Source organism: Amblyomma maculatum, chromosome 1 (genome assembly GCF_055883805.1).
Source record: "Amblyomma maculatum isolate TAMU_Amacu chromosome 1, ASM5588380v1, whole genome shotgun sequence".
Lineage (NCBI taxonomy): Eukaryota > Metazoa > Arthropoda > Arachnida > Ixodida > Ixodidae > Amblyomma > Amblyomma maculatum.
This window is the reverse complement of record NC_139344.1, coordinates 225,160,140-225,232,228: the sequence shown is the minus strand read 5'-3', so window position 1 is coordinate 225,232,228 and position 72,089 is coordinate 225,160,140. Positions and strand designations below refer to the sequence as shown.

General features: G+C 44.9%; 1 protein-coding gene and 1 long non-coding RNA gene across 3 annotated transcripts; both read left to right on the top strand.

The window, feature by feature from the left end:
• The first annotated feature begins 5,009 nt into the window (after positions 1–5,009).
• LOC146205755 (uncharacterized) lies at positions 5,010–6,026 on the top strand. The gene is made up of 3 exons (XR_014703223.1): positions 5,010–5,120; positions 5,611–5,837; positions 5,942–6,026. It is a non-coding gene; the product is annotated as an uncharacterized LOC146205755 (long non-coding RNA).
• Positions 6,027–32,001: 25,975 nt separating this feature from the next.
• On the top strand, positions 32,002–53,127 carry Adck5 (aarF domain containing kinase 5). Of its 2 annotated transcripts, none has more exons than XM_084590422.1 (13): positions 32,002–32,118; positions 32,621–32,847; positions 32,952–33,015; positions 33,488–33,688; positions 37,031–37,171; positions 37,526–37,639; positions 39,411–39,542; positions 40,225–40,308; positions 47,583–47,664; positions 47,761–47,931; positions 48,792–48,969; positions 51,379–51,549; positions 52,885–53,127. In XM_084590422.1, the coding sequence occupies exons 1-13, from the start codon at positions 32,098–32,100 to the stop codon at positions 53,006–53,008; spliced, it is 1,710 nt and encodes a 569-aa protein (XP_084446548.1). In that variant the 5' UTR covers positions 32,002–32,097; the 3' UTR covers positions 53,009–53,127. The 2 variants fall into 2 exon arrangements, with proteins under 2 accessions (XP_084446548.1, XP_084446547.1); XM_084590421.1 differs by having other exon boundaries at positions 39,411–39,546; positions 40,202–40,308.
• Positions 53,128–72,089: the final 18,962 nt, after the last annotated feature.

The following is a 72,089-nucleotide window of genomic DNA, read 5'->3' as shown; positions in this document are numbered from 1 at the left end:
GATTTGCGCGCAAGTTGCGTCGAATCCAGGAGAAGCATTACTGGCCGCGACTGCCTGCCGAAGTTGCCCACTACGTGAAGACGTGTCGTGAGTGCCAACGACGCGAGACGCCGCCGATCGGACCAGCAGGACTACTAAACCCGATTCCGCCCCCAATCCTGCCCTTTCAACAAATTGGGATGGATCTCCTCGGCCCCTTTCCATCTTCGTCTATAGGTAACAAGTGGATCATCGCGGCCACTGGCTACCTTACCCGTTACGCCGAAGCAAGAGCACTACCAAATGGTACCGCGGCAGCAGTCGCCAAATTTTTTGTCGAACAAATTCTCTTGCGACACGGCACCCCAGAAGTGCTCATCACGGACAGGGGAACGGCGTTTACGTCAGAGTCGATGCAAGCCATCCTGGAATACAGTCACACAAGCCATCGACGAACAACTGCGTACCATCCCCAGACCAATGGCCTTACGGAGCGCCTGAACAAAACGATCACGGACATGATCGCTATGTACGTCGACGCTGAACACAAGACCTGGGACGCCATCTTGCCGTACGTGATCTTCGCGTATAACACGGCAGTCCAGGAGACGACCAGAGCGACCCCGTTTAAGCTTGTGTACGGCAAGGAGCCCACGACGACGCTCGACGCAATGCTGCCGCACGTAAACAGCGAAGACAACCTTGACGTCGCCGCCTACCTGCAGCGTGCAGAGGAAGCCCGACGACTCGCACGGCTGCGTATTAAAGACCAACAGCGTACCGACAGCCGACGATACAATTTACGACGACGCCACGCAGAATACAATCCAGGAGACCAAGTGTGGGTTTGGACACCAATTCGCCGTCGCGGATTAAGTGAAAAGTTGTTGCGTCGATACTTTGGGCCATACAAAATCCTTCGCCGCGTCGGACATGGACTATGAAGTCATTCCCGACGGAACGTCAGCACCACAACGGCGACGCGCACGCCCAGAAATTGTACATGTTGTACGACTGAAGCCATATTACGCGCGTTAAAGAATCTGTGGTGTTTAAACTTTGCAGTGTTTAAGTTTCTTTGCTTTGGAACATCGAGGCGATGTTTTTTATTAAGGGGGGAGTAATGCCGCGAAACCTTCAAAACAGTATTTGTTGTTTTTTAACAGCCGCCGGCATACAGGCTTATCACTCTGATTCTGGACCGCGTATCAGTTCCGTAATCTTTGTTTGTTAATGCTCGATGTCGCGATCATCACACCTTTATCAGTTTTGTTGTAGCGCAAGACGCACCGAGATCTGTCTCGAAGGTTCCGGCCACTCGGGTGTCTTTCCACAATGTTCCAGCCCGTGCTAGTAGCTGTTTGTGACGTTATCTAGATTGTTCTGTGCAGCCTTTAAATTGAGCGTTGACGAGAGTGACGAGCATTCCGTGTCCGACGACCGACGAGCACGTTTGTTGCTATCGCCGCCGCCGAGTTGCTTAGTTCTTTTGCGGGCGCAAGTCGTCAGCCCAATAAAGAGTTTCTTCAGTGCAATCATCGACCCTTCATTTTTGTCGTCGACCTTGTCACCCCTACATGACAATATTGAAGAATGTAAATCAAAAATAACAAACTAGAAAGAAATGCTAACACTCAGCATGTGAAACCCGTGTATATATATATATATATATATATATATACTTATGTATATATATCCTTGTAAACCTATGAACTCTTTGCAAAATTCTGGAATTCAGCTTCTCTGCTCAGCAAAAACCCCTTTACCATTGCAGCCAAACCTGTTTTGGCGGCAGAAATTGGGCACAGTACAGGAGACGTCTACAGTGACAAAACGGTTACGCCCATTTCTTGCACCCCTCTGCCTTGTGTTGCATCCGCAATTAAGGGATTAGGAGCCCCTCCGCGAAGCCAGTGCCTCGCAAGTGACATTCATATCGCCTTCCCCGCCTCTACCTCCTTTTGGTTTTCAACAGCGAAGGAATTCTCTTCGGCAGGTTTTTGCATGACAGTCACGTAGGCAACCAAGCGGCCCGTGAGCACTGTCAAGGTCAAGGTCACATGAGGTGATGAAAGTGTGACTTGGAAGTAGAGGGCATCCGAGGGGCGTTATGTGTATAAATAGGAGCCCCGGGCTCTTGCCTAGGTTACAACACTGTGGGAGATGGAGCAGGATGAACACCTTGCTACAGTAGCGCGTCGGAACGCGAAGAAGGCAAGTCGGAATAAGGCCCTGAAAAGGCGGCGTGCCGAAGAGACCGATGAAGAATGGGCTTTACGTTTGAAGAATCGCACAATGTGTTTAATCCAAGCTTGGCAATGGGAATAGCCATGTACATGAAGCTTACGCATCCCTCCAGGGTTAACCAAAGTTAAACCACCAGCTATTACAAGAGAGAAAGAGAGAGAGATTTGGGGAGGGTGGTGTTGAGGGCTGAGCTGGCTTCTGGTTCTTCTGCTATCGTTACTACTACGGGATCTTAACACCCGTGGTAGTAACGATGGTAAATACAGCGGAGAAAGGAGAGGAGTAGAGACGCCAAATGTTTGATGCGCGTTTTTTTCTTTGGAACAGTGCGCAAGATAGCAATGCCCATCACTCACGACGCGGACTTTTCCAGCAGCTAAAAAATTTATAGTTAATTTTTCTCATGCTGTTTCGGTCTCGGTTCCAGCCGCCGAATGAAAGCTGTGATGTCATATATTGACCCGCTGAACTTACGTGAGACATGCAAGAACTGCGATATAATCGCTGCTTATTGATTTCTTTGTTATTCTAACTTTTGGGCAGGCTTATGTAAGAACTGGTGCGAATTCAAAGGAACAAAGCACCACACTGTAGCTTTTGTGCGCTTGTATCTCCACGCACGTAAAGACCCTCTCGCGCGCGGTAGCGCTGACCGCGACCAGCTTTCAACGGCTGCCGCGCTCTCCCTCTGTCTTATAGTCCATCCACAGCGCCGCTTCCCAAGGGATGGGGAGTAGACCAAAACGCAACTGCGATAGCAGGCTGATGCCGTCGTTGCAAATATTTGTAGAGGCCCGCCCGCTGTGCCGAGTGCTTCAGTGGACTAAGATAATTTGCGGGCGGGCCTCAAGCATCGTACCATTCCCCTGTAACATACTGTACATACCTTTTTACTTTTAACCAAACCTGTCCATTATTCCTGTCGCTTACCTCTTTCATTTCTTTTCCCTCTCTCTTAATACCCCTTTACATACACCGCACCAGTTCAAGGGCTTCTGATGCTTAGTTAGCAGATACCGGGGCTGGCAAACATCTAGTTGTTTTACTGCCGCTTTTGTTTTATTTGAATAAAACCCTTACTGTTTACTACTATTACCTCAGTGCGTCAGTGACGCAGTCGTCGCTCAGCAGTTGAAACCAAAAACATTACATGAGGGAGAAATTCGATTACATATAATTTCTCGCTTTTTCGCGCAATACATGTGGCTAATCATGCTTGGCGATGCGCTGCGCATCATTCCACAGCTGAGAGCTTGAAGTAACGGAATAGGTACGGGAAGACGGTTCGGGAAGGGTTTGGATGACCTGTTGAAGGTACGGGGATAGTAGGGTGCGAAATTGGAGGCGTCTGATGACTTAAATCCCGCCTTTCGTGGCTTCTCTAAATGGGGGAGGGATAAGTAGAAACGAGGATGGAGCGTTGCGCGCTGGCAGATTGTTTGCTTTATTCCACTTTTATGGAGAAAGCCTTTTTCTTGACTCATGGTCAAAATTTTATGGTATCGCAGCGCTTTCAGACAAGGACGAAGGACTACGGACACACACAACTGCGCTGATGTGTGTGTCCCTAGTCCTTTGTCCTTGTCTGAAAGCGCTGCGATACCATAAAGTTTGATAACCACCACCAACTAGCCCAGCAGTATAGCCTACATGGTCAAAACCTCGCGTGCGCGAGATTCCGCGAGATGTGTTCGCCTTGTTTAGCGTTTTCTGCCTTCTACATGGCAACGTAGGGGGGGGGGGGGGGGGCGACAACGAGCTGCGCTGCGTTATACCGCAAATTCCACACTTGGAACGGACGCGCGCCAAGGAACGCCACGTAACATGCATGACGGTGTACCGTCCAATCTCACATTTGCAGGAGCAATGCAGCGAACGCATGGCAAAGAAAAAAAAATGTCCTCTGTGCGGTACCAGTCCCGGTCTTGCTAGCAAAATCTATACGAGGGGTGCGCGATGTACCTTGTGCAGCAGCACCGCTCAGGCTTTGACATTTCTCCCCTCTCCCGTGCAGATTCTGCAGTGCTCCCGCAATTTTATTTGTTTGTGTTTGCGAATGAAGTCAGGAGAGAGCGTGTACGAGGGTTGAAGGTCTTTTTCCTGCGCCTGCCTTGGGCTTTGGTACAGGGCGGCAAGGTGAGCGTCGTAGTGGGCCGGGATAAAGAGGCCTCCGGGGATCCAGTGCGCCTTCACAAGTGCGCCTCGTTCAGCTAGCTCGACTCCGTCATGGAGTTAGTCGTTAATTGATCGAGGCGTTTGTTTAATACACAGTATACCTTGCGCACTCTGTCTCAGGGAAGTTATAGAAAGCTGGGAAATGGCGTTTAGCGTTGCCAGTTGGCATACGCATGTTTGTTGCGTTGACATTCGTGTTCAAGCGGGCTGATGAGCCGAATACATGAGGGTGGCAGAGATCGGGACTTTGGGATGTTCACAGACTCCGATGCTTTTCACTAGGAATTGTATAGGATCCGACGCCCGCTAAAAACTACACTTCCACTCGAATTTACCGCCCTTTTTGAGTTCTCTATAGAGAAGTCAAAGCTAGACAGTTTTTCGGTCTAGTTTCGGTATCACACTGCAGCTAAAATGTGTTGACGCGGTAATGTGATAAATAATTACGCCCTTTTTGTTAAAATTTTTGTTTTAATTTTATGCTGTAATCTGAATAATTGTGCATAAAATGAGCAATTCTATTTTTGGCAATCAGCCCAATGTACGTAAAACAAATCCTACTGGAGTCAAACAAAAGCTGCAAAAGCGTAGCTAATCCAGTTATCTCGGTCTTTTCGTTTTTACTTTGTGCTAGGGGGAAGTAATGCGATGCTGAAGTATTTTTGCCACTTCTAAACTCTGCACATTTTTTTGCAGAAATGGTTTATTTTGTTCTAAAAGTGAGCATTGTGCTTAAATATTAGGCAGCTCAACTGCACAAGATGTTTTGAGCTTGTGAACTGTTCGTGTGTTAACATTCTTCAATGCACTTCACTGCTGTTACAGTTCATAACAGATTTTTCTATGCGTTCAGCCTAGGGTCTTGTGATCTCGTCATTGGCGCAGTTATATAAATAAATTAGAACGTTGTCTGCATATGACTGTCTTTTATATGACCTACGAAGAAAAAAAAAAAGAAAAAAAGCTTGTAGGTTCTTGAATGCGGTTATTTTACTGCAGATCTGTGGTATTAGTATTTTGTGACAAGTCTCGGTGACCTCCGAACATCATTTGCGTGCATTTCTGTAATTGTCAAGCTCATGTGGTGATGTATGTATGTACCTAATTGCTGTGAACGTCTGCGGCGGGCAAGTTTTTCTTGGCGGCTTCATGTCTGCCTTGCTTTTTTTTGGAGAGAACATACAGGGCTACAATCGTTTACCTTTGCAGATGGCACGACAGTGTATTCATTTCCGGGCATTGAGGCTCTACTCAAACGCTCCTGCGGGGCCATCGAAAGTAACGACAGTTCCAAGTACCAGAAACCGATGGAATCGCTACGTTTATGCACTTGTTGGAGTCTCTGTATCAGCACCCTTTATTTGGTATCAAACGCTGAGCCCACCTGACAAGCGCTTTGTTCGCACTTCACTTGGAGGTCTACTTAGGTTCGCAAAGTAAGCTTCGTCGCACTGTTACCAATGTGCATCTTAACGAATTTGTCAACTTGATAGTAAGCTCTGGATACTGATATTGGCTTGGTGTTATTGCCTCATCTTAGGACATTAAGAATTGGCCTTACAATCTCGTGTGACTACTCGTACAGTACATGGGGATCTACTGAGGCAAGTGGTGCACATTCTACCGTAGGCTCTGGGTGCTTTCTGCAAGTGTTACAGCTTTCTTTACTTCTGCAGCTGTGCAATGCAAAGTGTTTAATGCATTTGGTCAGTTTCTTTTGTTAATATAATTTTTTTTAGAGGTGCAAACTATTAAAACACTTACGTCAAAATGAACTCATCTCATACAAGACGACGCCACTGGGCACCGTGTGCCGCCATATTTTGGACGCTGGGACGCTGGGGCTTCGCTACAAATTTACATACACTCTGGCACTATAACAACCTCCTTTCTGAGGGTCGTTCCTTTTGTTTGCAAAATAGAAGTCGATGTTGCTCCGGAATAACTCTTTGAAACGCTGTGTACGCAGTTGTGAACAAAGCGTACTGCCGCTCTTTCTGGCAGTGCACTGCAGCGTTTATTTTTTTTTTAATGAATTGCTCATCCTTCACGTCAGAAATAAGCTTGTATTTAATGTTATGATCCCGCAGTAGGTACGATTTTGCGAGACAGTGAACGGGGTAGTACGCTGTCCGCTACTTTTGGGCATATTTCGACGCCAGTAATATCATCCATTTCTATTTTTCCATTTCACGCGCTATGTGCACCTTCGGGGTATAAATTACCCCCAAAATCCTTCGTCTGTTTATCTGAGAGGCCGCGGCATTTCGACTATTTTCATCACTTATGACGGTTTGTACGAAACTGTATGCACCTCGCAATAAATTTACAGCTTGTATTTTGCGCTGGAAAATAAATTGTAAAGCACTCAGTATAACATTTAGATAAACAGAAAAAGAATATGCCGTTTAGGTGGAGCAAACTGTTGTGTGCGAAAGAGTTTTAAAAAAGTGGAAGCTGTTAAATGGAACTATGAAGATGTGGCTGTGGAGATCGAAGAATTACTGCCTCCACTGAACCGGCATCACAAAATGGTAATTGGCCTTGCACTAACAATCTCGAGCATGTACCGCCCTCAAAAAATATTGTCGCTTTTCTCTTCGATTCGTCCAGACCGCGCAGACACAGATAAACTTCGTGCCCCATTCCAGACTGTGTTCTCCGCGCCTATATTGCTTCAGTGATGAGAAAACAACGCTAAATCAACGGATATGAAAAGAAAACGCAGGCGCCTATGTTGTCTTTTCACTTTCGTGAATTTAGAACTCTTTCCGATCAGTGAATCAACTAGCCCGCCATCATTTCCTCTTGGAATGTATCCCTTCAAATGAGTCCTACGTGGCTGCCGTTCTCTACGGTTACCCCGTGAAGCAAGCATGGCCCGTCGATTGCTTAATTCGCTCCAGAGGCTGACGTCTCACGCTGGAAAGGCCTCCTTTAATGAAAAGAGCCACGTCCATTGTGAGACGACTAAAACTCAGGTTGAGCCCCCCTCTGAACATCTTTGTGTGGAATCCGCAGACGAGAACAGCGCATTCCGCTGTGAGGCGCGCTCGTAGTCGCACCTCTTCTGGTGTCTGTGCACTGTTACGACCAAGCATCCGCATTTGCGCGCTCTATTGTTCGCCTGTGGGCATGAATAAGTGCTGTGGAAATGTGGTGATGGTCCAATGGCTCTAAGTGAGCCTGTTTCCAGGAATCCTGTTTTGTAAGCCTGTTTTGCTTTGTGGACAACCTGCAAATGCCAAATTGACCCTGTCAAGAGAACGTCTGGAAAAACACAAAGAAACGTCCCCCTGCGGGAAATAGCAGGAAGTGCTTTCTTTCTTTTGTTCACCCTTCCAGTCGAGAAGTGCTATCCTCCAGTGATGAATGCCTCCTATCCAAAGGAGACGACAGAGTGACATGTCCGCTGACGTGCAGGACAAGAAAGGAGCATGACTCATACGGCCATTAAGTGATTTCCCGGGAATGCAGGAAAGATTTGCAATTGTCGAAAAGGGACAATGTTGGGAGCCCTATGCGGCGCCACGTGCACTCGGGTTTCTGAGAAGTAAAACCCCTTGTCAGAACCAGCCTGTGGTTTCTTTGCTGAAGAATAGAAATGTACCTCCTCTCCTCGCCGTTCCCAAGCTTTTCCCGCCAACAAGTGATCACGCCCAACGAATGAATGCCGGACCAGTCAGTGCTTCAGACCATCAGTGCAGTGATGTGTTCGATTGGATGCCGATACCTGAGGGGCGTGCCCTGGATTTGGTTGGTCAGCATCTTCAGAGAGGGGCTGGACATAGGGGGTTTTAAGGACGCTGCAGAGCACGAAATGTCGCTCTGGGCCCTGGGTAAACGGCTCATCCAGTCGCTTCTCGCTATGAACTCTTAACGCTTGCCATTTTGCTGATGTACCCTTCTTTTTCATGTAAATAATCTTGTAAATAAGTTTCTCAAAGTGCCATTAAACCTGCTTGTATATATTTTACCAACTTCGAAGATTCAATCCTTCTTCAACCCCGAGTCTCTGCACGCTACCAAGTGAAGGCCGGGTCGACGTAGCCCCAGCGTCACGACAACTGGTGCCCAGCGTTGGGATCTGAATCTACAAGCCACAACATCTGGTGATTGGAGGTGGATCTGAAGCTACAAGCCACAACACCTTGTGATAGGAGGTGGCATCTCAAGCAACAAGCAGGAGCAACAATCGGCCAACAAGAAAGCAGCTCGGAACATCGATCGCATGTGTGGGTGAGTGCTTGGCTTTTCTTCTGATGTGGACCAGGTTCTAGAACAGGGTTAGATTTTAGAACTGGTAAAGAGAGTGTGGAAACGCCTTTAGGTTGGTAGTTTGCACAGTTGTTTTGGAAGTAGCCGACACTCGGAGCGATCATGGACCTACAAAAGCTGCAGAAACCGGAACTGTTGCAATTGTGTGTGGAATTGGGAATTAATACAAGTGGTTTGGCACGAAAACCCTTGATTATAAAGGCAATCACTGATTTGGGAACAGATGATGAGGAGCTCAGTGAAGCATGGAACCTCATCGGTCAAAAAAAGGAACAGCTCAGACAGCAGAAAGAGCGTGAAATTGAAAGAGAAGAAAAAAAGCTGGAGCTAGAAATTGAGCTCCGGAAATTAGAACTAGAGTTGAGCAAGAGGTCGGGCGATTGTCCCCAGCTAGCGGTACCTCGTCTCAACAAGGAGGCAGATTTCAAGATGTCAAAGTACATGCAGCCATATGTGATATCAGGGGATATCGGTCTGTATCTGGCTAACTTTGAGCGAACTTGCGAAAAACTGTCCTTCCAGCGAGACACGTGGTCTCAGAGATTATTGACGGTTCTGCCCTGCGAGGCAGCGGAGGTTGTCGCGCGGCTAAGCAAGGAGGACGCGGACAACTACGAGAAGGTCAAAGCTTGCCTTCTGAGAAAGTATAGGCTTAGCGCCGAGGCGTTCAGACAACGTTTTCGGAACGCTACTAAGTCCAGGGACGAGAGTTACCCTGAATTCCTGTACAATTTAAGAGTCAATTTGGGCGAGTGGCTAAAGAGCACAGATTCCTACAGTGATAGGGACGCTGTAGTCGAGCGAATTCTTTTGGAACAGTTTTATAACTGCCTCCCAGAAAAAGAAAGAAATTGGTTACAGGACCGAGGCGAAATTAAGTCGGCAACTGAAGCTGCCGAACTTATTGAGGAGTATGCTTCGCGCCGACAATTCAGCAACCCAGCAGTGGATAGGCCCCGCAATCCCAAGTTCAGTGTGAAAAACCGTCAGGAAAGGCACTTTGCTAGAGTTGGAAACGAAGAAATGAAGGTTTCTTCAGGCAAATTCCCTAGAAAGGACGGCAGTGAGAAAAGTGGGGAAGTGACCAACGTGCAGAACACAAAGAATAAGCTTGAGGCTAGGAAGCCGCTCACATGCTTTAGGTGTAATGAGCAGGGTCACATTGCCGTCAACTGCCGGAAAGAAAAGATTGCTTTCTCGTATGTCAGGGACTGCGATGAAAATATGCAGCTTTTAGAACCCTACCTGCATGACCTAGTAGTCAACGGGAAGCCTTGCAAGGTACTGCGCGATTCGGCCGCAACGATGGATGTTGTCCATCCGGCGTATGTATCGCCTTCCGACTATACAGGACAGTGTGCATGGATCCGACAGGTAGTTGAGGAACAGAGTGTGTGCTTGCCGATCGCGAACGTGGTCATCGAGGGCCCTTTCGGCGAATTAACAACCGAGGCTGCCGTTTCAGGAAAGCTTCCTAAGTGCTATCCGTATTTGTTCTCCAACAAATCGGACATGCTGCTGCGAAAGAGGGGCATCCTTTTCGGAGACAGAGTTGTGCAAGCCTTAACACGTTCAAAGGCGCGAGAACTAGCTACACTGCTAATTCCAGAAAAATCCACCGCGGAGGAAACGACAGCTAAAACAGTGGTCGATGCGGAAGACAGTGGGTCAGAAAACTTTGAGAGTAAGGCATCTCAAATAAGTCAACTTGAAAGTGAGCTTGATGAGACGCGGAATGAGGACGTCCTTGGGAGTAACCTCTTGCCGCCAGCGTCTAGTAATCTAACGAGACTTTTAAGTGAAAACCGAGAGGACTTAGCTATGGAGCAAACCGTGGTAAATCTAACGTTAAACCTTCCCGAGGAGATGGGGGATAACTTGATTTGCCTCAGCGGAAAAGGAAGCAACGCTCAGGAGCTTCTCAGAAAGACAGAGCAGAGAGGAGAACTAAAGAAATCCCAGCTGTCCGATCTGGGCGAAATAATAACAGAGTTTGAGGCCTGCTTCGTGGACAGGCCAGGCAGGACTGATTTGACTGAGCACGATATTGAGCTGACTTCAGACGTGCCAGTGCGATCAAGGTGCTACCGATTTTCTCCAAGGCAAAGAGAAATTCTGGATAGGGAAGTAACTCGCATGCTGGAATTGGGAGTAATAAAACCCTCGGAAAGCGATTATGCTTCGCCTATGATCTTAGTAGAAGCTCCAGGTAAAGACCCTAGGCCTGTGGTAGACTACCGAAAGCTAAATTCTCTCACCAGGGATCAAGTGTATCCTATTCCGAATATTGAGGAGAGAGTAGAACAGGTCAGTAGAGCGGCATATGTGACTACGCTGGACCTTACTCGAGGATACTGGCAAGTACCGCTCACTGAACGCGCCAGCAGATACGCGGCTTTCGTCACTCCGACGGGCAGCTACCAGCCAACAATGATGAGTTTCGGGCTCAAAAATGCTCCATTTTGTTTTTCCCGACTCATGGATAGGGTTTTAAAGGGGTGTGAAACATTCGCGGTGCCTTATTTAGACGACATTGCGGTTTTTTCCGACTCATGGGCGGACCATATGGTACATCTAAGAGCTGTACTGAGCCTTTTGCGTCAAGCTGGACTAACCGTAAAGGCCGAGAAATGTTGCCTGGCAAGGGCGACCGTGGACTACTTGGGTCACAATGTAGGTCAAGGTTTCAGGAAACCCAGCGAGATTAAGATTTCTGCGGTAGCAGACTACCCGCGGCCGAGCACGAAGACGGAAATTCGAGCATTCCTGGGTCTGACTGGGTACTACAATCACTACATCCCTAACTATTCAGCTTTGGCTAGCCCTCTGACCGACGCTCTCCGCAAGACAGAACCGACAAATGTAGTCTGGGACGAACAAAAGGAAGCCTCCTTCGTAAACCTGAAGGCTGTGCTGATTAGCCGTCCGGTATTGCGAGCTCCAGACTATGACCGAGAATTCACGGTCCAGTGTGATGCCAGTGATCGAGGGTTAGGTGCTGTTCTCTGCCAGAGAGATGACGACGGTAATGAGCACCCCGTGCTCTACTTGAGCAGAAAACTGAGTTCTAGAGAGAGGGCTTATTGCGCGTCAGCGAAAGAGTGCGCTTGCATTGTATGGGCCATTCAAAAATTGCAGTGCTATCTTGGAGGGGCCAAATTCACCGTAGAGACGGACCATTGTCCCCTGGCTTGGCTGCAAACTGCGACATCGAAGAACAGTCGCCTTCTTAGGTGGAGCTTGATTTTACAGCAGTACAATTTTGAAATAAGATACAAAAAGGGGAAGTTAAATGGGAATGCGGACGCGCTTAGCCGCTCTTTCTAAGCGGTCCGAGATGTTCCTCACCATGTATCCAAATTGATAATCAGGTTTTTTTTTTTTTTCGTGCGCTTGTATATGTGTGACTATGTAAAGCAGCACGTTTGGTTTTCTAGGAATACGTGGGTCCTGAACGTCTTGAGAGTGGGCTTTTCTCGAACAACAATGGCAGTTTTCTTTTGACCTGGTCTCTTCAGACGGGAGCCGAGTGCTTGCTTCGACATGTGGTTGAGTTTCAGACAGCTCGAGCAATTTGGCCTACAACAATCAAGACAACGCGACAAGCAACAGCGAGCTTCAAGCGTTCACGTGCAGACCATTAAGTCGTCTCTTCATGCAGCAGCTGGGACTGCTGCCCTCCGAGACTCTTCTGGCGGGGGAGGAGGCTGTTACGACCAAGCATCCGCATTTGCGCGCTCTATTGTTCGCCTGTGGGCATGAATAAGTGCTGTGGAAATGTGGTGATGGTCCAATGGCTCTAAGTGAGCCTGTTTCCAGGAATCCTGTTTTGTAAGCCTGTTTTGCTTTGTGGGCAACCTGCAAATGCCAAATTGACCCTGTCAAGAGAACGTCTGGAAAAACACAAAGAAACGTCCCCCTGCGGGAAATAGCAGGAAGTGCTTTCTTTCTTTTGTTCACCCTTCCAGTCGAGAAGTGCTATCCTCCAGTGATGAATGCCTCCTATCCAAAGGAGACGACAGAGTGACATGTCCGCTGACGTGCAGGACAAGAAAGGAGCATGACTCATACGGCCATTAAGTGATTTCCCGGGAATGCAGGAAAGATTTGCAATTGTCGAAAAGGGACAATGTTGGGAGCCCTATGCGGCGCCACGTGCACTCGGGTTTCTGAGAAGTAAAACCCCTTGTCAGAACCAGCCTGTGGTTTCTTTGCTGAAGAATAGAAATGTACCTCCTCTCCTCGCCGTTCCCAAGCTTTTCCCGCCAACAAGTGATCACGCCCAACGAATGAATGCCGGACCAGTCAGTGCTTCAGACCATCAGTGCAGTGATGTGTTCGATTGGATGCCGATACCTGAGGGGCGTGCCCTGGATTTGGTTGGTCAGCATCTTCAGAGAGGGGCTGGACATAGGGGGTTTTAAGGACGCTGCAGAGCACGAAATGTCGCTCTGGGCCCTGGGTAAACGGCTCATCCAGTCGCTTCTCGCTATGAACTCTTAACGCTTGCCATTTTGCTGATGTACCCTTCTTTTTCATGTAAATAATCTTGTAAATAAGTTTCTCAAAGTGCCATTAAACCTGCTTGTATATATTTTACCAACTTCGAAGATTCAATCCTTCTTCAACCCCGAGTCTCTGCACGCTACCAAGTGAAGGCCGGGTCGACGTAGCCCCAGCGTCACGACAGCACCTGCTGGCGGCTCTCGATAGCACACGATGGAGACGCCGTCACGGTAGAGGCTGTTCAGAAGCCAAGATCTCGGCCTTTGTATTTCCACATAGGCAGCCTGCCAGCTTTTTTTGGACGTCGTGGCACGCGCGGAACTCGGCCAGCACACAGTCCACAAGATCGTTCGAAGCGAGCAAGCCAGCGTGAATCAATAGGCCTGTCCTGTAGCTACTGTTGTTGGTGCTGCTTGTCTCACGAGCTGAAGTAAGGACCGCGGTCTCGCTGCGTCGGCTCTGTTCAGTGAACGTCGGTGGTTGTCGTGGCTTGAATTCGTGAAAGGAGGTTGTTCTGGTACCCGAATGGCCGAATCGAATCTCGACGGATGTGTGCGGAAAACCCCTCCGACTGCCCTGCATGATAAATGGTGCCGCAGTTATGTTTGCTCTTAACTAAAGCACTGAATAACTGGCATTCGAAACGTGCAAACCGGGATGGAAAAAAAAGTGTTTCATTCAACCGTTTGATCAAACTTGCTGCAGGAGACTTTTATCTATCTAAAAAAAAAAAAAACATCGGTAGTAAGGTACAGCGTGTTGTAATGACCACTTTATACGACAGCAATATTATGCTCAGAGACGAATTGTGTCAATGCATTAGAGGCTGAAAACTCAATGCGTCGGTTTTACTAAGCGTGCACCCTTCCCACGCGCTGACAGTTGCTCGTTTCCTGTGCAGCTGTATACATAGTAGTATAAGGGAGCTTGTGGGCACTGAAAAGTTTACAAAAGTTAAATCCCCCGATCGCCTAGATCATCTGCACTTCGTTGCACATTTCAGCGACGGATAAGAGCTCTCCTCCTCCGAACGTCTAACATGCAGCTTCTGATAATTTGGGAAAATTACGGGAATACACAATCATCAAAATGAAGTATCCCCTTGTTGACAAAATCTTTGTCAAATTTGAAGAAGACGTAATCAGGTGATTTGAAACTATATTCCGGCCATCAATGCCAACTTAATGAGCAAATTGTATCCACAATCTAAGAAAAAAAAGGACTAAAAGGGGTAGTGAGGTTAGTCCTTTTGGGGACCAACTTGTTTGCCACAACCATTAGTCCTTTTGGGTACCAACTGTATGGGGACAAACACTTAGTCTCCAAAGGATGAACTGTAGGAGCAGGAACGGCTGCTCCTTGCAGGTGCTTCCCAAGAAACTAACATCCTGAGACGCGGTATACTGGCACGCTCCGTACTGGTGGCACTGGTCGCCCGGAGAAAAAAAGAAAGTTCTCAGATAAAAAGTGAAAGCTAAAAAGTAACGAAGCACCTCAAGTACATTAAAATAAGCTAAAAAAGTGAAAAAAGAAAACAAATCCAGAAGAAAAAAGAATACGTCTGCAATAGCGCGCTTCAAAATCGGTAATTAACACTCAAGTAGCGTGCTTTCTTAGAAATATTTTCGCATTTTGTGTCATGATCGCGTTTATAAGGTTGGGACTTGATGTTTCGAAGTGCTGCCGCTCTAACAATTACACCTTCTTGACCATTGGCGCTTGCTTCCTGCCCTCACGACTTGCAACTAATGTTCTAAATGCCTATGCGCACTATTTTGTGCACTGGAATCATTTTAACATGTGCAGTTTGACATCGCTGGCAAATTTACCAGCGCCGGCTCTTCGGTGGTACACTGCTACCGTGAGCGTAATTTTCGCTGAATACGGAGCTGTAGCACAAACCTTCATGGAAAAAAGTGCGACCAAGCTTCAATACCGGAAAGCGCAGTAGCGACGACACTATTTTGCTGGTAACTAAACCTTATTTGTATGTAAACATTTTGGGAAGCGTTGCGATGACTGAGGGCTCGGTTGCTTTATACGCAGAGTAAGAAGGACCGCAAAAGCTTTAGAAACACGCGAAATATTATGCATTACAAGCGCTGTATGTTTTTTTTTTTTTTATCTAATGGGCCAATCGCTCGGTAAACTACTCTCTTCCTCGTTTTATTATTTTTTTTCTTTCTGCTGTTTATACTGGGCCGCGGTGCAGGCTACGCTCGCTGCTGTGTAGGCCTGCGATTGCCTGCGATTGAGCCCACATTGAACATTTTGGCAGTAATCATTGTGTTCGAGTGTCCTCAAGATCAGCTGTGAAGTTTGTTATGCCTGGTAACCCACATTATTCAATTCCAGTTTTAGTTGTAGGTTAATCGTCAGGGTGTCATGAGATCAGAGGCGAGGCGATAGTGGTCTCTCTCGAAACGACCTATCGAAACATGGAAACTCTAGAAAAAAGATAGTGCCTTTGTTTTATTACTGGTGCGCAGCGACTTCGTAGCAGAAAAGCGCTTATTCGAACCATATTTTTCATATGCGCATTATTTCTCGCCTCCCAGTTTCCGGACTTCCGACTATTTCCAAAGCGATACTGGAACCAGTGCGGCCCCAGCGCACATACAACACTTCTCCCAGTGCATCGCGGATGCCAGCGACAAAAAAAGCTAATTTCAGCACGTAGTATGCAATTCCAGCAACATGCACGTTTTCTCCATCGATACAGAAACACATTCTCTCCACCTGAAACGCGCGACGAGAGAGGCGGGAAGGGAAGCCAGGGATCAAGTGAACAGTTCGTCTTCCCGTCACTTTTTTCTATTGACTGTTAGGTGGCCCGGAGTCCAATTTGTCGCCACAACTTTCGGTCATGTCACATTACCAGCACATCTACCAACTGCTTCAGCACGGCAAACTTGGGCATGTTGCGAGAGTTTCATGTCACCATACACCCCAGCGACCATGCATGTAGGAAGACCTCGTGACGCCACATATATGGCCAATTTTGCCTTCGTGATGCCATCAAGCTGTCAATAAATCAGTTTATTTTATGACACATTCGAATCCAGTAATATCTGCTCATATGGACTCTAATGTTAACGCAATAAAGATTCTGAAATGGGGAGGGGGTGGAAGGGGGGCAAGAAAGCAAGCGACACACCTTTTAAGGAGTGCATGGCTGCGCACCATCTCTAAAGGGCCGTTTACACGAGTTCGTATATTGGTATTCTGCGCCTTTTCATGCTGCAAACAGAAAAAAAGAAACGGTCAACGCCGTTGTTGCTATATATACATGTCGACCCGTCGAGTGACCAGTGAGCGCCGGACCACGCGGCATCACGGGATGGCGAGAAGTTGTGGAAATGCATTGAGCAGCCGGCGCCACGTGCAAAAGAATTTACCCTGGGGCTCTCTACCTAAACCTGCCCCGTCGTACCCCTTAGAACCCCCCCCCCCCCCCCTGTCCAAACACGCACATAAATAATCGATATACCGCTTTGATAAAAAATGTTTCGTTTCTCTTTTCTGCCGTTCATTCCAATCACTGATTTTTGAATAAGAAATGAAGCATTCAAAGGAAAAATGACTATTCCACTGCACTGCAAGATTTACTGCATTGCGCAATTGGCTTACCACCTGGACGATGACATTCCCAGTCGAGCTGACCTGTTTCGAGCAAAATAAATTTCCATTATTTTCCTTTATTTCATAATACAGCTGTCATCATAATTTATGTTTATAAGTTCAGATTCAGTTCAGCCGTAGGAAAACTGCAGTGAGCAAAATATTTCACAAAGGAAAGCGTTCGACTTATTTTGCTGTGAAGACGTCAAGGAGAAGCAAGACTTTTGTGCCTGGGGACGCAGGCTTGTCTCGTTGCGGCGAGCTTTTCTCATAGATCTGCATGCGAATAAGGTGCTTCCCTCGGGACAAAAGGTACTGTCGCCAGTTCGCGCTTGTTACTTCGCTTCGTATATGTGTTACCTTTTTCGAATATCCCCCAGTCAACATTCTGTTGCAATCAAGAGAAGAGTACCCACTTGGCGCGAATGACCCGTGACCTCTATCGTGTGGAGGCTACCCAGCGGCGGTAGGTACTAACATTTTCATTTCTTAGTCGTGGAATTATTCAATCAAGCACTGCAATTATCAATCAATACTGAGCGCGATAAGCGAGAGTGGCTGATGCCAGCAGCTCTGCGCAGAATGTCGTTATGTTCTGGCAAATCTATTTAACGAAGCTGAGAAGCTGAGCATGACATTGCAACTTTCTTTTTTTCTCACTCTCGACCACGCATAACAAGCAGGTAAAAAACAGTAGTGCTTTGCTGTATTATACCACGGGCTGTAGAGTAAGGGTGATAAGTAGTTCATTACAGACCTCATCAGAAGTACACCCACCTTGGCTGGCGCTCCTCTTTTTTCCACATCTCCTTGTTCGAGGCAAGTCTTGTCCTCGCCAGTCAGTGGCCTCCTGTCTCTGACGTTCCTCTATAGGAAAGAAAACAACATGCTCAAAAGATATTTGCTGCATATTTCACATATTACGCTCCCAGGAAATGATAATACCAATGCCCGGGCGCCCGGCACATGCAGAAGCAACGTGGCTTGCAGAAGCGAAGCCATGCGTTGGTGTGTGTGTGTGCGTGCGTGCGTGCGTGTGTGTGTGTGTGTGTGTGTGTGAGAGAGAGAGAGAGAGAGAGAGGAGAGGGGGAGAGGGGGAGAGATTGCAATGTGCTCCAATAAAGAAGCAGTGCCAAAGAGTAAAGCTGAAATGTGGGCTCGTCGGTACGTATTAATGGCGGGATAGTGCTCGTCTTGTCTATGACCCGCCGTTGTTGCGATGTTCTCTAAGCTGTGTTACGTTAGGAAAGAAAAAAAAACTAGCACATGTTAGCTATGTATTCACGAGGCGTCACGTCCGCACTCCGAATTCATCTATCGCGATAACGAAGGAAGCGTCTTTAGGAAGTTACTTAGCGAATAAAGCGCATTTGTTTTAGTTTCCAGTACAATTCATTCCCCTCATTAGCAAAACTTTCAGAACCAAGAATAAAAACTCCGCGAAAAAGTCGAAATTTACCCGCAGGCCTCCACAAAGTACAATTTCTTTTTTATTCCTTTCCCCTCTTTCTCTTTTCCCACCGAGAAGTGAGAAAGTTGTGGCACCTTTCATTGCTGTATAACCGGGAGGCGTTTAGCGAGAAAATTTACCCTGATGCTATAGTCACTAAAAAACTAATCAATAGCTTCGCCACATTGTCGGCACGACGACTAATGATACGGCAACACTTGCTTACCGTGGGTGCTTGGCGGTCTGCTGATACGGCGAAGCTTACGCCGCGGCCGGCAGGTTTCTTGTACACCTGAGCACCTGGATAGATAATACAAAGTGTTTCATGACTGTGTACTAAATACAATTACCCGATGTAATGCAAGCAATGGTTAGTTTTTTCTTTACTAGGGGGAGAGGGAAGGGGAGGTTCTGGTGATCTGTGCAAGAACTTTTGCGTATTAAGAGCAGCACAGAGGCCAACAAGACAGGGAAGGTTTTGTTCGCGCGTATATTGTCAATTCTTTGGCTCTACTTACCCTTCAATGCCTGAAAAAAATGAGATGAAAATGCATTTATGATGGTACTACTTTACCGTATCCATTCTTCATGCTGCCATTCCTCTGTTACTACTGCTAATGACGCATTTCATACATGGGCAGTTGCATTCCTTTCTCGCCACCTGTATGGGCGGAGCTAACTCAGGTAAGCGCCGATATCCCCAAGATGCTTCCTGCATCAGTTCGGACGTTCGACCACTGGCTCCCAGTAAGGAATAAGATGAGTGTTACACGTTTCCTGGAGAATGTGAATGATTAAAAATTTTAACGCAATTTTAGTTTTTGTTTAACATCCCTAATAAATATGGGACGATTTTGGGATAATTTACCGTACCCGGGAATTTTTAATTTGGGCTGACATCGCATCTCACGCGGGCGCACAGCGGAAACGCATCTAGCGTAAACAAGTGCTAGACCAGCTGCACGTTCCGCACCAGCAACTCTTGGGGGAGGGAGAGTGCAAGCAGAGGGTGTTGAGGGTAGAGGAGAAGCGGTAGCCATTTACGGTTTTAAAACCATTTGCCAAGAATCAAATGAAATTGAATTATAGGGGTTCCCTCACGAAAAGAAAAAGTGTGTGTGTGGGGGGGGGGGGGAGGAAGGGGGGGGGGGTATTGGGAGTGTATACCATCTTATCAAGGGGTATATAGGAAAATCACTGCTACCGCTCCTTCCACATTAGCCTCGGACACTGCAAGAATTTCTCTTTAATTAACTTCAGTCGCATGGTAGACTGAACACTGAGTTCATTTCGTACTCCAAGCGTTAATCGGAAAGTTGTTACGACTTATATACTCGCAGTTGAACACGCGCACGGAGCAACCTTTCGCTAATCTCAAGACGCTGCTAACTAAACCAATGGTCATGATTATCTAACTGGTTTCCTTACGAGCCGTATCTGTAGGCGAATAATCAAATTAGTGGGGTTTCGCTCACAATTGTTAGTTTTATTGCTCTATTCACGGCGAATGTGCATCATCTGGGCGGTATAATTACAGGGTCGATGAGACCCGTACAAATCAACGACGTTTACCTGCACACGTCACGCAAGCAAGTAAAAAAATAAAAAATAAAAGGAAAACAAGAATCTAACCTTGGTCTAACCTTCGTTAGGCTTGCCGGATTCTTGCTACTTCGCTTCATATAATATCTCAGAGTCAACATTCTGCTGCAATTAAGAGACAAGTACCTACTTGGCGCGAATGGCCCGTGACCTCAATCGTGTGGAGGCTAGCCAGCGGCGGTAGGCACTAACATTTTCATTTCTTACTCCTGTAATTATTTAATCAAGCACTGGAATTATCAATCACTACTGAGCACGATAAGCGAGAGTGGCTGATGCCAGCAGCACTGCGCAGAATGTCGTTATGTTCTGGCAAATCTGTTTAAGGAAGCTGCGAAGCTGAGCATGGCATTGCAACTTTTTTTTTTCTCGCTTTCGACCATGCATCACAAGCAGGTAAAAAGCAGCAGTGCATTGCTCTATTATACCACGGGCTGTAGAGTAAGGGTGATAAGTAGTTCATTACAGACATCATCAGAAGTACACCCACCTTGGCTGGCTCACCTCTTTTTTCCACATCTCCTTGTTCGAGGCAAGTCTTGTCCTCGCCAGTCAGTGGCCTCCTGTCTCTGACGTTCCTCTATAGGAAAGAAAACAACATGCTCAAAAGATATTTGCTGCATATTTCACATATTACGCTCCCAGGAAATGATAATGCCACAGCCCGGGCGCCCGGCACATGCAGAAGCAACATGGCTTGAAGCAGCGAAACCATGCGTTGGTGTGTGTGTGTGTGTGTGTGTGTGTGTGTGTGTGTGTGTGTGTGTGTGTGTGTGTGTGTGTGTGTGTGTGTGTGTGTGTGTGTGTGTGTGTGTGTGTGTGTGTGTGTGTGTGTGTGTGTGTGTGTGTGTGTGTGTGTGTGTGTGTGTGTGTGTGTGTGTGTGTGTGTGTGTGTGTGTGTGTGTGTGTGTGTGTGTGTGTGTGTGTGTGTGTGTGTGTGTGTGTGTGTGTGTGTGTGTGTGTGTGTGTGTGTGTGTGTGTGCGCGCGCGCGTGTGTGTGTGTGTGAGAGAGAGAAAGGGATAGAGAGAGAGAGAGAGAGAGAGAGAGAGAGAGAAAAGAGAGGGAGAGATTGCATGTGCACCAATAAAGAAGCAGTGCCGAAGAGGAAAGTTGAAATGTAGGCTCGTTGGTATGTATGCATGGCTTGATAGTGCTTGTCTTGTCTATGACCTGCCGTTGTTGCGATGTTCGTTAACCTACGAGCGCCAAAGACAGCAACTGGTGGTACTTCGGTTACACCGTGGAGAGAAATGCCCTTCTTGAATCCCTGCAGAATGCCGGCTGTGTCCATTTAGCATTGCTCGAAATCAAATGAATTTTGTTTCAGGCTATTGTTATGTTATGCTCTAAGTTGTGTTAATTTATGAAAGAAAAAACTGACTTGTTTTGTTTTGCGTTCACGAGGCGCCGAGTCCGCAATTTACGCCGAATTCAGCTATCGCGACAACGAATCAAGTCTTTTGAGCCACTTAGTGAAGAAAGCGCATTTGTTTTAGTTTTTAGCACAATTCCTACCCCTAATTATTCGATTTCTCAGAACCAGCCTAATAAAAACTGCACGAAAACGGCGAAATGTATCTGCAGGACTCTAAAAGGTACGGTTTCTTTTACTCGTCTTCCTTTCCGTTCTCCTTTCTCCTTCCACACCGAGAAGTGTGTGGCACCTTTCATTTGTGAACAACCGGGAGGCGTTTAGCGAGAAAATATCGCCTGATACGATATTCACTTAAAACTTATCGATAGCTTCGCCTTATTATTGCTGCGCATTGGCTTCGCTTCTCAGGTTGATTTCGGCTGCGACCACCAATCATGACGCATCGCTTGCTTACTTTTGATGCCTGGTGGTCGGCGGTAGTGCGCGCAGTTCTTACATAGTCCTCGGCACCTGGGTACATGTTAGACACTACGTATTAGTTTTACACTTGTTTAATGACTTAATACTAATTATATTTACCCGCTGTAATTTAAGCCGCATTAAAATTTATTATTATTTTTTTTACTTCTAGGAAGAGGGTGAGGGGGGGGGGGGGGGGGTAAGTTCTTGTGATCTGGGCAAGACGTTTTACGATGTAAGGGCAGCACAGAGGCCAACACGACGGGGACGGTTTCTCTCGCGCGTATATTGTCAATTATTTGGCTCTACTTACCTGTCAGTGCCTGAAAAACGAGATGCAAATGCATGTTATTATGGCACTCCTTTCCCGTCTCCATTCTTCATGGTCAGTTGCATTCATTTCACGCCGTCTGTATGGGGGAAGCTAACTCAAGCGCAGACATCCCCAAGATGCTCCCCGTATCAGTTCAGACGTTCGACCACTGGTACCCAGATAGTTGTACCCAGATTGCTTAAGGTACCCAGATTGCTTAAGAGCGTGAATTAATAAAAATTTTAAAGCAATTGTAACTAGTGTTTAACATCCAGAAGCGAAATGATTACAGGATAATTTACCGCACCTGGACCTTTTTATTTTGGGCTGACATCGCATCTCACACGGACGCACAACAGAAACGCACTAGCGTAGACATGTGCTGGACCAGCTGCGGTTTAGAGGTGGGGTTGCGCACCTGCAACTTTTGGGGGAAGGTGAGTGCAAGGAGGGGACGTTGAGGGTAAAGGAGAAGCGGTAGCCATTTTCGGTTTTAAAACGAGCATTTGCCTCGAATGAAATGAAATGGAATTAAGGGGCTGCCTACAGGAAAACAAATTGGGGGAAGGGGGGGTGGGGGTATACAGCGTTATTAGGGCGTCTATAGGAATTCATTGTTACCGCTCCTTCCTGATTAGCCACGGAAATGTAAGAACTTGCGTCCAATTAACTCCAGTCGCATGGTAGTCTGAACACTGAGTTCACTTCATACTCATGTGGCCAAGCGTTAACCGAAAAGTTTTTGCGACCTATATACGCGCAGTTGAACTTGCGCACCGAGCGACTTTTCGCTAACCTCAATGCGCTGGTGGCTTAAGGAATGGTGATTATCTCACTGGTTTCGTTACGAGCCGAATCTGCGCGAATAATCTAATGGAGGAGGGGGGGTGGGGTGCTTCGCTCGCCATTTTCAGTTGTTTTATTGTTTTGTCCACGGCGAATCTGCATCATCTCGCCGGAATCGCAGGGTCGAAGATGTCACGCAAGAAGAAAGCAAGAATCTACGAAACGAGAAAAGACAATATATAGAAAACGATAAGTAACAAAATGATGCGCGAGAGAATGAGGAATAAAATATTTCTTATTAGAGACGCTGAGCAGTTCAACAAAGAGTGGGTTGAGTCGTTTGTGGTTTGGGCACAAGTGAATTGTCGAACTGTTAGGTTTGCAGGAACACAGCATTCCCAGGAGCCATCAAAGCCGGTGACGACTTGTGCGCGAAAAATATATGTGTTGTTTCTTGGGGACTCGCCTTCGATTATTTCGTTCTGGCTCCCTGGACTGGGCAGGTCTCGCTGTGCATTTCGGCCTTAATTTGTACTTGATATCCCCAGAAACTTAGCGATAGCCACGATAATTAACTCATTGTTCGGCGCCCTACCAAGTGTCCTGGACATATCATCTACTACGGAAAGTCCATAGAGTTTAGCCAGATTCATCGAAGAGGAGTGTGCGTCTTTGGGAGCGCTGTGGGGAAGAAGATTAGGGGCGAGAAAGAATGCCATTCATATTTTTTTTTTTTGGCATCATTAGAGAGCTCGTCCACATGGGCGGTGAACTGAATTCGGCCAAATGTTGCACATCACTGTGGTTTTCTGCATTAATGGCGAACGACCTCACACACCGACCGGAGTGCCTCTTTCGACGTCACGATAAACTTATGAACTTGCAGTGCATGCTCGAGGTAGACAAAAATGGTCTTCAAAGAACGTAGTGGTTAGATTAAGCGCGCGGTTGCCGGAAATTTAAAATCCGATTCCCCTCTCCTACTTGAGATTCAAACTTGGCGTAAACGCCGCATCGGATATATGCTTCTACCGGCAAGTGTACCGAGTACAAATTGCTTTTTAAAAGAACACACGCCAATTGCTGGACGGAAACGAGACATACGTACAAGCAAATCTACGAGAAAATACGCATAGACACCTATTACAGCTGTCTGAAAACAGTTCAGTCGCTACAACCCTTGGAGCGCATTCTGCAAGTAGACTCGTGTGTCCATCTTTTGCCGTTGCCCGTGTGTTTTTTATGCGCTTTTCAGGTTTAACATGTCTAACCAACTCGCCTAAATGCAGTCATTATTGGACAAGTAGTAGTTGAGAATCGTGGGGCGCTTGCTGCTGTTATCGCACCGCGCCAACCTTCTATGCGCTTCTCCGCCCCACTCGCGTAGACACAGAGGAGGCGAAGCTACTCTGGAAAAATCTAGTGTGCAGGACCCGCGGATGGGGGAAGATGGCGCCGTACCGCGCCACCGCCCGCGATGCCCTTCCCGCGCACACAAACCCCCCGCAAAACTGCTAACATTGGGGGACAGCTACGTCCGCACAATGGGCGGAAGACACTGCCGCACACTTATGCTCACCCACCATCAGGTGAACTGAGAGAAATACCAGCTTAATAGATCTGAGATGGAAGCTTACCATCGCCAGTAGCCTACTTTCCGAGAGCGCGTTCCGAGAGTGCGTTCGAATTGTTGTTGTTGTTCTCCTCTAATGTGATGGCACATACCCACACAGGGGGATCGGCCAAGAATGGCGCGTTCCAAGAGCGCGTGCTTTTTGTCTTCATTGTCGTCGTTCAAGCAGCGATTGTCAAAGGACCGATACAAGCGAATGATTGACTATTGCTTCACAGTGTGGAAAGTATTTTTGTCGTTCAAACCACCGCGAACGACCGCCGAACCATATATTATAATATACAACGAAATGCGCGTCACGTGCAATTAATTTCAACGAATTCAACTGTCTCACAATGCATTCCGATCTAATTTCTCCACTTCTAGCAATAACACGGTCACTGCTTTCAAAGCACCACTGCGTCCGACCCGGCCATTCCATAAAGATAGGCAGCAGGCCATACGAAACATCACCTCTGCGTCACATTGTGCCTATATCGCTTTGCTTCGATAAGCGCCTGCATCCGACGCGGTGCTGCTTTGAAAGCAGTGACCGTGTTATAGCTAGAAGTGGATCACCCTGTACATTTTTGAGTGCGCAAACTGGGCACGTGCTTTATTTTGTGGCAATTTATTTATAGCGTCTTTATTAGTATCTTTTGGTTACAGTACGTATAGTTATAGTTCATGCTGTTTCATTAATAATATCATATTCGGTACAAACAATTTCAATATTTCAGTCACAACGACACGAAACGGCGCTTAACCGCCCTCACTATAAAACAAGCGCTTTAAGTATTTTCCAGGATGGCGAATAAGGAGGACATACACACCGCATACTTAATTGGATGATATTGAATGTAAAAAAATAATAATAATAACAAACTAGAAAGAAACGCGAACACTCAGCATGTAAAAACCGTGTATATATATATATATATATATATATATATATATATATATATATATATATATATATATATATATATATATATATATATCCTTGTAAACCTATGAACTCATTGCAAAACTCTGGAATTCAGCTTCTCTGCTCAGCAAAAACCCCTTTACCATGGCAGCCGAACCTGTTTTGAGGGCAGAAATTGGGCGCAGTACAGGAGACGTCTACAGTGACAATAACGGTTACGCCCATTTCCTGCACCCCTCTGCCTTGTGTTGCATTCGATATTAAGGGATTAGGAGCCCCTCCGCGAAGCCAGTGCCTCGCAAGTGACATTCATATCGCCTTCCCCGTCTCTACCTCCTTTTGGTTTTCAACAGCGATGGAATTCTCTTCGGCAGGTTTTTGCATGACAGTCACGTAGGCAACCAAGTGGCCCGTGAGCACTGTCAAGGTCAAGGTCACATGAGGTGATGAAATTGTGACTTGGAAGTAGAGGGCATCCGAGGGGCGTTATGTGTATAAATAGGAGCCCCGGGCTCTTGCCTAGGTTACAACACTGGGATATGGAGCAGGACGAACACCTTGCTATAGTAGCGCGTCGGAACGCGAAGAAGGCAAGTCGGAATAAGGCCCTGAAAAGGCGGCGTGCCGAAGAGACCGATGAAGAATGGGCTTTACGTTTGAAGAATCGCGCAATGTGTTTAATCGAAGCTTGGCAATGGGAATAGCCATGTACATGAAGCTTACGCATCACTCCAGGGTTAACCAAAGTTAAACCACCAGCTATTACAAGAGAGAAAGAGAGAGTGATTTGGGGAGGGTGGTGGTGAGGGCTGAGCTGGCTTCTGGTTCTTCTGCTATCGTTACTACTACGGGTTCTTAACACCCGTGGTAGTAATGATGGTAAATACAGCGGAGAGGGGAGAGGAGTAGAGACGCCAACTGTTTCATGCGCGATTTTTTTCTTTGGAACAGTACGCAAGATAGCAATGCCCATCACTCACGACGCGGACTTTTCCAGCAGCTAAAAAATTTATAGTTAATTTTTCTCATGCTGTTTCGGTCTCGGTTCCAGCCGCCGAATGAAAGCTGTGATGTCATATATTGACCCGCTGAACTTACGTGAGACATGCAAGAACTGCGATATAATCGCTGCTGATTGATTTCTTTGCTATTCTAACTTTTGGGCAGGCTTACGTAAGAACTGGTGCCAATTCAAATGAACAAAGCACCACACTGAAGCTTTTGTGCGCTTGTATCTCCACGCACGTAAAGCCCCTCTCGCGCGCGGTAGCGCTGACCGCGACCAGCTTTCAACGGCTGCCGCGCTCTCCCTCTCTCTTATCGTCCATCCTCAGCGCCGCTTCCGTAGGGATGGGGAGTAGACCAAAACGCAACTGCGATAGCAGGCTGATGCCGTCATTGCGAATATTTGTATAGAGGCCCGCCCGCTGTGCCGAGTGCTTCAGTGGACTAAGACAATTTGCGGGCGGGCCTCAAGCATCGTACCATTCCCCTGTAACATACTGTACATACCTTTTTACTTTTAACCAAACCTGTCCTTTATTCCTGCGCTCGCCTCTTTAATTTCCTTTCCCTCTCTCTTACTACCCCTTTACTTACACCGCACCAGTTCAAGGGCTTCTGATGCTTAGTTAGCAGGTATACCGGGGCTGGCAAACATCTAGTTGTTTTACTGCCGTTTTTGTTTTATTTGAATAAAACCCTTACTGTTTACTACTATTACCTCAGTGCGTCAGTGACACAGTCGTCGCTCAGCAGAGAAATTCAATTACATATAATTTATCGCTTTTTTCGCACAATACATGTGGCTAATCATGCTTTGCGATGGGCTGCGCATCATTCCACAGCCGAGACCTTGAAGTAACGGAAAAGGTACGGGAAGAGAGGGCTTCGGGAAGGGTTTGAATGACCTATTGAAGGTACGGGGATAGTAGGGTGCGAAATTGGAGGTGTCTGATGACTTAAATCCCGGCCTTCGTGGCTTCTCTAAATGGGGGAGGGATAAGTAGAAACGAGGATGGAGCGTTGCGCGCTGGCAGATTGTTCGCTTTATTCCACTTTTATGGAGAAAGCCTTTTTCTTGACTCATGGTCAAAATCTCGCGTGCTCGAGATTCCGCGAGATGGGTTCGCCTTGTTTAGCGTTCCTGCCATCTACATGGCAACGTAGGGGAGCGCGAGAAGGGATAATATTTTTGCAGATCGTCGATGCGCAATCACGTGACACATGGGTGACGTAGCCTACACGTCACGTACGCGTATCTCGCGGAGTGCTTTTTTTTTTTTTCCTCGTAAAAGGAAGCGCTCGCGGTAGTTAGTTTTGTCCACGCCACGGCTCCTCCTCGAACACAGTATTCTCCCCTCCCCCAAGGCCCCAAGCAGTAAACAGAATTTTCCTCCCCCGGGGGAATGAGTGAGCGCAGATTTTGTGCGTTCGCAGTCTTTTGCTTTCGTTCTCTTTCTTCCGGTGGTCTGGCGGGGTTAGAGCTGGTATTCGAAGCGACGCAGGGACTTCGAGTCGCGAGTCTGCTTCTTCGCAGCGCGCTGCCGGGATTGTGAGTTTGCTTCCTCACTACAATGAAAACGTGCAAGAGTACCGACCTTATGCGGGGCCGCAAATATATTGAGTACCTGCGCATGAGTTATTTGCACACACGCGCGCCCACACACAGGCAGTTTTTTAGTGGCAAAAAGCAAATAACCTTACAGCATCTTGCGGATACATCAATATATAAATACAAAGACAATCCCCAATGCTTTCCTTGGCCTCGCCGACTGTCGGCTTCTTTCCTTCCTGTATTATAACGAGTACCCTCATTTCCCCTTCATTTATCTGCATATATATATATATATATAGTTGTTGTATGTGCATAATTGAGGCGTAACTTTTAAGGCGCAAAGGCGGCTGATTGAGCCAAGTAAACGACACAGCAAATCTTCAGCACTCCCTCCGCTGCCTCTCAAGCCAAACCAGCCCATACCTCACAGCTAGGGAAAAAGAAGAACGGAAGCAAGCGTGCATACTGCTTTACCGAGGGCAGCTCCAAGCCGTTACTCATTTGAAACCACGCTGTCTACGTTGGCTAGCCTGCCCGCCCCTAAAGCCCCTTAATTGAGGGGCTTTACCCACCCCTCCTTTCAACCTCTCCCCACTAATAGAAAAAAAAATACAGAAGAAAGCGTACGTGCTGTTAAGTGCGGACGGCTAGATGCTCTCCCTCCGCCAGCTCGAATCCGCGCTCCGACGGCCAAGCGCTTTTCTCACTGCACTAGTAGAATTAAAAAAAAAAGAAAACAACAAACAAACAAAAAAAGAAACAAAAGAAAGAAAAAGCGCCGACAGGACACGAAGAAGTGACGTAGTAGCCCCACGTCACTTTTGTGCCACGTGATTGCGCGTTCACGATCTGCAAAAATACACTCCCGCTCGACAACGAGCTGCGCTGCGTTATAGGCACCGTGCAGAAACCCAGGGGGCAGCACTCGCGGCGAACAGGCAGCGCCACGAGTGAGCGCCGGAACAGTTTGATAGGGAGACGTGCGGCCGCCTAGGCAGGGCGCGCGCTTGAAAAGGCGGCCTGCACAACGAAATGGTAGGCGTTTCAGCCAGCTCGAGCGACGTAGCGAAGCACAAACGATGCGAGAGCCACACGACACAAGACGCAGAGACAGAGACGAGCCCTGGCCGCCCGCTGGGCGTTTATTTCTAGGCTGGAAACACGCGAAACGGAAGACGACAGGAGAAGCGCGCGCAGCTGGAAAAGGCCGAGCAAAAAACGAAGGGGGTGGGAGGGTGGGGGCGTAAAAAGGCACGGTAAAAATGTAGAAAAATACAAAAAACATTTGTGGCGAACGCCCCTCCTCCCAAGTGTGGTACAGCTTCACAAAGGCCAGCTTGAACGCCCCAAGCTGGGGTAGGTGAGAGAAAAAAAAAAAAAGAAAGAAAGATTCGGGGAATCGAGCGACCGAGAAGGTTGGAACGAGTATGGGAGAAGAATAGGAATGAAAGAAGCTGTAGTCGACGAAGAAAAAAAAACCTAAAAAAAAGGGACAAGCCTGAAAACTCGAGAACGCGATTACCGGGGCCTGAAGATGCCGCAGGCACTTACATTACGCAGACGGATTTCTGGTGAGGTGGTTGCCACTTTTCTCGACGATAAAGGAAAGGATGGCAGATGGCACGCGGTCGCTGATGCAGCGACACAGCTATGAGAATGGAAACTGCCTTACAGCACCGCACAAACGATCTACAGTATCTAATACACATTCATGTCTTCCTCTCTGTCACATGTCAGAATTGTAGCATGCTTAATTTTCTTTTTCGTTGAAAGAACGTCCTGCCTCATCCCGACTTGAATGCTAGTTTTTTTTTTCGTTTTTGTATTTTTAACGATCCTTAATGCCTCTTTAACGGTACTTTCAAGTCCTCTGCCACAAAATTAAGTTTTGACAGGGGAAGGTAACAGGTGGCAGCCAGCCGCTCGACAACTTGTTTGGAGCAGGATGGCATGTAATGAATGCAAGATCTGTTCATAGTGTCCACTAATAAGTAAAAAAAAAAAATCATTTTTTTTACTTATTTTTTATTATAGTCTTGATTGAGCAGTTATCGCATGAGGAACAGCTTATGATTCGAGGTTCAACAACTCACTAGACATCGAAATGTCATTAACACAACTAAATGAATAGAGCGTATGGAATGGCACCTCCTGAATCACATCTACAGAGGAGGGCGAAGTGGACAGCGAATTGATGGCGAGGAAAAAAATATATATATCAGGCTGGGGGACGGACAAAGGAAGCCGCCCAAGAGGAGAAGGAAAGTAGCTGCATAAGCGTGGAAGGAAAGGGTGTGGAAAGAAGAAAAGGAACGAGCTGAGAGGAGGAAAAAATAATGAAAGCAAGCAAGCAAGCAAAAAAAAAAAAAATTGCCAAGGCAAATTCGCGAAGCTAATGCGCAAGACATATAGTAAATGCGCCATTTAAACACTCCATTCCTGTTGATTACTCTCTGCATTGTACTGGTGCTTATGCAAGCTATCGTAGACAGGGAAATATAGACCACAGGACAGCATAAATAAAAATTATGCAATGAACAACTGCATCCACGAGCGCGGCCCACAGGCGCGCACGGCGGTCCCAGTAGCGCTGATGCCTAAGAGTTGCCCAATTTCTTTAAATATTATTATTTTTTTTTTGCGGGTTGAGAAAGGATGCTAATGCAGGTGAAGGTATAGTCTGTCCTCTTTCGGGAAAAATGCTTCGCGGTAAATCTGGACGCGGCAATACCCGGGCATGATTGCCAGCTCACTGCTCGTTAGAAGGCAGCGATTCGCCTTAGCGTCGCTTCGCTTCGTAAAGCTTATTCGGTGACGCGAAAAATATTTTATCAGGCCAGTGAAAATGTGTGCAACAGCAGCAATGCCAGGACTGCAGTCTAGCAATTAATTTGTGACCATAGAATGCCGCGAATCGAAAGAACGAACGGCGAATGCGCCCCACGCACAGCAGATCCGCCGCGTCTCCGCTGCACGGCCGGGCGCATGTCTCCCTACCAAACTGTTTTTCCCGCCGCGAGGGGCGCGCGCGTCGCACCGCGAGTTACTCCTGCACCCGCCAATTCCACACTTGGAACGGACGCGCGCCAAGGAACGCCACGTAACATGCACGATGGTGTACCGTCCAATCTCACATTTGCAGGAGCAATGCAGCGAACGCATGCCAAAGAAAAAAAAAATTCCTCTGTGCGGTACCGGTTCCTATCTTGCTAGCAAAATCTATACGAGGGGTGCGCGATGTACTGTGTGCAGCAGCACCGCTCAGGCTTTGACATTTCTCCACTCTCCAGTGCAGATACTGTAGTGCTCCCACAAAATTTTTTGTTTTGTTTGTGTTTGCGAATGGAAGTCAGGAGAGAACGTATGCGAGGGTTGAAGGTCTTTTTCCTGCGCCTGCCTTGGGCTTTATACTGGGCGGCAAGGTGAGCGTCGTAGTGGGCCGGGATAAAGAGGCCTCCGGGGATCCAGTGCGCCTTCACAAGTGCGCCTCGTTCAGCTAGCTCGGCTCCGTCATGGAGTTGATCGTTAATTGATCGAGGCGTTTGTGTAATACACAGTATATCAGAATAACGGCCTGGGGGGCGAGTTGGTGCATGATGGAATGTGGTGCGCATGTGGTGTCCCCTTCTTGTCTGTGTCCGTTTCCGTGTTGCGCCGCCGTTCAATTCCTACACAGTATACTTTGCGCACTCTGTCTCAGGGAAGTTATAGAAAGCTGGGAAATGGCGTTTAGCGTTGTGAGTTGACATTCGTCTACAAGCGGGGTGATGAGCCGAATACATGAGGGTGGCAGAGATCGGGACTTCGGGATGACGCCCGCTAAAAACTACACTTGCACTCGAATTTACCGCCCTTTTTGAGTTCTCTATGGACAAGCCAAAGCTGGACCGTTTTTCGGTCTAGTTTCGGTATCACACTGCAGCCTAAATCCTAAATGTTTTGATGCGGTAATCTAATAAATAGCTTCGCCCTTTTTGTTAAAATTTTGTGTTTTAGTTTTATGTTGTAATTTTGAATAATTGTGCATAAAATGAGCAACTTTGTTTTTGACAATCAGCCCAATGTATGTAAAACAAGTCCTACTGGAGTCAAACAAAAGCGTAGCTAATCCAGTTATCTCGGTTTTTACGTTTTTATTTTGCGCTAAGGTGAAGTATGCGATGCTGAAGTATTTTTGCCACTTTTAAACTGCATTTTTTTTTGCAGAAATGGTTTATTTCGTTCTAAAAGTGAGCGTTGTGCTTAAATATTTAGACAGCTCAACTGTGCACGATGTTTTGCGCTTGTGAACTGTTCGTGTGTTAACATTCTTCAGTGCACTTCACTGCTGTTACAGGCAGACAGAATAGTTCATAACAGTTTTTTCTATGCGTTCAGCCTAGGGTCTTGTGATCTCGTCATTGTGCGCAGTTATATAAATAAATTAGAACGTTGTCTGCATATGACTGTCTTTTATAAGATCTACGAAGAAAAAAAAAAAAAAAAGCTTGTAGGTTCTTGAATGCGGTTATTTTACTGCAGATCTGTGGTATTAGTATTTTGTGACAAGTCTCGGTGACCTCCGAACATCATTTGCGTGCTTTTCTGTAATTGTCAAGCTCATGTGGTGATGTATGTATGTACCTAATTGCTGTGAACGTCTGCGGCGGGCAAGTTTTTCTTGGCGGCTTCATGTCTGCCTTGCTTTTTTTTGGAGAGAACATACAGGGCTACAATCGTTTACCTTTGCAGATGGCACGACAGTGTATTCATTTCCGGGCATTGAGGCTCTACTCAAACGCTCCTGCGGGGCCATCGAAAGTAACGACAGTTCCAAGTGCCAGAAACCGATGGAATCGCTACGTTTATGCACTTGTTGGAGTCTCTGTATCAGCACCCTTTATTTGGTATCAAACGCTGAGCCCACCTGACAAGCGCTTTGTTCGCACTTCACTTGGAGGTCTACTTAGGTTCGCAAAGTAAGCTTCGTCGCACTGTTACCAATGTGCATCTTAACGAATTTGTCAACTTGATAGTAAGCTCTGGATACTGATATTGGCTTGGTGTTATTGCCTCATCTTAGGACATTAAGAATTGGCCTTACAATCTCGTGTGACTACTCGTACAGTACATGGGGATCTACTGAGGCAAGTGGTGCACATTCTACCGTATGCTTTGTGTGCTTTCTGCAAGTGTTGCAGCTTTCTTTAGTTCTGCAGCTGTGCAATGCAAAGTGTTAATGCATTTGGTCAGTTTCTTTTGTTAATATAACATTTTTTTATAGGTGCAAACTATTAAAACACTTGTTTAAAAAAATGTTTCTTTGCAATTCATTCATCATAATTCAAAAATTACTAGGCAGGTAATGTAAGCATTCTTCCAAGCAAGTAATGCTAAATTGTGCTCGTTTATAAGGCTCCGTGTAAGGCAAATTGACACTTAGTTGCTTAGTTCTCAATGCCCTCGTGTGTAGGTAAATCGCTGCTAATCACTGTGCATTTTGCTAACAGGCATATCTAACATCTAAGAGGGGATGAATAATATGAATAAAAGTGTTATTGTAGTCAAGTGGGTTAAGAGTTGCCTTCCAGAATACTAAAGTACAAAATGACATTGCAGGGAACTCCAGAGTACAAGGACATGATGAAGCACTGCCACCAGCGTGGTGCTGAGCGAATTCTCAAGGGCTGTCTTGAGAATGGTGGCTTATACGTCAAACTTGGACAGAGTCTAGTTGCCCTCAATCACCTGTTGCCACGAGAATACCTCGACACTTTAGAAGTGCTTCATGACCACGCCTTGGTGCGCAACAAAGATGAGGTGAACTCTCCCGAGTTTTATTACTTAGTGCCACTTGCAGCTATGTGGTTAGCTTTTTTTTTTTAAGCAGGCCTTGCACTGTTAATGAAGTGCCTAGGTTTTGTTACATAATTCAATACTGTGGAATACTTTCACCTCGAACATTGAGTGAAATCTGGCTGCTAAAGAAGTTAGCTAGGATTGAGTAATATGATATGAGCAGGATGCTGACTATTGGATCCCATTTGGGCGTATGCATGTATTGTATACCTGTTAATACCAAGCAAAGAACTGATAAATCCATGGAGGCAGAAATTACAGTAAGACTGATATCTTGAAAGCAGTTCAACAGGGAATAGGTATCATGGAGAAAAAAATTGAATAGGTATGCTGCTTTTTTTTTTATCAGGGTTACATTGTTGTAAAATATAGGCACGCACTGCCTTTCTTGACAATTGCAAAATCCATGTTTCAGTGTGCTATTGTTTTTTGTATTTATACTTCTTGGAATTGGGCTTGGCAGTGGAATTTGCCAGATGCCCACAAGGCATCATACTTGAAGAAAGAGCGCATTCCTCCTATTTACACAAGTTTGTTTGTAGGTTCCGTGCACTGGCATGGGGGTGCCAGTTCTCTCTAACACCTAGCACCACCTGCCTGGTTGAGTTAAGCAAATTGTAGAGATCTGTACACGTGAGCCTCACCCGAATGAACATCACCTGGTGCTTTGCAGTATCAGGCAAACTAAAATTGGCAGCAGATATGTGAAAAAACAATCTGCTGGGCCATAGGGCAAAATACTAGCTGAATCACTCCTAAGGTGTGCGAAATGTGCTGCCACTCTTGACTAAATCAGCTTCGCTGGTTGCTGGATTCATCTGCATGCTTTTTTCGCCATACATAATTTCTGATCTGCTGGCATTGTAACTACCTTTACTTTGTAGCAATTATGTTTTGCACAGTGTCTTCTGTTGCCATTTATACAATATACCAAGCTTTAAAGTACACTTTACTACATGTAAGTGCAGTGGGCCAGCTGCAGGCACTAGGCACCGACTTTCAGGTCGGCGCAGTCGGTTCAAGAATGCGTGAAGGCTGCACTCTCGTTTAGGCCATCACATCACTCTACTAGCTGACAGTGCATTGGCAATAAGTTTGGAGTGATCTTTAGAGATGTGTATCCTTCGATGAGCCCCCTTTTTGTTCTCTGCTTCATCTGTGGACGATCACTCATCTCATTGCGAGAGCAGAAAGGCTGTTTTCAAATTCTCTCAGATAGTATATTACTCCCCTTTGGAAGTATTTATTAATTCTTTCTTTATCATTATGGCTTTACCTGGGTAGATGCTAATGAATAATTGCTCTTTATTGGCTCTCTAGAATTTAGAGCCGCACTGTGGCAGTTGTTTGAGCAACACAAGCGGTACATGATGATTGTGGGTGGTATATTGCCTTTTCTCCTGTCAAGCAAATTATGATTTTATTTTCATGCCTAGTAAAGTAATTAAAGCTTTCAAATGCTTTTTTTTACTTTCAGTTGCTATTCACTTTCTTCTTATTTGCCCCAACATACCTTTTTTCTTTCGCCCCATCTTGGTTTCGCTTAGCATGCGTTTTTTTCTTCTTCATGCGTCATGGCCTCATTAGAGCAAATAACCGTAGTATGCAAAGCACAACATTGGCTTATTTAAAGTAATAGTACTTTTATTGCATTAAGTACTCTTGTAGCCATGCAAAACACCTCACGTACAACTAGAAACAGTATGAGAGGGAACATGGGAGCATGCGGCCTCCACGGTTTCAAATGCGCTGTCACCGACAGGTGCTAAGTATCAGTGGTAAAGACGCATCAGAAGTAAACTTGGTCGGCTGCTTTTTCCAAGCATATCCTTGGTGCAACCCATTCTCGTCTTGTGGTGGTGGCAGCGATTTGCAAAGTGATGAGGCCACGCACTCCTGTGTTCCCTTTCATTTTGCTTCTAGCTGTACATGGTACACAGATGTAATTAAGCGTTCCAAAGCATTATAAAATTTTAAATAAGCAATGGGTCTAAAATGCATTGATATAAAATAATACAAGGATGTTGCCAACATGGTGTAACAAGATTTTCGCTCTCTCAGATCAGTATTAATTAACAAGCGCCTTCTTTTGAAGATTGCTTAAAATGAACCCGGCAGTGTCAATAACAGTGTCGTAGCCTGGAGGGAAGAAAATGTGCACAGCGAAGTTTGCTTATTGCATGCACACCACAAGTCACAGTTAACTTTTGTGCCTGTAAGAAATAACAGGTGCAATTAGAAAATGCTGATCATGTGCAGTATACATGCCACTCTTAATTATCATATCCAAGTATGGCTTCCTGCACAGAATATGAAAATACATTTCTTAACATGGCAGGTTGTTGATGGCATTCTTGTAAAAATCGTGACGCAGCGCACACACCAGGCCAAAAATGGCTCGTTTTGTAGGCATGCGCCTCATTTTTTAGTGCCAACTTGAGGCGAAACATTCATGGCCGTGCACTAGTCCACTTCATGCACAGCAGGTGGCATGACATGTCCGCTCTGAAACAGTAGCACATGAAGCCTGTATACTCCTAGAGAGCTTTTTCTGGCAGCAGTGTGAAAGCTATAGAACTGAAATGCCACACCCTCTCTTCTTACGTATAGTTCCCCACTTGCAGTCATTAATTTTCTCTTCAAACATATTACATATGTGGTTAATATTAATTTATTTACGGTGTAATTTTAACATAAGTGCGCACATTCAGGGTCGAAAGTCGAGGAAGAAAACTATTTTATTAATTATAATAAATAATCTGGGCATCTTTAGTCACCAGCAGCATCATAAATGGTGCCAGCGGCCCCAGTCATGGAGGGAATGGGCGGCCAAGAGAGTAACTTGTCAGATGGCTGCGCCCAAACTATTGTGCAGCAGAATGACACAGTTCAGGGCAAACTGCCCCTGTAACCTTCCCTTCATTGCCAATAAAAACTGTCCCTGAGCATAACTGTATGGACCAGCTAGCTTATCTAAATATTGTTATTCCCTCAAACCTATTTTCATAAAGCCAGCTGTTTTACTGAAGTGAGTGCTTTCTAAAGTATTACTGAACAGCACCATGTCATTTACATGTCGTACATCGTATTCAGCCAAAAATTTTGCAGTCACAGTAGCTTTCTCTTACCGCCTTTCATTAAACTTCAAAATTTACTGTATAATACTATGTAGCACTTAATGTGCCTGTTGTCAATTCCTTACTGTGACGACTGTAATTATCCTTTGCAATTATATGTACAAAGCAAAAGCTGTATCTTGTCAGCTTTGTAACATTTCTTTTCATTGTTTCTTTTTTTTTCCAGATCAGTGAACTGTTTCGGGAGGACTTCGGTTGCTTGCCAGAAGAGATGTTCAAAGAGTTCAATCGCACGCCAATAGCAGCTGCAAGCCTAGCCCAAGTTTTCAAAGCAAAGACGCTTGAAGACAAAGATGTAGCTGTGAAAGTAATGCATACTCAGTTACATATACGTTAAATTGCTTTTAATTTCACATACTACTTTGTTAAACATGTCCTACGAAGAGTCTAGTATATTTAGGGACTCAATTCCCAACATCTTTTTTTCAGCTGCAAAGTTTTGTAAAAGCTGTAGTATAGCTTTCCTTCATAGCCACATGGTTGCACGCAGGTGGATGCTAATGAGTAATTACTGCTTTAGTTCACCTCTATTGATAAACATACTAACTGCAATAAAATTTATTTGAAAAAATTTGTAAAGGAACAAAAAATGGAATCTATTTTAAATAGTTGGTCATAATGTTATTTCCAATGTCCAAACTAACACTTCTTCTCCTTACAGGTGCAGTACATAGATTTGCAACAGCGTTTTAATGGGGATTTGAATGGTATTGGCATTCTAATACACATTGTCAGCTGGATGCATCCTGACTTCAATTTTGCTTGGATTCTTGATGTAAGTCGGACCATTTTATTACAAGCTTTACATGCTTCCATGTGCTGTATATCAGTTACAAATAATAATGTACAGCAGTTGCACTCTAGTGAGACTGAGACACTCCTTGCTGCCACAACAAAAAACAGTTTTGACTGGCTGCCTGCATTCCTGTTAAATATATTTATTGCAGTTTTGCTTGTGACAACCACCTTTGATGGAGGCAGGTATTGTAAGACCAATGGGTGGTTAATTTTTTCTGAAGATATATTCTTTTAGGTAGTAATGCACATAGCATGCAAATTTGACAGCACCTTCTTGGTGAATAATGCTACATTTTATGATGATTATCCTTACATGGATGTCATCTTTGCTCTTTGCTCATGTAAACCTTTAATGCCGAAATTACAAAGAAAACAAAAAAGCATCATTTTCACACTGTACTAGTCAATGTATCCATACATAAAAGCTATTAACCTAATATAGTGTAAAAATGAGTGCTAAATTTATTAGTAGTACTACTGCTAAAATTGAGAAATTGGCATGTCATCAGTTAGCATTTGGTTCATTTTTGTTGCTGGTTAAAGTTGTGTGAAAGACCAAATCAAAGACTCAGACCAACTTGGGGACTCGGAGACGGTGAGTAAAATTTATTCAGTGCATTTCTTCCTAGTTTTCCCGCTACAATTTTCATATAATGAAAGAAGTACTTAGATGCCGGCTGGAAGTCACACATCTGTGTCCTCTTTTTCTTCACTCAGCTGCATTTACAAGGACACCAAGCATTTTGACCAGAAAGCACTAGCTATAGTGAGCATGTTGATGTCAAACTTTGTATGCAACGTCTATATAATAATTACTACATGGTTTGCAATCAGTATGGCATGAATTCGCAAGACTGAGCAGTTTCCAGAATTGTTTTTCTCAAGAAATACTGCTTTTTTACAGTAGGATGGATCAGTTTCCCACCCTTCTTCTTTATTGACTTATAAAAAAAGCATGGCTGTCATGCATGTTGACCCTTATCTTTCAAACTGATAATTGTATGCAAAGCATATGCAGCTATTTCGATCAAAAAGTCGTCGCTGTACGCCAGTTTTGGCTCGCTTGTTACTCGAAGTTGTCAAAAGTGTTCAGAACGTGGCAAGAAAAATGGAGGCCTGTAGTTGATCCATAAGTGCTAGGTGATGGATAGGTAATAGAAGTGTGAAGGTTACTGGTACTTAATACTAATGCCAAAATTGAATGATTAATTACCAATAATTGAAAGCAGTTGAAAAATAAAAATAAAAAAAAATGAAAATTAAACTTAAAAACACCAAAAACCTAAAAGTGTTGAGTCTTTGCATTATTGCTTGTCATAGCTAAAAAAAATTGAAAGTGATGAGTCATCCTATCTTAGTCTGTCATAACTAAAAAATTGAAAGTGATGAACCATTAGGCCGTAGTCTGTCATAATAAATGTGCTGAGTCATTGCATTGCAGGTCATATTAACTAAATATATAGATCGAGCAAATACATGCTATTGCATCTACTCTTCAGGTGGAGTCTAAGTGTCCTCATTTTTTATGATGGGGTTTGGCTTATATTTTTATTGTTGCTGCAAATACTGTGGTAGATTTTGATGCTAATATGACAGTTTGCTTAAAATTTCTCTCCTGATTAGTAGATACTATCTACAACTGTTTGGAAATTTGTTTTTTCATTTCCTCTCAACTTTTTGCTTCCGTTTATTCATCTGGAAAACAGCGGTGGTAGAAGATTTTTGTGTTGAGTATTCATTTTCTTCAGTATCTTAGGTCATCCTTGGTGAAGGAACTGGACTTTGTGCATGAGGCTGGCAACATGGAACGCTGTGCTCGAGACCTTGCCCATCTTCCTTATGTCTCAGTTCCGAAAGTACACTGGAACAAAACAAGTAAAGTAGGTAAATACTGCAAAATGTGGCTCAGTGTTATCTGCAAGAAGCATGTGGGGTCTGCATGATGTCTTCCTATGTTATGCTATAGTGTGATTCAGCTCTGAAATAAAAGGGTAAATGCCCTGTTGAGAAGGCCATCTGGCCAATGGCATTGATCTGTTGTCATGGCACTGTGGCAACTTGCCTTGCAGCTCCTAGCGTGGCGTTGCAAGTGGCTGACAGGTGTGCAACAATTGACTGTGACCCATTGCGTCATGACAATACGTGAACACAAATAGTCGGGGGGGGCTCTGTTGCGCGGTGTTTGTCCCTTTGGGTTTCAGTTGTACCCAACTTTAGTTATTGTATTTCATTCATTAATATTGTTATCATGTATTTAAATGACTTATTCTTTACAAGCTTGATACCTCACAAATTATAATTCTTGAATATTTTGGGATTACTAAATTTTGTGAAGCAGAGGTGGTAAGCCCTTGAATGCTCCTATTGCCCAAATTATTCACGAGATCAAGTTCTTGCAAGGGTTATACTAGTGATTTGAGAGAAATATGTAATTAAGTGTTTGCAAAAATTAATCTGTTTGCATGCACTTGAGTCATTAGAACATTTGTTTTAGAACTGAAACGGATAAATGGGCATGTTTCTATAACTTTAATTGTAGCTTTAATGGTGCATTCTTTTCAGAGAGTACTCACGATGGATTTTGTTGATGGAGTCAAGATAAGCAATGTCCAGGGAATCAAGAAACTTGGTCTTGATATAGCTGATGTGAGTGGTACTCTGCATTCATTATAGGGTTTACTTCTGTTATGGTTTATTTGGGATCTCTTACTTTTTCTCCATGTTTGGATTGATATGTGGCAAGCTTTGATGAAACAAAATGCAGTATGGAGCTAGTAGTTTATGGATGTGGTTTTTTATGAATTTGTAATACATAGTAGCATTTTTTATTTGATATCAGGTAAAGGAGTACTGGCACTAGATGTTAATTTACTTTAGTTTATTCAGTTCAATGTCCCAAAGTGGCTCAGGCTGTAAGGGAGCATAGGGAAGATAATTTCGCCTGCCTGGGGTTCTTTAAAGGAGCATAGACACAAAACCTTGTTAGCAATTTTCTCCTTGTTAATGATGTGCAATCTATTACTGTACATGGATCACCACAGGGTTTTTACATAGGACTGCTAGATAATTTATAATTGATTTTTTTCTCACCTCTTCTTATTTTAACAGCTGAGCAATAGCTGTGACATCAAAGTTGAGTTGTTCACATGAGGGATGAAGGAACGGTGATATATTCGCCACTTCTTCATTTGTGATTCCTGTTCTTGAAGTAGGCTGGCTAGCATTGAAGTGAATTAAATTGACAGTGGGACGATTATACTATTGTTTTTTCATCCCTCACATGACCTGAACTTGACTTTGATGTCACAGTCGTCAATTTGGCGTTGAAACCTAAACCAAAAAAGATGACAAAGGAAATTTGATTACAAATTCTTTAGTGGTCTTCATCATATGGTGATCTGTGCTTAATAATGTCTTATGCATCATACTAAAGATAAAAAATGCAACCAGAAATTATATTCTTATACTTCTTTAACTTGCATTGACGTCACACACACATTACACAGGCACCTTATCAGTCGCCTCTATTCAAACGCGGCCGCAGTGGCTGTCGTGGCTGTGATCAAATCTGAGTCCCCCGATTCAGTGGTCAAGCGCCCTAGCCACTGAGCTTTTTGAGTTTTGTGTTCTGTCTTTGAAGTGATGCACAGCACATGTGAAAACATGGTCAACCATGTGAATTACAAAAAAATACAGTAAATGATTTATAATTAAATTTCTGATGCTGTTTTGGTTTGAGTTTCAGCCATTGAGCAGCAGCTGTGATGTCACTGACAATTTGAGGGGACAAGGCATTTGAAATCTGCAGTATGGTTTTTGCTTTGTTAATTTTAATTTGCATCAACTCTTACTGAAGCTGGCCCAAGAGTTGGAATAAAAGAAATAATTGAGCACGATTATATTGCAATTTTTTCATGACAAACATGATCTCAACTCGTCTGTAACTTTACAGCCATAGATCAGCACTTCAAATTGAAATCAAAACTGCATGAGGAATAAATGCAGTTATAAGTTGTCTAGTTTGCAGAGATGAATTTTACATTGGTGGCTCATGTACAATGTCTGTCTTGCACATTACTTAAAAAAAAAAAAAATTTCGAGTTGAAAGCATGACATTTTTCTTCTACTATAATGATGGCACTGAAAACACTAGTGACTCCATGATCGCCGAATGCAAGCGGATGTCGCTGTGTAGTCTAGACTTAGAGATCCCCCCCTACACACACACACACACACACACACACACACACACACACGCACGCACGCACGCACGCACGCACGCTGTTCATGTTTTGCAGTTTACTTGAATGCCTTTAGCATTTTGTCTTTCTGTCTTTTGTTTTCATTTTCTAGCAACCCTATTCATCATAGGAGCATGCTGATCAGTTGATATAGGGCAGTACCTTTTTATCCTCAGTGCCCCTTAAAAAATGCAGAAGGGATAATAGTAGACTGTTCTAACTCATGCATACTGGCAGTTATTCTTGCTTTGTATTGGACACACTTTAGCAAAGTAAAGCTATATTACAGCTGCTCAGCTCTCACGTGGATTGGTATGTGGCATGTGCTGATTTCAGTGCCTACAAAGCAACCATTGTGATTATCTAAAATGTAGAAAATTCAGGGCTTAAAAGATTTACTCATAAAGCAAGACATTCAGTAACCTGTTAGATGCATTACAAGTTGTGGGGAGAAAAATTAGCATTTAGTGCTCCAAAAATGAATTATCCAAAGAGGTTAATAATCTCTTCAACATGGATGTTGCTTATATATACTCCTATGAATGAATATAAATAGGGTGCAGTGGTCATAAACATGCATTTTAGATCTATGGTAATGTTTTTATTGTTTTTCTTTCTTTTGCATCCAGGTGTTCCTGGGACTAGCAAAAGCTGTTAGAGCACTTTTCAAGTGCAATAGTTTGCATCATAGTACAGACTTTGGTAGTTACTTGTATACAATGTGGGACTTTCTGTTATGACAGGATTTCTCAAATGGGGGCCTACGGACCCCAGGGGGCCCGCAAAGCGATTTTCTGGGTCTGCGAAACCCACGCCCATACACACACAAAAAGGAAGGTTGCATGATAGCTCTGGCATGGCTAGACACTGTTTTGCAGGGTTAAAAGCGCAGTGGTTCAAAGCCAACTTTAATTTCTCAAAGTGAAAAAAATGCGAGAGGTGTGTGGAAACGGACAGCGCGCACGTGAGAGGGTGAGAGAGAGAAAAAGAGCGTTTGCAGCGTTTGTTGATGTCGGCACCAGTGAAACTCGAGCTCTGGCTGCACTGCTAGACAGGGCTGCAATGGTGAGACATTATTCCAGCGACAAAAATATGCGCACTGCAATGGTGAGACATTATTCCAGCGACAAAAATATGCGGACGAAAGTACAGGAGACAGCACGAATGCCAGTGTTTGTGCTGTCTCCCCTACTTAGGTTTGTGTGTTTCATCGCTGGAATGATGTCTCACAATTGTACTAACAGCCAACTAGCCCAGTTTTCTACGCTTAAGGGCTGCAGTGCTCGGGTGTGCGACGAGCGAGCAGCACAGTGGTGGGAGGGGTCGAATTCCTTCTAGGTGCATGTATAAGGACCGGGCGCCCGTTGTATGGCGCCACCATCGCCTCGGCGGAACAGCGCCACCAGCGGCGAAACGCTCGCCAGCGGAGTGCCGAGGCAGCTAAGCGGTGTAGTCGTTTTCGTTCTGTGAGGCGTTTTTGAGCACGTCCCTCCCCGTCATTTTACGGTGTGGCTTTGAGAGCATTGAGCTACTTTGAGTAATCGCAAGGAGCATTTTTCGACCGGGAAATCTTGAAAAAGGAAAGGGCCGTCCGGGGCAGGGCGTGCGTTTTTTTTTCTTTTTTGAAACCGCCCGGCGCATGGTATTTCTGTTGTATACTCGAAAATGCCACGCGCGCGTTTTTACCATGCGATAGGTAATGTAAAAACGTCTTCGGAGACGGGAATTGTGACTGCACTGGGCGTTCATTGTTCTAGTCGAAACCTGCCTGAAGATCAAATACCGGCGAGCCATGTAGCCATGGCGCCGTAGTAGTGGTGCAGTTAAATCTCGTTACAAGAGACATTCGGTTATAAGAGACATTTGAAAATGGTTTGGTTGGTTTTCCTATGTCTGCCATGTTAAAAACATTGCATACAAGAGACATGGTTACAAGAGACACTCGGTTACTAAGGACAACTTTTTCAGGTCCCTGGAGTAAATTCTTCACTATTTACAAGAGACACAACACAGGTGTGCTCATGCAATGCATCTGGAACCTACCAACTCGTACATGGTGCACTTCAGATTCCCTTAGCTAAATTCTGTTCCATATCAGTGTCCTTTTTATTGTGTATGTCAGGAACTAAGGAGTGCTTTCCCATGATTGGAAAGTCAAAACGGCATTGCATTACTGTTACCTACGAAGCAAATCAAAATGCATAAATGACATCCAGCATTTTAAACTCCTCGCTGTTAAAATTTGATCACAAGATGAAAGCTTAGAATCCTGATGTCTTTCTCTTTGTGAATCATCTGAGGGTGACGAGCATGTAAGAGTGCCTCAAAGGTATTAGAGCAACAGGAAGGCTTGCAAAGTGAAGTGCTTTACCTCTAGAATTTGGGAAGGAATACATTCTGCACTCACAAAAATACATACTAGTAGGAATAACTTCTTTAAGGTTTCCTGAACAATTTCCTATTAATGCATGTGAATGCATTTATATACTGATGTGCAGTAAACTGATAAACACAGTGATTTTAGAATTTTTGGTTACAAGAGACCTTGCATACAAGAGACATGTTTTTCGGGTCCCTTGAGGGTCTCTTGTAACGAGGTTTCACTTAGTTGTAATGGTCAGCGTTCATGTAAAATGAAAAAGATGCTGCACCTGTCTTTTTTGGTAATAGCTAGGCTCAAACGATTAAGAATAGAATAATAGCAGATGACATTCCAGTTTCAACCTTGCAACGAGAGCTGGAAAAGGAGAAAAATAAACAAGCAAGGCAAAAGTAGGATTCTATTTACGGTTGGAAAAGCAAACACACATACTTCCAGGACTTCCTGCACAATTCCGCTACAATACGCTCACTGAACCCAGCTTTGAGACTATCAGACTTAATCATAATATAAGCCTAATGAGTAATACCACCTCAGCATTGTTTTTACATATATACGACAATGCTCTTATTGAACATGTCGGAGCTGCTACAAATAATTGACTTAGAAAATATTACACTATAAATAAGTTTCTCTCGACATGCTGCGGAGATTGTGAAAGGAAAAAATAATAATTTTCCTGCTATCAGTTGCCCTATTTTTTCGAACACCTGCTATGATACAGAGATCTTGGTAGTATTTGGCTTTTGCTTATTTAGGCATTTTCTCAGCGCAGGAAGTTCAATGCGATTGACCGCAGCTGCCTTGAGCATTTGAAGGCAATAGTCCAATACTGTCAAACCATTAAATACAATTGAAAAAAACAAAACACACACAGTGTCATGTGTTGTAAGATAAGCCACCGACAACTAAGAGGGCATTTTCCATCCCTCTGATGGCTCGTTCGCTATGGTGTTCTACCTTCTCAGCGTACCACGAACTTGCGGGGCCGACACCTGACCGCGATACTTGATGCGTGTTAGGGGATATGACCATGTAGGTAGTTTTCTATTTGCATGTAAAGGAATCTGGATAACTGAAAGCCATTCCTTTTACAACCTTGTCACTGCAGCTTGCCGGACTGCCGCTAAATCTGTTTACAGCATTAGCCATAGAAGCAATTTCTGAGAGGTAAAACGGTCTCGTCTTACAACGCCCGCCACAATCAGGAAATCTCGCGTTTACTAAAACGCCAATGAGAAACACTGTATTTAGGCTGGCCAGGAAATGAGCGCTGCTGAGAAAATACGTAAACCCATGTCAAGTGCAACGTGAATGTGAAATAAAAGAGAAAAAGATATTTGCTACTCAAGAAGAAATGTGTAAGGAAACTATTAACACTCTAAACGGCAATTTGTGTGGCTTCAAAATTAAAAAGAAAAAATACTACGTTCATGCTCGTTTCCAAAAACTAAATTGTATTTTTTCTTGTTCGGCTTTTATATGAAGCCAATAGCAGATTTTGTGACCATGCGATATTGAATGAGCTGTGAAATTAGTGATTTTGTTAGGCGAGACGGACATGCCACAAAAAAATGTTAGCAAATTCTAAGAGTATCAACGCAGAGCTCTCAGCACATTTTCATTGGTTGACAAACGAAGAGAGGAAAAAGGACATGATCATGGTAATAGGAATTGTTCATGTCTCCTATCTGCTCTTTCTGTTAAAAGAAAAAAGTAAATTATCTATAACCATGTCAACAAAAGTAGCTGCAGAAACATTGTCTCTGCCCATCACTGAAGATCGTGACGCAGCCCAAACGACGATGATGGCTGCCTTTTCCTTTTCCGTGCTGGGGTTTTCTTGTACAAAAGCGGGTAAATGCTAGCGTTGTAACTTACGCTGTTGGGTTCCTTCGATTTCCAATTGTCAATAAAGTGACTACAGATGAAGGAGTGCAGCTTCGGCTTCGAGACTCTCGTGCCGTCACTCCTGGGGAACAGAAGGCACAAAACATCTGGTTGCAACCGGCATTTTCCATGACCACACAGTAACCAAATACGTAGATTCGTGCCTCTGTCTTTCAAAGAACCATGCTTAGGCCACCTGCCACTCAGGCTTGTGTGGAAACCCGTAGAAATGAATAGACTTAAAAGCGTCCGACGAGTTTGTGTAGCTGCCAGTACAGCCAACAACGCACCACGTTTCGCCAGCTTTATTTGGTCAGACTTCGTTTCACCGGACATATTCACACAACTAGCCCAACTTTCTGCTCTCTTGAGGATATATTCACGCACAACATCATCTAAACCTTAGGATTTTCAATTTTCACACAAACTATAGTGAACTAGAATATGAGTATTCTAGTTCACTATAACACAAACCAACAACAAACAACACCACACTCCAATGCGCTGGCAATGCGCCGGCCCCAGCCGGCGCATGCCAGCAGTTGAGCGATGCGCCGAGAGGCGGCGCAACTCGTTCAGCTGTCTGGTCCCTATACTGGTGACGATGCATCGCTTCTTCGCTTCTTCTTTGCATCCTCTGCAGGCCGTGGCACAGTGGCTTATCAAATGCGCATTTTTTATAGATTAGTTTAGCCTTGATTCAGTCCTATTTTGCAACCTGCTCCTAGAACTGCAGGAATAATCTTCAGAAGGCCCCTCCCCACCCCCTTGCCTCAAGGGGTCCCCCACCACTTCCACTGGTCTGCAAGGGGTCCCCGATACATAACTGGCTGAGGACCACTGTGCTAAGAAATACTTTTTATTGGTGGCAATATTAAACTAACTGAAATTATATTCAGTTGTTTTGTTACTGTCAATGGAGTAAGCTGTTAAAGGAGTGAGACCTTCCAAACATGCAAGCAGTAATTGGTATCAAACTGATGATCCCAGCTATGGCGGCGGGCAAGCTAGAAACTTTTATGCTCCAATTAACTTAAATCTATTGGACTAATATGTGCAGCTTCTGCTTTTAATAGTTCCTTTTGATGAGTTGTCCACAGTGTCCTGGTTGTTTTCATTTGCAAACCAACTGCCATAGAGCAGTAGCAAGCTCAATTTCAAGCTTTTTACCTGAATGTTTTTTGCCAAGTGCAAATATTAAAAAAAGCTTTGGAAGCTCCCAGTGTATCCTTGTGGTTGCAGTCTTATAAATATTTAGTAATCACTTGTAGCTTAATACTAATTTGTGCACATTTATGGAAGATGTCGCAATATGTTGCATGCAAATCTTCATTCTTCGTATGTACTTACTTCACCTTTCTGTTTCTTTAAATGTAGACTTTATGCACCTGCTGTTGTATGTATTATAGGTAGACCGGAAGATGGTGTCAGCATTTGCTGAACAGCTCTTTCACACTGGCTTTGTCCATGCAGACCCACATCCCGGCAATGGTCAGTTACATGCTGCATTGCATTATGTGTGTTCTTTTACTCTGCTTTGGGATTTAAACTTAGTTTTATATACTATATTGGGTCTCTTTGCTACAGTGTTTGTCAAGCGAGGAGATGATGGAAAAGCAAAGATTGTTCTTTTGGATCATGGGTTGTACGAGGAGATATCTAAGGCAAACAGGCTATCTCTGTGTCGGTTGTGGAAATCCATCATCATGAATGACCATTCTGGAATGAAGACACACTCTCTTGAGTTGGGTGTAGCAAGTAAGCCACTCTCTTGACCACAAAGCATTTATTTTGAAAGGGAATTTTGAATGCTCTAGTTTCATACAAACAATGCTCGTGTACTAAGCACTCGTGCCTTGACTTTACCATTGCTCAAATTTGTTCATTGTTATGCAGTGTATTGTAATGTTGGCTAACAGTCATTATGCACTCTTATACTAGTTATTATAGTACAGAAGGAAAACTTGGTAGCATGATTTCACAGAGTGATCTCTGTTTTTAACCCTTGAGGATATGAGGGCATGTACTATAAGAACTATGAGTGAGGGAATATTCATTCAACTTTCTCTTGTTATTCACATCACTTTGCCACTTGTGGTAAGATCACAATAGCTGTGTTAAGGAGCTGTGTGAAACACATTGTGTACAGCTGAGCATAGAGTTTTATATCACATCATGATGGTTTAGCTTCCTGCATAAGGGCTGATCAATTTTTTAGCAGTCTCCATGTTTATTTCAGCATTCGTGTCGATAGTACTTGAGGTGTTCTGTCAGAAAACATCTGTTTGGAACTGAAATGCATTCCTTGCATAGTGTACTGGTACTATCACTATGCCAATGACAAGTGCTTATTATGTGTTTGGAGAAATTTTTTAACACAAAATGGAGCTTCACTGATCACGATTGTGAATGGGGCACTTTCCTATTAGCAAGCTCTGTTAGCATAAATCGTGAAAATAAGGGAGCATACTTTCAAAATATCCATGGTCAAGGCCGCTTGAGGAGGAGTTCTTAGTTGACTCAGTGTGTTCATGGAGACATGTAATTTGTCTGGTTAGTGGTGAAGGTTACAATGTGACCCATGCTTTGCCCTAGCTTGTTGAATTTTTTTACTGTAGATTACCCCATCTTCTGCGAGATCCTGATGCAGCGACCACTGCAGCGGCAGACCTTCCGGCTACGCAATCAGCTGTCCAGTGAAGATGTGGCCTATATGCGCAACATGGTGCAGAGTCACTTTGATGAGGTCATGGAGTGCATTCGCAGCCTTCCGAGGCCTATGCTTCTTGTATTCAGGTAGCACAAATTGGTCCTTCATTGCTGGGCTCAGCAGGGCACGATGCTTTGAAACTCACTGATATGTTTTTCACCTCATTTCACCCTTGCTTGTTGATACTGTGGCATAGTGGAAATCACATGAATAGAAACCGGAGAGAGATTAAAACTTTTTAGTTTAGCCCTTTCACTGCAGAATTTTTTTTTCTGACTTCTCACTCCCTCCTGTGCTTTATTTGCATGTTGGTGGGCTTTTTTTTTTTTGCATGTTAGTTTCATGAAAATTTTATGCTAGTAATAAACTGCCATGCTCTGCATGACATGCATGTCAACATTTTTTTATTCTGCTCATTGGGTCTTTTCTTCTTCCTCAGATTCTTAAGCAGCAGGGGCTCTTCCTCGCTGTCTTTGCTTGACTAGCCATTTAGCTGAGCCGTTTCATTGTTGTCATTTTCATCTGAATTCACCAAAGTTCCTGAATTTATTTGTCTGCCAATGTGCGGATGCACTGGCCATGGCTGAGCTGCAGAGATGACGATTAATCGACATGCTGATGATAATGATGATGCTTCATCTGTTGTCTAAAATTTACCCTACTAGTTGTATGTGTTTATGTGTCCTCTTCATAGACACTGCCTTGAGTAGTCTTGAGAGTAGCAGGGAGAGAGTTAAAGAGGCAGCATGAGTATACTCAAGAGTAGCAGGGTGTGCATGTGGGGTCTCACGAGTTATCTCAGGAGGGGCAGTAAAAGGGTTAATAGTTAATTTCAAGAAAATTCGTAGCGAAAACATAATCATGTTTCACCAGTTGTTATTGAAGTTGAAAAAGAAGTAAAAGAGGTGGCTGGAGGTTTCAAGGTGAACTCGTAAACCTTTTTTGTGTATGAAGGGTTTTCATATTTGAAATAATAACTGAGAATCTGAGGAATTGTTACTGATGTGGCAGTTCCTAATTTCTCCCATGTTTGGCCTCTTTTGCGCAGTTCTGCATTGTTTATATTAACTGGGAAAGTTTTGCACAAATTTCTGGAGTGTAAAGAAATTGCCACAGGTGAAGGCACCCTTGATCGACTGAATGGCTGAAAACTTTTATTAAGGGAATTGGTGGGCGTGAAGGTGACTCTTTAAGTCACCCTTTGCTTTTTATTTGGTGTTGTCGACTTGAGAACTAATCATTGTAATTTGTATTGTTCATTATGAAAGTATTAGCGAGCAAACCTCATTTTCACGAGGTATGAAAAGTGCATAGAATGCTTGTTTGTTTGCAGTTCTCGCTCAAACCAGGAAGCCTAGTGCAATATTCTCAGTAAAATCTGATGCAGTAGCAACCAATTCTTTTTACTTTTCAGAAGACTACACAGCTGCCAACAGGTTTCTCTGATTGATAGTGCTGCTACAAAGCCATTTGAGCTTCTTGATGAACAGCTTGGTGTATTTATGCAGGGCCATACAACTGCTTCTGTGAAATTCCTTGTCAAGAGCCAGACATTTTATCAGAGAGGCACAGTTGTTCTTGTCGTTGGTGATTTGATTGCATAACATCTCATCAGGAAGCATAGGCAAAGACGTTCGTAGGCCACTGACCAAAGTGAAGGGAAAACTGTGTGCTTCAGGAACTCCCTTGTTCAAACTGAAGCAACGAGCTGATGAAGCAAGGGCAGTTGCGTTGTTGTGAGCTAGGGAGTAACCAAGCTCCCGGAAAGTATTTTTTTCTTTATTTTTGGCTGTGTTCAGTGATCTATGAATTTCTTCAGTTTCTCTTGTCATGCTGAGTTTCACCCTACGACTTTATGCTACCGCTTGTAGGCTGCCAGCGGGAATGGTCCCATAAGTATAAGTTAGTTTGGTGCCAATGTATGGTAGATTCAGTGACTCTTACTAGCTAGTGCTTCTGTGCTTCATGTTCTGGTTGTGTCACTAACACTGGTACCATACTATGGTAGAAAAGCTATTCATATAAATCTGCTCACCTTAGCAGGCAGCTAGGCATTTGCTTGACAGGGTGATAAAAATCTACCAAAGTTGCAGATTTCAGTAACTCAGTTTTCTTGTAATGCTGATTTCAATGCACTGTTTCATTAGCAAGATAACGATCTCATTGTATGTATGCAATTCATAATGAGGTTGTGCATACCTGCTGATATTGTTGTATGTCAAAAGTGCATTGAACAGCTGTTTATTGAAAACATTGTTGAAACAATAATTACTTGTCTCTAAGTGCAACTTATACTCAGGGTGATAGTATTTATTTCCATTGCCTTGCCAGTGCAAGAGTGACAAATGGGGAGCACATATGGTGTATTGATGTGTGCTGGCAGTCTGATTGGTAATCCAATACACTAAAGTAATTGAATCTGTTTTGAGAACTCACTTAATGCTTGTAGTGAGCAGCTTTCATTTTTCAGCCTAAAAAGCTTACCATACTTTCAGGAACATCAATACTGTTCGCTCAATCACAAAAAACCATGGCCATCCTGTCGACCGGTTCACCCTGATGGCACGCATTGCAACTCGACAGCTCACCTTGAATCTGGAACATTTTGGTCTGATGGTGATGCTGCACAACTGGTGGAGCCGCACAGTGTTTGAGCTCAGGCTTAGGTGCGTACGTAAAAGCTGTTTCTTGCATCTGGGGAAACTTGCGTCCTTCATATAGGCAGTGGCAATCATGAGAGTGTAAAACCTTTCACAAACGTCACAAAAGGTTGCTGAGTAAATTTGTAAAATTTGTAAAGTGTCTGCTAGCTAGCACAGCTTTCTGCCTTTTTTTTCTCACTTTTCTTCTACTGCGCATATTACTAGAATGGCTGAATTTGTGATTGGCGGCCATGTGTGGCTCATGCAATGTTTCTAACATTCAGAGATATAGTGTATCAGACTGCATCTTTTAATCTTGTTTTTCATTGTGTGCTCATAAACGCTTTCCCCTCCCATTTCAAGATTTGAGGCTGACTAGCCGTGGAAGTTTATTATTGCAATGTTTTGAATGTTATGAAAAACGTTCTGGGTTGAAAGAAACGGCGGAGAAAGCGGACAAGTGTAATATAAGGCCTCTTCAAGCAGAACTGTAGAGTTTAGTTGTTGCATGTGTTTAAAAAAACTTTGACAGGCTTTCTACTACAGTAAATGCTAGTTAATTTGGACTTCAAGGGACTGGAAATAAAATGCAAGTTATTGGAAAACTCTGAAAAATGGTGAATTTATTCGTCGAAATACTGCGCAATGGTAGAGCTCGTATTAGTGAAACTGAAACTGTGTGCCTGGATTATTCTTGAAGATGAAGTTGTCCATATTTCATCACACTTGGTGTTGTGCACATTTCAGAAGCATTCGGAGATGCACGATTAGCCCTGCAGCATGCAGTTAAGATTTGCGGTGGCCTACTTTGACGATCACTTACCGTGCTGCCCATAGCGATGGCTTACATGGGCATTGGCCATGCCAGTAGGTAGAATTATTGCTATTTCTGGATTAGCAGGTACAGAATTGCCTAGGTTTTATTTGCAAGCACAGTCTTAGAGGTAAGGCAGAACACAGGAGCCGCAGCCGTGGCCATTGCAGCCAGCCCCTGTCCTCTGGCCGCCGTGCTGCACATGGCACCGGTTTGATTTTACCATTCCTTCATGGTTTTACCAAAGTACAAAATTTCCGTTTTTCCTTGCATCCATGTTTTCAAGGCAACATAGATTCTTAACTAGGCCTCCCTATTGCTGGAGCATTTCTCTGACCATGTGCCAGTTGCCAGGCCACCCATGCGGGGTGGCACATAGTCCAGATTATTTGTGCGGAATAGACTCGTGTTCAAATTGGCTGGCTGTTTCATACACAGGCTTGTATGGAGCTTGGCTGGATTAATTATTGTAGTTCGAATGATAAATTTGCTATATAAGTGTCTATAGTGGCCGTTGAGAGATTTTTTTTTCTTTTTTTTTCTAGGTTGGAGTACTGGCACTTGCGTCTGTCACTACTGTACCTTCAGTTCCTGCTGTGGGTTAGAGGACCCAGCAAGGACATTGAATATTTGATGGAGCTTGCTTCTGGGGATGTCTCTCCAATGTAGCATTTATTTGCATTAGAGGCAATTACTCTGCAACTGTAAATTATCAGTGAAGCTGCTACAGTTGATTGCCAACACTTTGTTTTTGTAAAAATGGCATGTAATAAATGTAACTACAGATTGTTGCCGTGTCCTATTTCCTAGATGCCATATAGGGCATGTAAGTTTAAAACGTTTTGTTTTAAGGCTGTACAGAGCAGTGTTGTTTTGTATTTCCACTGCCAACTCTGCTAAAATTCTGTGTCATAATATCAGTACACTCCAACTGTGGCCTTGGATCTTTACTCAAGGGGCATTTGAGAAATTGAAACCATCTAAGGAAACACACAGTGCAGTGTGTAATCTTTTGCACAATTCTTTTGGTAACCTTAATGCTGGCCATATGTGTTACACATATCTGTCCAATATTACTCATCTGTGATCTGTGAGGTATATTCAAGGTGTAATCAATGGTCAGCTGATGAAGTTGAGCTCTGTATGAAGGTTGTTTAACTTGATTTTCAAACAGTGTTCTGAAGGTTTTGTTGTGTTTATAAATTGTAGCCAATTTGGGCAGATGATTTTTGCCCAATACAAGTACTAACATACCATTGCGGGGAGGTTTCAGCATTATGTTTCAGCATACTATTCTGAGGCATATCTTATAGAGTTGTAAAACTGCTTCATGAAAGGTAGCAAAACCTTTGGATATGCCCAACACGAGTACAACTATACCAAATCACTGCTCATAGAAGCGCACTGCACCGGTGAGAGTTTGGTGCTATGGCAAGTGAATGCACCAAGGTCGTCTTGGTGTAAAACTTGTGCAGGTAGTTCAACTCTCTCATGCTGCTACATGTGGTATCTATCCATAAGAGAGGCAAATACAAAAATTGAGGGGGCGACCATTCCTACAGGCGAGAAATGTTCGCTTAAAGAAGCACACTGCGCCCCCCTTATTTTTCTGTGAATAAAGTCTGAAAGATCCATTCTGCAAATAAGGCATCACTGCGTCCCCCACTCCCACATCTTAGAGTCTCTGCTGAAAGATGCCTTTGTGCCAAAAAAATAGCGGATTAATGTGGTTACACTACTGCTAACTCGTGCGAAAGCACATTTGTATTAGCCAATTTTCAGTTGACCCCAGCCAACTTTGGGTGGGCCCATTTAACTGGGTTCTTTATACTTGGGTATCAGTTTTGGTCCAGTTTGATCGAGGCCGTTTGTGGAGTAACCCAAGCTAAGTTCGAGTGCAACCATTGGACTTGGCATAGTTCATTGTTCGTGGATATCAATTTTGATCAAATTTAACTTAGGTCAGTTTCTGGGAGACCTGGGCCAAATATTGGGGTTGGCCCTGGCCAACTTTTGTGGTGACCACAGAAATGGGAGCGGTCCATATACTTTGATATCAACTTTGGTCTAATTTTCTTTGGGCACGGCCTATTATACCTGGGTATCAGTTTGGTATAATTTGGCCGAGGTACATTTTTTGGCGACCCAGGCCGAATTTTTGTGATTGCCTGTAGGCCAGATTTGGTCCATCGAATTGGGCATGGTGCATTATACTAAATGGATATCAGTTGTGGTCGAATTTGCCAAGGTGACCTTTGGGTGACGCGGGCCGAATATTTGGGTGACCTGGGCCGACTTTGGTGGAGACCATCGAAAGAAACACCCGGATATCAATTTTTGTACAGTTTTGTTGAGACAAATTTCCTGTTGACGCAAGCCAAATTTTTGGGGTGGCTGGCCTGCACGCCAGCTTTGGTCCATCGAATTGGGATACAGTTCATTATACTACCTGGCCATAAATTTTGGTCCAGGTTGCCGAGGTCAATTTTCGATTGACCGGGCTCAAAGTTAGGGGTGGCCTGGGCCAACTTTAATGCTGACCATTGAACTGGACATGTTCTTATACCTGGATATAAATTTCGGCCCAACTTGGCTGAGGGACTAATCCAGCGTTGCCCACTGTTAACGTAACTAACCCCTAACCAACGTGTTAGTACAGTGGCAGTGTTGGGTTTCCTCTACATCGCTTTCAAAATTCGCGCTGGTTGGTGATTGGTCTCCTGGGTGATGACGTCACAGTCCCGATTAACCTATCTGAATTGTTCCACAAGGTTGGCAAGAACCTTCTTCCTAGGAAAAACCACTGCACTGCTGCATTCAGTCCGGCCGTGGAAATACTTACTGGGTACCCAGAAAACGCGGGGAAAGGAAGAGAAAAATGTGCAGCTCGTGGACATTGCAGTTTTGTAAGGTTGCCGAGTGGCAAGGACTAAAGAGGGGCTTTAGCAAGCGCCCATACCTCATTCCAGGTGCTGGTGTGCTCTAGATTTTACTAGCGTTGCTGCGCGGTGATTCGCAGGTGCAGAACGAGCTTACTCCCATGTTTCTGATACCTCGGTGAATACTCGAGATAATATTGCGAATAAACAGGAGACGTGAAACACGGCCAATTCAGTCGCGCCAGCTAGGTCCTTGCCCTCGCGCATACCCGACCGTTTAACAATTTTTAGCGCAATGTGAACTAGTCGATTTCAACCACGTGCGCTTTTAAATCACAGACGATCATTAGTGTCAACCCAAGCGGTGGCATCCGGTTACAAAGGAAAGCTATACAGCTATCTCAGAAACTTCGTAGTTCAAGAAAAGTTCGTCCTGATCCGAAGTTTGATCCCGGGACCACCGCCTGGCTGGTGCAACTGCTTTACCAACTGAGCTAACCATGGACGGCCAGCTGATGAGTTAGCTGGGCGAGAACGAAATGATTGGTTTGGTTAGGTTTGTGGGGTTTAACGTTCCAAAGCAATTCAGGCTATGAGACGACGCCGTAGTGGAGGGCTTCAGAAATTTCGACCACCTGAGGTTCTTTAACGCGCACTGACATCGCACAGCACTCAGGTGCCTAGCTTTCCGCCTCCATCGAAAAGTGGCCGCTGCGGTCGAGCGCCCCAATCACTTCACCGCGGCTGGGGGAAGGGCGGGGGGGGGGGGGGGGGGGGGGGAGGGAGCGTTTTGCACACTGGGTAATATATGGTGATTAAGGGAGCTTGTCTAGCAAAAAATCAGCCTTTCGCTTTTTACTTATCTTTTGAAGTTCCATAGTTCTTTACATCAATTATGGGACAATATTGAACTTCACTTCTAGAATTTTACGTTACGATATGCTCGGCTGCGTAGTTGACGAGTCCGCCGCTCCTGCAATTTGCGGCAAATCACCTTCCGACCGCTTTGTTCCAGCTGCACGTTCCAGCCGTTCCGCGCGTCACCCAAATGGTTTTCGAAGCGGCGCTTGGCACGTCGTCCGGAACGAGTAATTCCGAAACTAAAATATAGAGTGTTTCTTTTAACTGTCTTATACTTCTTCTTTTGCTGGCGTTTGTCGCCGAAGTGTGCTTGAGTGGTGTAAGTGAACTGTAGGCAGGACACCATTTTTTTTTCTTCTCATAAACATGGCTTTATCATATTTGATGAGGATTGCTTTACATACATGTAGATACGCCCAGTGAGCGGAGCTAGAATGCCAAAATATAAATGACCGGGTTCTGAAATATACGCGTCTTGTGCGCGTAACACATTTTACTCTGTGCCGTGGAAGTTTGCGACCTGGGAGTAATTGTTTCATTAAAAAATATGCCTTTAGCTCGCGGGAACAGTGCGTTATGCCAAAGTTTAAAGAATGCCCGCGGAGTGCTCACTTTATTACCAGAACGATATCGGATGTGATGTGATGTCTATACAAGATGTCCCACACGCAGTTCTATTTGGAGGGTAGATACAAACGTGATGATAACACTCGGATTACCAGTTGCGTTTCTGCGTGATTCTCCATCGCACGTAGCACAATTTTCCAGGAGTTGGCCTGTTAACGACCAAAATTAATGATAAACGTGCAGATAAGAGCTTGTTGGTTCAGTGTGCTAAAGGCGGAAACGCGCTGCTATAAGCGATAGTGTTTAGCGCTTTTCCTTTGTTTGTCGGTCGTGACGGTGTTTCATTCGTAAAACTTGCTAGCGGAATTAAATGGCGTTAACGAAGTTGTAGAGATACTTAGGTATAATAGTTTTATACTTCTGCGGTCGTTTAATTTCATTGTTCTCTCACCCATGAATCAGGTGCCCTCTTGCATGTGTTGTAGAACACTGGTCGGGTGATTTATGCTGTCGCGTCATTGGGCACGCTTTGTACTGCTTGCAGCCATAGGTTTGTATACCAGCCTGCCGGGACAACATCACAGCGCCTTTACAAAGTCTTTGGAAGCTATTTGTCGCTGTAGTTAGTCACCAAAGTTTAAAGCCTTGTATATGCCTCACAAACCCCGCACCTCCCATCTTTCATTTTCTGGGCGAGAGAATGGCGGGAATGCATGCAATCTCTAAAGAGTAATTAGTTTATATTTAATCGCGCAGCTTAAACCAAACGACTCGTAACATTAAATGCTCGCTAGCAGCGGCTTCAAATGTACCCTGATATGCTAAACAGCACCAAGTAATGTTTGCGTACTTCATACAAAGCAACAAGCTTTCCGTTTCGGCATGCGCTGAAATGATGGTAGCAGAAAATTCTGGTTATTCCGACCGCGAACTATGCGCCGTTTCCCGAGTGGGACACCCTGTATATACTCTTTTGCCCTGAATGGATCGAGTATCTGAAAAGTGCGAATGTATTGCTTCATATGTGCAGCTGATATGAATAACTGAGGATTTTCTCGGGGAATCGCGTGTTCCGAGCGTCTGCTTTGTACTCTAAACGGAGGCAAGGACTCGGCGCCACGCGGTTTCTTTTGGAGGCACCAACAGGTGCCAGCGTTCACTGGTGGTGGGGAACCAGCGCCGCGTAGATCGGCGGACTCGTGGAGCCTCCTTGAGCGCACGGAAGGTAGCATACGCTGCGTCGCAGTCCATTCTGTCGACACCAGTGCATGATAACACCAGGGCCAGGTCTTGGAAAGTTGGTGCGAACAGGTTACAACACGCGACTTGGCGTCCTTGAACGGTAGCGACGAACACGTCGAGAGTTTGTTGGGTGGCAGTCTGCCGGGTAAAACAGCACCTCTTGCTGCCACAGGACTCCGTCGCAAATTCACTGCACTCACTCTCCAGGAACAGTTTTCGTGGCACACATCTTTCTGCACTTGCATTTCGCGCATAAATTCGAGTGTTCTTGGAGCGCACACAAAAATATACACATCTTTACCGATGGTAAGACCACATGTAAAATTTCACGAATCTGCGCCAGAACGCACCGGACCCGTCTACATACAGCCATAGTGGGCCCGAGATGTCGAAATTGGCACAATTGGAGGGCTAATTTTCCACATTTTTCTTTTTGTGCGTGCCGTGTGTGGATGCCGGCGCGCATGAAGATGACAAGCGTGCAGCTAGGGGCCGTGCATTTAGCAAATCTTTTCCCATCCGATTATTTTGCACCTCTTTCACTGACAGCTGCTGCCTGTGATGTGTGGACTGGTGAGTTGCCGTCTTTGGTATCAAAGGCAGGGCTGACTACTGGAAGGGAGACAAAATAATACAGAAAAGAATGCTATCGAAATATGGCCCCAGGAAGTCCAGGAAGCGCCGTGTGCAAGGAACAAAGCAGTTCAGTTGAACTGGGACGCACTTGTGGGCTTGAGGAAAACACGCGAACGCGCAACAAAAGGCTATCGAGATGCGGCTATACAGCGGTCTCAAGGGACGCTTATTCTCCCTTAGTACTACACGGAAGTTTATCTATCCCGACGTGACAAAGCGCAAGAACCGTAGTATAGAGAGTGTATGTAGGTATTTGTACTGTTGGGCCTCTTCACTTAACGCTGTTACTTCGGCTTCCCTATATGGACCGACTGCGCTTATCGGTACGCAGGGAAATGGGAAGGGATTTGATATATGGCGGGAAAAACGCTGAAGCGAAGCGAGAAGCGCACTCTTGGGATTCACCATGCATGCGTGTATGTGCTGTGGTTACGCTCTGCAATCCCCTGGCGCACTCTGACGGGAAGCCTGAGTTCGGCAAACAGCGACAAGAAAAAGTAGCAATGAATGGGGATGCATGCATGTCACGAACTGTCCCCGAACTTCGGCTTGGCGGCTAGAATAGAGAATCATGTGCTCCATAGTTTCTCCTTCGTGGCACCACTGAACAAGCTGGCGTGTTCGGCCGCTTTTCGGTCGCTTTTGGGGCGACGTATTTTCGGGGACAAAAGTCTCTGGACCGCACGTCTGGCGATTTTGGACAAGAAGCACGATGTAAACGAATTATCCCCTTATTTCTCTAAAACACGTGAGAGAACTAAAGTCCAACCTTCACATCGACAAGTATGGTTCGAGACTACACTGGGCGATACGAAAGTTATGCGCTTTGGTTGCCGTTTGCGTGGTCCATGGACTTTTGTCCCGTATAGTACGTATACGTTGCTGAATAGCTACATGGGCCTCAAACACGCGGCCCGCTAGGCCGAGGGCTTAGGAAGAGTGTATATCATCGTCGTCCGATGGTCTCAACACACCCCATGAGTTAGCATTTCTTGTCGAACTGGCCCGAAAACACTGAAAAAGACAGAAATACCAAATAAAAAGAACACAGTTTTGGTTAAGGAGTGGCCTTTTTTGCCGGAGTTTGTAAGTTTGCTTTGAATTTGTTTTGTTCGCCTATGCACTATCGGGCATGCGGGATGAGATGAGTTTGAGGCCCCTGCAGTTCAGGGTAACTTTGTCCTTTATACGATACCTGACGTATATCCGGTAGTTTAAGATGAAGAGCTTTCTAATATATTAGGAAGAAGGATCGCTGTACAATACACGTTGCAGGCTGCGGTTTCAGCTCCACTCTGCGGCGGCTGCATGCCAGGAAATGTTAATTCCTAGAGCGGTCATGACGCCACGCGCATGTGTTACCGTGCATTCTCATCGTCAGTTAGTTCACGATGCGATTAATATGGTTCGTGTTTGCTTTCCTTCTGTACTCTTAGTTTTTCTTGGCAACTTTAATTTCCCCAATATTGCATGGAACTCGCAACCACCTCACTTATACTGCGGAGGCCAATGAATTTTTTATGCTTGTGTTGTAGATTCTCGCTCTCCTAGTTATTTTACAACCTGCTAGAATAACATTTAACTGTTCCAACACTTTGACGTAATTTTGAGCGGCCATTATGACAGCATCTCCTATCATATATCAACATTGCATAAGCGATAACTGCATGCTATTATTCTTTATTAGCGCAAATGTGTCAAAGCCAACTAAATATAATAAAATCACATGGGATTATAAAATAGGTAACTTCGATATTGTTAATAAGGAGCTTTCTGCATTTATTGATTTTTCCTTTCAAGGATTTGATGGCCGTTCTGTTAAAGTTATATGTAAAATATTTGGCATCCAAACTTCATGTACTCATTGGAAAACACATTCGCGCGTTCAACGTTGCCGCCACAAGCGTGCACGTTCCATGGTATATACACAATTCAAAAGCCTGTCTAACAAAAAAAAAAACGTCTTCATCGCTTCACTAAACTTTCATCTTCTGACGTCCGTTGGTCTGCATAAAAACCGTCTTGGATGCTTACATCACCGAATCAAGGTATGTCAAACTTAATTGATTACCTAACACTCTTCTATTCATGCTCAAAACATAATCTAGAAAATTTTGGCGCACAATTCACTCGCCAACTGATGACCACATCATGCTCTGACTCATCCCACAATTCTCTTCATGCAAGTCAGCGTGCTCTTGTAATTATTCATGAAAAACTTCTCTCTATTTTCAAACGTTTCTCCCTCTCCGATAAACCCTTAAAACTATACATCGCGACGCCCATGAATCACTGTTGACTTGCAAGGCAATGCTGCGCTAATCGATAACCTTCCCGCTCACCCCTCTCTCGGTCACGACGCTATAACAGCCAAGTTTTTAAAAAGTGCACGTGCTTATACCTGAGCTATACTAACAAAAAATTTCCAGCAATCACTTGATGCATTTTCAATTCCTACTGCTTGGAAAATCGGGAAGATGGTTCCATTGTACAAACCCGGCGATGAAACTAATGCTGGAATCTACCGACCCATTCCTTTCACCAGTACTTGCTGCAAGCTATTAGAACATGTCACCTTTTCGCAATTTCCTACAACCTAACTCATTGCTCATCTCCGCTTAGCATGCCTTTCGGAAATCATACTCGTATGAAACGCAACTTGTATCCCTCACGCACAAACTACATCGCATGTACCTTGTTAGATCGTTCGTCACGTGCTGATGCATTTTTGGACTACTCGAAAGCTTTCGACAAGGTCGCACAAGGCTCCTCCTTCACGAACTAAAACAATTAAGTACTAACTGCAGTCTTCTGAAATTTATTGAATGTTTCCTTACTCTTCGCTCACAATTTGTTACAGATAATGACCATAACTCCTCGCTTACGCATGTGTACTCTGGTGTGCCGCGAGGATCCGTTCTTGGGCTCTTCTTAACCCTTGTCTACACAAATGACCTTCCATCTAAAATAAGTTCAAATAATAATTTTTTTGCTGACGACTATATTATTTTTCGGGAAATGTCTAATAAAAATGTCCATACTATGTTCCAAAAACATCTAACTGCTATAGAGAATTGATGTAATGCATGGAAAGTGGAACTGAATAATAATAAGCGTAAAGTCATGCGTGTGTCTCGGACAGATTCTGTTTCGTTATAGTTAGTTATACGAGGTTTCATGGCGCAAGAGCAACTATGGCGAGATTTTGTTTCGTTGCCTTACAACCTAAATGTTTTAGCGCCCGTTAACTCTTACATATTCCTCCGTCATATGAACATGTTCATATGACGGCAAACCTAACCTGGACGAAGCACGTTAATTAAATTATGAAGAATGCTAAGGCATGCTAGGTTACCTTCACCGTAATTTCTGCACCGCTCTTAAAGGCACTAATACGACCCAAACTCGAGTGTGCGTCATAAGCATAGGATCCTGCTCATGTCAGCTTAATGATTCTCTAGAACTTGCTCAAAATAATTCCACTCGCTTTATTCTTTATTATTAGGACCGAACATCCAGCATATCAGCCACGAAAGGCAGTGGTGTACTGTCGTCTTTATAATCTCGCCGCAATATTTGGCGCTGAGCATTACTTCATAAACTTTTTACCAGTCTGTATTTAATAACGAACTCATTACCGAACCACTGTGCCGTTCTCATTGCATTGATCACACTCGCAAAGTGGGTATCGGTCGTTGTTTTTTCAGTCATTTATTCTTTTACGCCTCGCGAATGGGACCACCTTCCCGCTGAAATTGTGTTCATCGATGATAAACAACTTTTTCTCAATTCTTTAGGCAACATTGTATAGGTAGGAGAAACCTATGTATACAACGGGATACTGCATTTATTTTTACTCTAACCACTTACCTATGTAAAACTCCAGACATTGAGGGTAAATAAATAAAACATGAAATAAATAAATAAATAAATAAATAAATAAATAAATAAATAAATAAATAAATAAATAAATAAATAAATAAATAAATAAATAAATAAATAAATAAATAAATAAATAAATAAATAAAGTGGCATTGTGTATCAGATGATTTTACTGCATTACTTGGCGGCATCGTCACCTTATATTTACCAGCGCTTCCCTCTTGTGTAATCTAACGGCCCGCTAAAAAGCTTTACTGTGCAGATGGCTGTTAAGTATAATAATTTTAACAATATTTAACACAAAGCAGGCGAAAAAGAACAGTCGTTTGCGTGATGATATTAACCAGAGGCCGCAGGAAAAAACGCGCCTAATAGTCGACATGCGACTTAGTGTGTACCAAGGGGGCTTCGGAGCTCTGACATCTGTTTCCTCGCAGCACCTCCAGCAATCATGACCTGCGGCCTATTACGGTACTTTGCTGTATCATAAATCGAACTAGTGTCAGTCTCGATAGACAGCATCTTCCGACTCACAATGACAACATCAGGGCAAGAATGACACAACAGCGGAAGAAAAGCACGCATCATATTGACAAGTATGTTTTATGGGGAGAAGAAGACACTACAGGCAGTACAGGTAGAGGGCGTATAAATGTAGGCCCGTTCTTAGTGCCCTCGTTCAGCTACTGCAGTATAGTTATTATGTGCTGTACTTATGTGTTACAACTGTTACACATCTGGTGGAGGTGCTAGGTCCGTTTCCCGATCCTCGCACGCCTACGAGATAAAATGCGGATCTCACACCGGTCCATCAGCGCCCAAGCCGCCGCCTCCGCGGTGAGTCACCTGAATTCGGACCTCTTGCCACCCCGACGAGGACGATGCAGCCTCGACCGATGGTACAACCAGAAATGGCCACAGATAGTAGGTCCCCGGCGCCCATCCTATGCCACACGCCGCGAGCACCGCCATCTTTCCACGGTGACGTGTACGAAGATGCGGACGACTGGCTGACACGCGTCCGCTACAACTAGTGGAGCGACGACCGTAAGCTCCATAACGTGTACTTTGCTCTCGAGGACTCCATTAGGACTTGGTTCGAGAACCACGACAACACCCTGTCCATCTGGAAACATTTCGCCGAAATCTCTTAGCTACATTCCCCAATGCAGACCACCGGGAGGAAGCTGAAGCAGCGCTTCACTGAAGCGTCCGCATGTATATGTGGAGGACATGACGCGCCTTTTCAAGCGTGCCGACACCTCCATCTCGGCGGAGAAGAAGCTTCGCCACCTCATGCGTGGGGTCAAGCAGGAGCTTTTCGCCAGTCCATCGCGTACTGTTGCGGAATCCTCACTGAGGCGACCACCATGGAGACGACGCTTCTGCAACGAGGCCGCCAATACAATCGGGATGTAAGCACGCTTGGGCCTACTGTTACTTCGATGCCGCTAGGGAGCGATGCTGCCGCTTTACGTGGCCTGATCAGGTAGATCGTCTAGGAGGAATTACAAGCCTTCCAGCGCGCCTTCTATTGAATCGCTTTCTGAATTCGTCTGGGACGAGGTGCGCCTGGCAGCGCAGCAGCAACTCTCTGAGGTTTCTCGCCAGCTTGACGTCAGACTTACCTACACATATGTCCTGTGTCAGGCACCAGCGCCAGCACCAGACTATCGAAACGCCGCGACTCAAGCAGTGCAGCAGCCCAATCTTACCCGTGTGCCTGCTCCGCGAGCCTATCAGCTGCCACGGAAGTGTGAAGTGTGGCGTGCACCGGACCGTAGGCCCCTCTGCTACCACTGTGGTGAGGTGGGTCATCTTTACAGGGTCTGCCCGTACCGCCGAGTGGGTCTGCGCGGTTTCGCGCCCGGCGACCCTTGCCCGCGAAAAAGTGAGCAGCCGCTTGAGATCGAAGTCCATCTGTCGGCCCGCCAGAATCCTGTGAAATACGGCCGCTATGACTCTCGATCTTCGTCTCCTCCCGCGTTCGTTCCTCAAGCCCTCGTCGAGCCGCCAGCTGTCCTGAGCGGCGTTCACTCAGTCCGCACCGGGAGAACTAGTTCCAGCTGCCTCCGGAGACAAGGCCGCGTTCTCACTTCATCTCTCACTTTGTTTGTGTATCTCGCACGATCAAAGCGAAGCCCTGGTGCATGATATAGCACATTAAATGTGAGTAACAGTGTGACCGCGATTACTTACGCGTTCATTACGAGTTCTCAGTGACAATTAGTCGTACTTCGATCCGTGAAGTTTACCAGAATTAAACTTCATTAAATGGCTGGCTACCTCGCGTGCGAGCCGCATTGTGTAATAAACGGCTACGTCACCACACGAGGCCAAGAGGTGCAAAAAAAAAAAAAGAAATTAACCCGACCCCGTTCTCCAGAAAATCAGGTGTTTGCTTTGTCGGTATTGTGGGCGAAAACTCATGCCTGTGGCAAGTGGTAGCTGGGGGCATTGCTGGGCACTGTGGTTGGCGGGTTGTATGCCAGTCGAGTTAGGGTGCCTCGATGCCTTTCCTACCGTCGAGTAAGCTCGGTCTTCGCCACCGAGGTGAGAGGGTGAGATGGAAACGAACCCTTCGGGACACTTGAACCTTGCGTTAGACACGCTACATCTTGGGACTACAGGCACATTTACATGGCTTGGTTCGAGCGGGGTTTTATATACATGACGGCATGTATTTTACTCAGCGTGTAAACGTATGACGATATGTTGATGAGCGTGCTTATGAGAGACACGAATTAAAGGATTAGTGATCAAGTGAGCGGCAAGGTACACGCATGCGAACGAGGATCCGCAGCGGGCGCTGCAGACGGGGGTCACTATAACGACGTCTCATCGTGACCTTGAAGGCGGAGCTTAATAAGTGTCCCCGCATTTTTTTATATTTCTTTGCATGATGTTACTAGGAGAATTTTTCTGCAATGTACTGCGGTCAGCTTCTATTCTACCACAGGTCTAACAGACCTACCTATATAAGAAATTACGCATTCACGTTCCTCCCTTTGTATGTCACAGGAGCGAGAAAGTATAGAGGCATGCTGGAGACCTCAGCCAACTTACGTCGAAATTAGCAGGCACACTTCAATGAGCGCGGTATATCTACAAGTACATCAAAATAAATAAATCCTCCTGATGAGGAAATAACGAATAGAAGCATATTATCATGTATGTCGGCAAACAAAACGCTTCATGTTTCGTCCGAAATAGTCTCGCTTTCCTCCTCGCCTCGTGAGGAACACGAATTGTCAATCTAGCGTTTCAGATTTGTTTCTTCAAGGAACGTAGGGGTAACCTAAGACAATCAAATGCTCGACTGGGGATCGAACAAAGTTTTGTCTCGCTCTCGCTGTTCGCATTCGGTTAAGGTAACCCGCTTTGGACGGTTGCTGCCGCGTACTCACTGCCAGTTGCAGAGACATCGGACAGAAACTACCCTGACGGTGTCGGCCTCAGAGGTATATTCATTGCGCCATAAAGATAAATATTGTTTTAGTGCTGGCCATTTTTTTTTTTTTCCAGCTCACAATCATCTGGGTCGTTTCGAGTCTCTTGAAACTCGTAAAAGTTTCTTAATGCACCCCTTCCTGCGTCCCGCCGTGAAAAGTGCTCGCAGTAGTGTTTGGTTTGTGCAACCGCATCCGCTTACAGCGGTGCTCATAAAGGCAGACGTTAATGAGAAGTGGGAGTCAATTCACGCTACATTTTCCCCCTTTTTCTTTCTCCGGGAGGAAAGAGGCACGCTGGACGCGCCTAAATAACGCCGCCAGCATTTTGAAGCGCTGGCTGATGATGCGCGATAAGTCCCAGTAAGTCGTTAAGGTGGGCAAATGAATGTTCACCGGGTGAGCGAAAGACCCTCTCGAGGACGCCTTCGGTCCACGTTGAACCAGCGTCGAGCGGCGCCCCCATATTTTTTTACATTCGCCTTCGGCCGACGATTTTCGCCTGCTGCATCGCGATGTGCTTCACCCTTTGAACGGGACACGCGGTGCGGTAGCGCGTAATGGGACCGGAGCTCGTTCATCTTTCCGATCGTCAGTCTTCACACAAACACACACACACGAGCGTGCGCGCACAGCTTTCGAATCCGCGTGTAGTCGCGAGAGAGCCTGTTTTAGCGCGCGCTGCCGTCGGCCTGCTTTTCGCGGCCTCGTTAACGGGGATGGAGCTCTTCCAGCAGCAACAGTTGCGGGCTTGCGTAGCAAGCAATACTGCAGCCGCAGCGTGGTCCCATTTGGTATTGATGGCGCCTGCCTACGCCCCATCCCACCGAAACCGTGCAGCGGCGCGGAAGCTGTATACAGTCCCGGCGTTAGCGAATCAGGAGCCAATTTCGTACAATTCTGCGGTCGTGATTGGCCGGCGCGCGAGAAGGAGGCGAAAGCCAGTCATCAGTCCAGTCGATCCTATCATATCGGTAGTCAGTAGCGCAGTGCAATTCGACAGCTAACAAGTTGGCGTCAGCCCTTGATTTTGCGACACGCTGCATGATTTCAGTAAGCGGAGTTACACTGTGTTCGTTAACAGTTAAGTTGCTTCGTTCCGGGGGTTATACTCCGCGGTGAACGAACGCGTGCAGCAAAAATCTAAGCAGGAATAGAGGCGACGCAGGTAGCAGAGCCGCCTTTATGCAGCGTGCTCTTTTCCCTTAACCGGATCGCGAGCGAGCGGCGTGGAATTTTCAATTTTTCAGCGGTGCGCACGAGCGGGTCGCGCTCACAAGCGGAAAATGAGTTTGCCGCTTTTGTGAGAAGGATTGGATGTTTTCTCTCCCCGGTGTTCTCTAATGTGCTCGGATATACTATCGATCCGGCATGAAACGAGAGCACTGGAAAGCGCGGCTTTTTATACAGCGCACGCCGTCTTAATAGCGTCCGTGATAAGCTTCTGGCCTGTGCACTGACTGGGTTCGTCCCCTGCAGTACTATGTGCAGCCCTCGCTTGACTTACCACAGTTTGGAATTGACAACTCTCTTACAGAGCATCGCTCTGATTATCTCTTGATGCGATTACGAAGATTCGACTGCCTTTCTGCTCCTACTGCCACCTGCAAGTCCTCAGCTGATCCCCTTTGGAGCGGATGGTGGCAGAGCGCCCCCATCATAGGACGACCAGACATTTTCTATTACACGAATGTCGACACCCTGGGAGCACCGAATCGACATGACGCCTCTGCCGTCAGAGCTTCTGCACCGAGTGCAACTAATGAACGAGGCTGCGGTCTTTTCCCAGGAAATGCAAGACATCGCGGAAGATATTGATGCATACTGTATGATGACCGTGCTGATGAGGTCCTTGTAGGAGGGCTGTTAAAGCGGCTTTCCAGGTGTACCAAAAGACGGAGTTGTTGGATAGTGCCCGAAACAGCTATGAATACGCTTGCGATGCGCTAAAAAGTAGCCAGGTTTTGTACCTGGATAATGAAAATGAAATTCCTTATCTCTGAAATCACATCGAAATGGCCATCGCTTGCACCTTCATAACTTAGCTCATTCGGCGGTCGAACCTTTGCCGTCACATGGAGAAATAGCGCGGTTGCCAAAAGGAGAGATAACCTAACGTCATCCTGCTCGCCCAGACCGGGGACAAGGCGAGTTTTGGAGTTAAAGCGACGCGGTCAGCACCGTTTCCGGTGCTAGGCGGAAATTGCTGAACTGCGGCAACTTGTGGGAAGACTGCACATAGGGCGGCTAAAGACGATGCCACAAACCCGGCGCACACGCCGACAGCTTATCGGGGAATGGAATGAACTGTCCGCGCTGTACCATAAGCTAAGCGTTCCCGGGCTGTCATTTCATTCTAGCTCGGTAGTACACTGCGGGAATGAATACATAGGACGAGCGTTTTCTACCTTGCATATGGGTTTTAAAGAAGAAAACATCAACGCTACAAAATGACTGCCTTCTCATGGTTGCCTTTTATTAGCAGCGGATGCCCTAGTGAAGTCGCAAATTAATGTACCATAAAAGGAGTACGAGGAAATAAAGAAAGTAAAAGGAAACGAAAGGAGGAACGATAGAAGAAAGGACTACACAAAGAGGGAATCATTAAAAGAGAGAAAAAAGAAGAAATAAACAAGAGGGCGGGGTGAGGAAAGGAACGAATGAAGGAAGGATGAAGAGAGGGAGGAAGAGCAGAGAAACTAATAGCGAAGAGGGAAGGTAGGAGAGAAAGAAACGAGGTACATTTGAACGAGGTATATTGAAAGAAAGATGGGAAGAGAGGCGATAGGAAGAAATTAAAGAAAGAAATAGAGAAAATGGGCAGAAATAGAAAAAGAGGGAAGATGCCAAGGAAAGGAGAAGTGGATGAACAAAGGACCGAAAAAAGGAAAGAACGAAAAGAGAGAGAAAGGAAAAAAGAATAGACAGATAGAAAGAATGAGAGCGAGAGAACGGGGAAATAAAAAATAAAAGAACAGCAGCAGAAATAAAAAGAAGGAGGGAGAGAGAAACAAATGAATGAACAGAAGAATAGAAGAAAGGAGCAATGGCAATAGAAATTAGAAAAAGGCCGCGTAAGAATGAAGGGAAGAGGCGAAAATGAAGGAAGGAGCGAAGAAAAAAGAATACGAAGTGAAAGAAGGAAGAAGCAAGGGAAAACTAGAGAATGAGTTGCAGAAACCAGGAAAGAACGAAAAAAGGAGATAAGGATAAAGACCCGAATTACGAAAATGATTCAAAGGAAAAACAGAGCGCCAGGATGAAAAAAAATGAATATAAATAAAAAGAAGTGAGAAATAAATAACGAAGGAAAGAAGCAGTGTAAGGAGGGAAGGGTATGAAAGAACCGAAGGATTAAAGGCAAAGGAAAACAAATATAAAGAGCAAGAGAGAAAGAGGCAAGAAGTATTGAAGGACGGAAGAAAGAAGATATTTAAGAAAAAAAAAAGGAAGATCTAGAAACGAAAACATTTAGTTTTTGTCGTGCAGTCCCGTCACGGTGTACTGCCGTACGAAAATGCTCATTCTCAGTATGACGGGCGGGTTTAGGTTTGGTGGGGACGCGAAAAGGAAGGCGAGTATCTCCCTTAAGGAGCAAATTTTCTGCGGGAAAACTATATGAGCGCCTAATGAAATGAAGGTTAAAAATATGCATTCAGCAAATTTGACCCCCTCCACCTCCTCTTTTCCTTCGTTGCGGCAGCCATTCTCAAGGGATGCCCATAAATCCGCCCCTGTGCACTGCTGCACTTCTGGAACTTTCAGTCAACCCCTCAAATGGCCCGAGGGCGGTGCTCCTTAAGCTGAGTGACGGTCTTAGCCATTTAAAAGTCTGAAGCTGTTTTCCGCACTTTAGGCAGCAGGAAAAGTAAAATAACAGATATAGGTCCACATCTCCTGAGTGTCGATAAAGCTGTCATCGGCTTGTACGAGTGCCCCCCCCCCCCCTTTTTTTCGCCTTCGTCACGAAACACGCAGTCCTATGATTCATAGTTTGTTGTGATTCACTTTGCTCATGCTTATGATATGGCACGTTCCTCGTGTTAGAAAGTTTTGTTTAGCTTGCTTTATGCGACCCGCTCGCCCGAGAAGAATGTGCCAGACTGACTGCTCTTAGCATCCAAAAACCTGTTGATTGCACGATCTCTGTCACCGTAACTCCCCTTCCCCCCTTCCATTCAACAACGTTATTTAGCTGAGATCGCTGTGTGTTCAACTCATGCGCTTCTCTTTTTGCATATCTCCCCACTTGTCTGCCGCGCTGTCGAACAGCGCGAAAAAGAAAAAAAAAAGTTGCTTGAAGGACACGGGGCCAACCGCTGTCCTGGGGATTACACAGACGACGGAACTCCGAGAGCTGGCATTTCAGGAAATGTGCCGAGCGATCACGGTGCACGCACTACTCGCGAGTGATTCCTCTTTGGTGCGGTGTTTCAGAAAAGCGCAGCAGCTTTGGAGGGATTAAAATTCACCAAACAAGCTTTGAGCGTCGCTCCCGAACGAAGAACACCAATCAGGCATTTCGCACGCCACGGCCGAACTCTCCGTTCGTCTTCGTCGAAGTGATGCCTGATTTCTGGCCTCTTAAAAGGCACGAGCTTACTATTAAGGGCACAAATTAATTTTTATCAGCTGAGCAGCAGGAAAGAAAATTCTTGCTTTTGAGTTACTAAAGGTTGATTAGCGGGAACTCCCTTCTTCTGCATTAACGCTCCGTGTTCCTTTTTGACAACCACGGGGAAGTTTATGAGTCCAAATTTTGAAATTGTTCGAAATTTGCAATCTCTGTGCGATCAAATGTGCTTCATTCCAATTTGTAGATATTTTTGTTTTTCTCATGTGTTTTTTTTTTCTGCTGGTTGACGTGGCTAAGCCCGCTAGTCCGATTTAAGTTATCGCGTGAAGTAAGAGAGTGGTGGAGCGCTCTCTTTTATACAAGGTATGTTACCGGGGCAGTCGACGCTGCACGCTTAATTAAAAAAAAATCCCAACATTTACGACACGAAGAACGAAGTGACAGATAGAGTTCCGGTTGTTACAATACTTTGTGCTACAGGCTTAGTACATGTGTATGAAATCGCTGTATTCTGCTCAAATTTCCATAGATACAAACCTGTAGTGTAAATGAACCGCCCAGTTGAGGACAAGTCCTCTTGTCGAAACGTTGGCTAGCGGGCTCTACCATGAACGCGAAGGATACTGCTATGTATATAAAAATAAGAAATGAGCCAAGCAAAACTAGATTTTACCAAGCTAGGCGCAGATGCTGGCTTTTATGATTAGTTGGGTGCATCGACAGTTGAATGCGGCACCGCTTCTGCATGCCACGTCGACTTATGAGGGTAGTTACGATAATATTTGAAAAAAAAAAAAAAAAATTCAGCAGGCCTTGAAAAACGAGTTTTCTTTTTTAAAAAAATATTTGTCATTAATTAGACGTCCCTACCGCTAATGCACAATCCAGTGATTAAGAAAAGTGATCGGTACCTGTTTACGGCCACTGGTTTCTTATTGCTCAGCTTGGTGAAATAGCCAGAAGCTTGGAAGAACAGAACAGATGGAAGTAAGCTCTCGACGGAGACGTAATGGACAAAGTAAGAAAACGAAATCAGGTACAAAAAGATAGATTTATTAATTAATTTCCAATGCTTGAAGGGCAGCTAAGGAAGCTCGGAAGGACCGTAAGTACAACGAAACCGAAATGAAAATTAAAATGATCAACCAAACGAAAGCAACACAGATTAGGGCCCGAAATGGTGATATTCTATATAAAAAATAATAGAAAAAGCAGTCTTGGGCAGGTCAGCTAGCAACAATAACCGCTTCTTCATAACAGTAATAAATTGCAACTCGAGGAAAGAATGTTGTAACCATGAACCGCAGTGAATCGGATAGAGTTAGGTTGAGCAATTTTCTAGTTCTGCTGGACAGGAAAGCAGGTCGGTAAATGTACGTCATTAGAAAAAGCTTCAGCTCTTGCTTTATGACAGCAGTATTGAGTTATTTCGCTTACTTGAAGGAGGCGCAAGATAATAGCATTATTCGCCGTCCTGTCTATTAATCGTATGAATGTAAGGAACGAAGCAGACTGGACCCTTTAAAGCTGTCTATCATCGTACCTTTTATAAGACGCACTAAACTAGACCATACATCAGCCAGAAAAGGTGGTTATACATGATCGAAGTGTGGAAGAAAACAAAAATAATGAGAACTTTGGAAGAAGGCTTCAACGAT

Excerpts from the sequence above, each read along its gene's own strand:
- Adck5 (XM_084590421.1), top strand. The coding sequence starts at position 32,098 with ATGGTTTATTTCGTTCTAAAA. Across the intron at positions 33,689-37,030 it reads TGGTGCGCAACAAAGATGAG|ATCAGTGAACTGTTTCGGGA; the intron begins GTGAACTCTCCC and ends TTTTTTTTCCAG. Across the intron at positions 51,550-52,884 it reads GTGTTTGAGCTCAGGCTTAG|GTTGGAGTACTGGCACTTGC; the intron begins GTGCGTACGTAA and ends TTTTTTTTCTAG.